General features: G+C 38.2%; 2 long non-coding RNA genes across 2 annotated transcripts; one reads left to right on the top strand and one right to left on the bottom strand.

The window, feature by feature from the left end:
- The first annotated feature begins 1,996 nt into the window (after window positions 1-1,996).
- LOC127477127 (uncharacterized) lies at window positions 1,997-55,279 on the top strand. The gene is made up of 3 exons (XR_007906860.1): window positions 1,997-2,213; window positions 46,231-46,414; window positions 55,199-55,279. It is a non-coding gene; the product is annotated as an uncharacterized LOC127477127 (long non-coding RNA).
- LOC127477132 (uncharacterized) lies at window positions 36,845-41,975 on the bottom strand. Its single transcript, XR_007906865.1, has 3 exons — window positions 41,889-41,975; window positions 41,183-41,288; window positions 36,845-36,956 (listed from the first exon to the last, which is right to left on the bottom strand). It is a non-coding gene; the product is annotated as an uncharacterized LOC127477132 (long non-coding RNA).
- Window positions 55,280-72,089: the final 16,810 nt, after the last annotated feature.

The raw sequence follows: 72,089 nt of genomic DNA on the forward strand, positions 1-72,089 counted from the left end.
GGAGTGACTGAATCTCTTCCCAGTGGAAGTGTTTGGCCCTGGAGATACACAGACTGGATACTGGTAAATCCCAGGGCAGGGCAAGGTCCTCCCTGCAGGCCTGCTCATTCTGCTCTCTGGGACATTCAGCTGGCTGATGCAGTTTCATCATGCAGGTTCACAGATGGTAAAAGGACTCACAAGCCAGCCTGAGTGCTTGCTGGGGACACAGATGTGCTCTGAAGATTGCTTTGGTATTTATGTGAAACAACTGCTGTTTATTAAGAGGTGTTGAAAGTAATAATAAATAATTATAAATTATTTTAATGTATTAAATTGCTGACATAACACCAACACAAATATCTCTTAGGAAAGAGAATAAACATACAAAGCTACATTACTTTATAAATTAATTCATTAGTATTTATTACAGGAAATTACAATCAATTATTAAGCATTATGATGTCTTGCTTGGAGAATGGATTTTTTTTTGCTATTATTAATAATCTTAATTACCAACTTTAAGTACTGTTTCTTTCCCACACACATCCCAGGACACTAATTTTTATACAGCATCTAAAATACACAGTGGTTTTGGTTTGGGTTTCTTTGTAGTACACAATAATTTGTTGAAAATAAAGGTAATTTCCTAGTTGCTAAGTGGAAATAGAAGCTCTAGGTGTCCCTCAATCAGTTATGACCTAGCCTGGGAGAGCTAGTTGATATTGTGCAATAAGAAATTTATTTCTCCAAAGTTTTATGCATCATAATCAAAATACCAAGAGGCCAAGTTTGCCCATGTTACTGATTTTTATATCCCTTATACCATCAAACAAGAATTGTATGCTCAAAAACTTGCTGCCCTTACACCTCATTGGTCTAACAAAACATGGTATCTGAAACAGGTTGCCCAGAGAAGTTATGAATGCCTCTTCCTTGGAAGTGTTCAAGGTTGGATGGGGCCCTGAGATACCTGGTCTAGTGGAAGATGTCCCTGTCCACAGCAGGGGATTTAGAATTAGAAGACCTTTAAAGTCACTTCCAACCCAAACCATTCTATCATTATTGCCTCAAAAGTGTCTGTTAATTATGATGATCTCACTGTTGGACCTATAATTATTCTGATACAAATGTGGTTGACCCCACTACAATCTTATAGATTTCCAGTAATTAGGCTTATTTCACAGTATTCAGACAATCTATTTTCAGATATCTTCATTTGTTAAACAGATGCATAACCTGAATGTATTTTTTGGCTTGTCATCACAGGTCTTCACATCCTCAAGTCTGTTCTCTAGTTCTCTTCTTTCATGCCTCCTCTAGCACCTCTACGCTCTGATCTCTTAGGTTGCTACTTCTGACTTCTGGGGTGATGTGCTGTGCTTGGGACACACAAACTCTCATGTAGATATAAACATTTTCACTTCTTAATTACCACAATTAACTTTGCACCCAGTATCTTGGTAGAAATGGGAGTGCTTGGCCAGCTGTGTACCTCTGACCACCCTACCCTCTCCTATGGTACTGCAGCATTCCCTGGACTCCAGTTGTCCTTACAGCCTTCCACAGGTCCTCTGCTGATGGGAGCAATGGCAGCTAGGTGTTATTGCCATCCCTTCAGTGCCCAGGCAATCAGCAAACATGCCATAGCCACAGTGAACAAAGGTGTTAATGAGGACACCTGAATTGATTTGGTGGTGATGCTCAGCTGTTAAACCAATCATGAGACTGTAAAAGTAGTGAGGTGGATTAACAAAGTGTTTTGCTTAATACTGAGGAGCAAAGGCATTGTCTGTGCATGGTAAGGTTGCTTTATGGTACCTTGTAAAATGCTTTATGCCAGAGCAAAGCATAGTTATTCTATCTTTACTAAAAGTGGGATTTTAAAATACACATCATTAAATTTTTACACATTCTTCTGTGAGTTGCTAAATAACTTCAGTGCTACTAAATGAATAGATTGTGGATGTTGTGAAAGGTTTGTCTGTCTGGAGGGGGTGAGGGGAGGGATGTCATAGTTGAGCTCTTTTTAGCTTCTTCATTTTTTTTCTTTGCATTTTCAACACAGAGAAATAAACTAATTCCTTATGAAAGTTGCTGGATGGACAAGTCCTGGAGGAACTGTAGTGGATTCCTCTGCCGTTCTTCACCCCTAGGCTGGTCCTCTGTGTGTGTCTCACACATAAGGAACTCTGGTTGATCACTATCCATCTTTTCTGTTGAGGACATCTAAGGTGAGTGTTTGCTTCATAGGGTTTTTTCCTCTCTTTGTTTTTCATTCATTCAGAATGGTCAGCCATTGAGTAGGTATGACCAGGTCAGCTGATACAGATCTAAGAAAGTTGATCTGATGTTCATGGCTTGTATCACCAGTAAGAATGCAATTTTACTAATGTTACCTAAACAACCATTTTACGTTGAAGTATTTTCTAAGCAGCAATATAAAAAAAATTGCCTGAAATTTGCTATATAAAGTTATATATGATGAATATGCATTGATTCAGCACAAGTGTAATTTTATAAAATCAGTTATTGTTGTGCTTTTTGTTCTGATGCATTTACAGTAGTATTTCCCCTCTAGCAGGGCATGGCTGAGATGGGATCCTTTGCCTTCCATTATAACAAGTTTTATTTTTTTTCACATTTTAACCAGTAATTTGTTGCAAAGCACTTTGATATGCTCTGCTCAGATGGAAGGCATTATAGAAGAATTCAATTGCTCTCAAAATTGATTGAATGCTAAAAAAACATAAATAATAATTCAAATTTAGAAATAACTTGGCTTAAGCTGGCTTTATGCTGTTGTTGCTCAATGGAGCACTGTTTGAAAGACTTGGTCAAAAACTGGAACCCCGCTGTGTTAGAAGCTGTATTGACACTGGACAAAAAGGTAGCACTGCTCTGAAGTGCTTTCAGTTTTCCCACAAAAGCTTAAGCAATTAAGTTGGAGACTATTTGTTTGCTTGTTTTGGTGCTTTCTCTGGCTTTTTTGTTTTCTTCTTTCATGAATGATAATGAAAATTCATATTGACTGCACATGTTGTTTTAAATGCCTAGAATACATCTAGGTGTTATCTGAGGGCTTTTTCCAGTGAAGTTAAGGAAAACCCTTCCATTTGCTTCTCTTTTCTGCAGCAAATGTTCTTTGACTATCTTATGTTCTTAGCATATGTACAAAACCCATGGTAAAGCTAAATGAGGGTGAGTACCACTGACAAGTGACTAGAATTATATCTCAAAAGCGACACAGTCATTCTCAACCCGTTCTAAGCAACCCTTAAATGACCTTCAAAACCAGAACTACAAAATGCACCCTTTTCAAACAAGATAAAAAAGATGTGGCTGTTCTACTGCTGATGCTTGTGTTATGTGGATAATTGTTCTGTAGTACTAGTGGCAAAATTAGAAAACCAAAGTCATGGGTGGTAAGAAAGCATCAGAAGGCACAAACCTGTCCCTGAGGAAACTTATAGCAACTGACACAGAAGAGTGTAGCATATTCATGATGTTAGGGTCAATCTCATTCACTTTTTCTTGGCCCAAGCTATGTTTCCACCTGTTGCTTTCTATGCCTGTGAATTCCCCAAAACTGCCATAAGCATGAAAGAAATCCATTTTGGTCAGGAAGCAGTATTTCAGTCTTTTAGGCTTGGGGATACTTGTTCTGCCTAATATTTTTGTGCTTTGGGTGAATTCATACAGATGGTGAGATAGGGCAAGAAGATTTATGTTGAGATTTATTGAGGGAACCTATTTTTCCCCTCCTGGCTGACATCAATAGGGTTGCATAGTCTATTCACTTTGTCACAAAGTGCACCCTGAGAAAGTACGGAGAGGGCCCTGATTGCAATTCTGCCTTCGAACAGGTCACAACTCCATTGTTCTGAAACAATAGAGGTTTTATAAACAAAGTCTGACTAGAAAGATTGTGAGTTATGACACTACAAAGAGCCTCGCTGAAAGCAAAACAAGGCAAAAAAGAAACAGGGTAAGGCACAGAAAAATGCTTATAAACAATGAGTTAAATCCCAGGTCTTGAGTGAGACACTGATGCTGGAGGTACTGTTGTACCTTACAGGAATACCGAGATTGGTCTGTTAGTGTTTACAGCACATAGTGCATATGCTTTATAATTACAGTGAAAATAAATGCATAGACACAAAAGTACTTAAAAATCTGGTTATTTCTGGCTTCAAAGGGATTGCTTGCCTGTTTCAAGATAGGTATATACTTAGGCTTCTTGCTGGGGACCTGAAAGAGGCTGTGGATGATGTCCTTCTCCTTGCGTTGCCTATCGCAGTCATCTCATGTTACCTTAAGTTACTATTTCCAATGACCATCTGTTGCCTTTCATCATAAATTTAGCACTGCCCCTACAAACTCTCCCATTGGTAGGGCCTGCTACAGTTACTCTTGGGGATGTATTTTTGCAATACGGAACTTACTCTTTTGCATCATGACTGTATTTTCACTTCCCAACATGCAGTACCTGGTGCAACAGGTGCCTTGTGGGTGTAGAGCAATGCAAGTGAGTAATGAGTGGCACAACTGAAGGATGCTCTGGAAAATCCAGATCATGAAAGGAAGCCCCTTGAATTCAAGCAGCTGATGTGTTGAAGGCGTTCAGACTTTATGTTTGAAATAAATTAACCAGATTATCATAGAAATAAATTAACCAGATTATCACAGTGGAATTATTTTTTCTATCATTTGTGCACAGATATTTATCTAGGTTTTATTCAGTAGAGAGGAAATTATCAGCACTTCAATCCATCCCACCAAAACTGAGAAACTTTCCCTCTCTGGAACTAGCCTGGAAACAAATTTTTTTTCCTTCTCTCTTGAAACTGAAGGTATCTCAAAAAATAAGCTCATATTACTTTGTTATATGAGCTGCTAAAGTTTTTAATTTTAGTTGCGGATGCCCAGAGGACGAGTAATCAGTTATTATGCTAATCGGCCTTATGTTGCAGTGCATCAGTTTGATGAGGTTAGTGTTAAAAATCTGGCATAAGTATTCGCAGCCTTCCTGTGTTAGTGGAATGTAATGCTTTACCATGTGAAGATCAATTTAACAAGCAGATTTAATCTGAGACTGGGAGGAGGGGAGTCAGGGAAGAACAGAGTGAAGTTCCCTCTGTACTAGACTTCCATCTCTATAGCTATGGCAAACAATTATTACCAAATTAAAGCTTCAGCATGTATTCCAGTAAAGCAGGTGGTCAGAATGTTAGGCAATAACAATTTAGAAATTGCCACTTTTCTTCTCTCTTTTTAAATGCATCTGTAAAGAGCATCCAAGAAGGCTATGTGCAACTTTTTAGAGGCATAATTAACTAGCTCTCATTTGTTAATAAGTGGATAATGGAGGATTAAAAGTATCCACCTGCTATTTTGTTTTGCTTTTTAACTACGTTTTAAATGGTCTTGAATAAGATTTGTTAATATGTGATGTCTGTTTACTCAAAGTAAACACACTCAAAGTGTCAAGCAAGTTTTTAGATAAAAACAGGGAACTAAGACAGGACTGAAAAATCATTATACAGAAAAGCACTGCAGTTCAAGTTTCTAGCTAGGTGAAGCCCAGAGTCGCTTGGGATTACATCAGTTCCATGAGAATGTTTTTACCATGAAACTAGATGCCAGAGTTTCTGCACCAGGGTTGTTTGGGGTGGGGAATGGAGACTGTCCAGGTTTATCAAGCTGAATTTTGCATTCTGCAGCCTTAATCAGTCTGAAGCTAATTAGCAGCCTCTACACAATAAGGCCACAAGTCATTAATCATAGGAGATGAGAGCAGTCAGCCCCCCATCCTCGACATTTCAAGAAAAGTTTTCTCTTGCACTCTTTTTCTTTTTTTGTGATGGGGCTTCAAAAGTCGCAAGATTGCTTTTCATGGTCAATAGTGTGTGAAGTATAAGCCATGTCTTGATGTGACAGACAAGGGACCACTGTTCAAGGACCTATTGGACTCTTTTTCTCTCTTTTTTTTCATTCTTCTCTCTAAATGCTGTCCTCTAATAGAATGGAGTCAACTGATGACTTTATTTGCTTTGAGTTGAAGCATAGTTCAGCTGGGAATAAAAAAAAGTTTTAACAAGTATGATTTTTGTTAGAGGGAAATTCGAGTTTTTTACAAAGCTGCTTAGTTCTTTTTAAAAGTTACAATCCTTTCTTATGCACAGCTAATGAGGAATGAAAGTCCTTTCACATGCCTAATACAGTTTAGTACAGTGTGTCTTGAAATCCAATGCTAACAGCTGCAGGCTAAACACTAGGAAACCCTTACAGGAAAAAGAAGTAAATTTTTTGAGGCTGTTGATCAAACTTCTTGCAAACAATTTGAAGAAGACAGTTGAAAGAATAAGTTGTCTTTAACAACGGTGAGAATTAGATTATGCGCTGTATTTTATTCTGTGGGTAGAAGATGTAATTCTATCTGTATTACTCCCACAGTAAGGGATGGGTGATATCTGTATGTCTGACACCTGTCTAGCAGGTCTTACTCCTTAGTTGTCCATAGCATGTCCTTACAGCTGTTGGCACCATCGCTGTTTCAGGCTCAGATGTTTATTACAATAATATTACAATATTATTCCCAGCTTCTGGCTGGGAATGCTGGGGAGAGAAGGTGTTTTTATGAGTAACAAATATATTCATATAGTCTTGTGTTGTTAATCACTGAATTTTCAGTATAAGCAAAACTGTTTTGTTGAAGGACAGGTTTGAGAAATCTTTCCTGAAGACCTAAATATATTTCTCAAGGCCTCTTGCTTATCCTACTGGACTTTGTTAGTTTACTTGAGGAATTGCAGTAACACTGAGAGTAGCAAATGGGCTTTTGTTTATACAACTGTGCAGGAGTTCCTTGTTCTAGCAGATACTATACCAAACTTTACATCCACCCCTGTGCCTGGAGTTGTCCACTGCAGACTGGAGGTGGCTTTTAGCAGCAAAGCTATATGGTGACAAAGCACTGCACAGCACTGCCAGCAGCCTGACCACATTGATATCCAGTGCTCCTCATGAACAGTTCCAGTTTTGCTTTGATTTGCTTATTTCTCTTCTTTGGAGACTTAAAATAATGTTGAAAGCCTGTTTGGTTTGGGGTAATGTTGTTGTTTTGTTAGTTTCTCTTTCTATTACCAGTCTTTGAGATAATTGAAAGTGAGGAAAGAAAAATTGTAATTAGGAGGCTCAAACAAATTAAATCAGAGCTCTGTCTCTTACAGGCAAGTAGCTGTCTATAGCTGTAATATGGCTGTATGTTGTTGTATTTACTTCTCTGGATCACTAGTGGATTTGGTCCTTGGACTGCTGTCCAATTTCAGTAAGAACCATTTCTTCAAGGTGTTTCACATCTTGTGCATATTTTATGCATCTGTGGAGATCATTAGATGATCACTTTGGGTTACAGCAGGGAGAAGATTAACTCAGTCATAACTCTGTGGTTGAAAAGTTAGCTCTAGACAAGACTTCAGAGTGAGGAGGGCTATGTTTTGGTGCCTGAGTGGTGTACCTTTATTTTGATGTGTTGTTTTCTTCTGGGACCAGGATTGTGAAGCGCTGTTAAGTGCCACCTTTTCATTGTATTTTTAGTTCCTACACCCTCCCCTACACTTGCTCACTCCTTGCTTTCCAGTTCTGTTTCTGAAATGTGAACCCAGTGACACCCCAGTTCACACCAAGCTTTCTGTGCTGGCCTGAGTGGGCCTGGCAATTAGGCATCTCTAACAGAAAAGGTACCACGCAGAAACTTGAGCAGAAAACCCCTAGGAGTACTGAAAGAGCCATTACAGTCCTCCTGTCACATCAGTGAAACAATACACATTTTGAAAAGTTGCCCTCATATATCTTTAAACGAGTCCATAGCATCGGTTATGGTCTACTGTATCAACTCCTACATTTCAACAAGAGGACATGTTCTTCCTTTTTCTGTTTCTAATACTACAGATGAAAAATATGACATGCATCTACACAAAAAGAAATTTTTTAATGAAATCACATTAAGGATTTGACTAAGCCCACACAAGCAGAATTAAGACTGATACTCTGTTATTACCTCAGCTCATTACATCTTCGGATTTTGTTACTCATGTAGCCTGTAAGATCACCCGCTGTCTGGAGAATCCTGTACTACCTGAAAACAAAGGGAAGTGTTATGTTGTAGCTTTACCTCTGAAATTTCCTTGCTTTGCCAACTTTCCTCAGTGTTACCATAAAACAGCTCTTGGTGACTTATATGTATTAATGGCATTAATTAAACTATCAGCACAGTTGAATGGGAGAAAATGTGTCTTCTGAACTTGTTTCTTGAATAGGAGTAAATGCCTCATTAATCTTAAGCATCAACCCAAGAACACTGTGTTTGTTAGATAGAATAATAAATGACTTTACAGGAAGTACACAATAGCAGATGCTGGAATGCATCCATTCATTAGTCACTGTGCATAAATATCCCCTTATTTCCATGAAGAGACATTTAATGGAGGGCCAGTCTGACAAACATGCACAAGCTTTCACTCACTCACTGAGAAAACAGAAGGGAGAAATGTCATACAAATTTGCCTTGCTGAACACAAAGCATCACATACCTTATGTGTGCTTTTTATGCTCCTTGCCTATCTTTCATCAAATTGAAAGGCAAAACTGTTGGATGGTTTTGGGAAGCCCATAAGGCATTATAATTATTTCTACTTCTTGGTAGCAAAGCCTGGTTCACTGGTGTGTCACTTGGAGACCATCACCAGCTTTACTCAAAGCCCATTTTGGTGTCAGGTAAAGTCAAAGAAGACTATTATGAGAAAATTTTGTTGGGTTTGTTTTTAATCACTGCTCCCAAGATACTAAGAAACAAGCAAACAAACCTATTGCAGTGAATAATAATATAAAAAAAAAAAAAAAAGAATTGCTCCCCACCTCCAACCCCTGCTATCTGTCAGCTTTTGAAAGCTTGTATGTGTTTTCTAGTCTTATAATATAACTGAGCCAATGGAGCACCTCTGCAAACAAGTACATATACGGTTGTTAAAAAAAAGTAAAGTTTTTAAAGTAATTGTTTTGTTTTCCTTTCCACATTATTGGTCAAAATTGCTGTTTTTCTCAGATTTTTGATTCAGTTCCCATGTCTTAGATGTGTTACAGGAATGCCTAAATAATTTTCTTAGTATGTGCCCTTGTTCCTGAATGCTTGCCTTAATGGAATTTAACCAAAGGGTTACATTTTAGCATAATTTTTCTTAGAAAATATTTACAGTGTTTGGATGTCCTTATGTGTTTGAGATCTGTCTGGTTTCTAAGGCTAAACTGACCAGAAAGACCAGAATACCTTGATTTATGAAACAAGTTCTTAAGATGGTAATTGCATTGGGTACCAAAGGTATCAGTGTCCTGTAACAGCACCCATGTCTGTGGAGAAATCTTCCATCTAAGCATGCAGGTGCCTCATGTCACTGTATTCTTCACTGGTGTTGGAGTGTTTCTCACTAGAACACTAATCAGGGTGTTTGGCTTTTGGCCTGCACAGGCTCAGCCACGTAACATAAGGGAGGACAAAGTTTAATTTCTTATCCTGGAAGTCTCTGAATAAGTACGGATTTGAAAAACTGCTATGCATGATTTGGTGAATCTTCTCCTCTGAATTGAGAGCTTGGCAACACTTTATGGTATTGTTAAATCAAATGCTTTGGACCAAAATTTCAAGCTGGGTATTGCGGTAACTTGGGTGGTAGTGCTTATTTTTCTACTGGTCTAAATTTGCAGTCTTTGCTCAGAAGTCCTACTTGCATGAAGAAACATCAGTTTGATGACAAAATTGGAGCCATAGATCAGCAGTGAATTACTAACAAATTCAGGGGATGGAGAGTTTTGTTTCAAAGTAACATGTAATGATGATAGCAGCCTAAATTTTCAGAAGTGACCAGTGATTTTTGAAATTGAAAATACCAAAGAGCTTGCTGTTTCTTCATATCTGACTTCTGACAACTAGGCCCACTTCAGTTGGTCACAAAAATTACTGCTAGGCTAATAGGTCACTAATAATGACAGAAAATATTGGTACTTTATGAAGTGATATCCAAATATAAGTTTCTAACCAATTTTTTATTATCAGTTATCTCAGGAGAACTAAAGAATTTTCCCTTTTGTGATTGTCAGATTTCATTTTGGGGTAGCTTACATTTTGCCTGCATTACACTCCTGGTATAGTTTTACGTGGGTAGGTACACCAGTACTGGGATTTATGTGTTCACATCCTTCAAAATCTGTCCCACTGGTGTACTGTAATTGTATTTCTATCCTAGGAGCAGCTACATTACTGTGACCAGCAGAAACCCTTTCAATATATGCAACATTAAACTGAATTACACCAAATATAACCACCTTAACATTGATTAGACAGGTATGCAGCTAATAAAATGTGGCATTACCCTTTTCTCCCAAGGGGTCATCCTGTACAATGGTAGTGGATTATTTCTGCTGTTGGTCTCAACAGGTCAACTGTACCTGGAGCCAGAAAACTCCTTTTGGAAGAGAAGGGCAGAGTCATTCTTTATAACTGGAATGCCGTGTGGGAATCCTTCGGCCTCCATCTGGAACAGCTTTGACCAAACAAAAGCCCTAAATCTGCTTGCAGTGCAGTTGGTGGGAATACTGCCACAGCATTCCTTGGGAGCAACATTAGGCTTCGATTATGGTCACAGCAAGAGAGTAGTATATGCACAGCTGCCAAAAAATATTAACAAATAATTCTAGAAAACTTTGTCTCTGCTTTCCTTTCTTTTTGCTTTTCTTTAAGGCAACTAAGAGAAAACGTTTTCAGCTGTCAGGAATGAGAACTAAAATAGAGGTTTATGGCCCAAGCTCCATCTGCTTCCCAAGAGAGACAGGTCAGGAAAGTCATGGCTTTCAAAGTGCTCTGATCCACTGCCCCCTCTTGTGAATGCAGGGTTGTGCAAGGGCCTTGACAGCTGCCAATGTTGCCCCCCAACCCTCCTGTTGAAGCACAGCTTTTCTGAGTGCAGCCTGCCTTGCTCTTTCCCCTCCCAGACATGGGAGTCTACACTGGGACTGCTTGAGTTTTTCTTTTACACCCAGATCTACTGTTGGACTGAACTCAGCAAAACAATGGTCCATGGTGTGGAAAGCAAGGGCCAGATCGTGCACCTGAGTCTCTAAAGGGCCAAAGAGTATCATCACCTCTTGGGTAGCCCTTTCCCACCATGGACATTCTCCTTATGCACTTGATGCATCTGCTCCATGTCCTGTGCATTAGCTGTGCCAGTGCCTTTTGTTATTAGTATTTCACAGCATATGTGCTCAGAACAACTTTCTGATGTTTTAATCTTAGAACTAGCTTTGCAAATCAGAATAACCTTAACCAGGAGGAGAGGATAAAGCAGACTTTGTGGATGCTGAATTCTTTATTGACTGAAATAAATAAATGTTTGGGCAGACCTTAGACCCTTTCGGCTGTTGAGAGGAGTAGAAATTAAACAAAATATAAAAAATAATAAATACTTTTTGGGAATAAAATTATAAATAATTCTTGGGAAGAACCAACTGCAGAAGAGTTTTCCTTAAAACACAGTGTGGACAGATTTAATTCCATTAGATTAAGGGTAAAATGGCATAAATCATGTTGTATAGCTTCCTACAGTTATGTTTTATTTACAGGCATTGAAGTCATGTTCCTGAGGTCAACAGGTTTTTGCATCATTAATTTCAATGGAAGTACAGTAAGTCTTTTAAAATGCTTTTTCTAGAGGTCTCCATGATTATTTCTTTCCTGTGAGGCCTTTTAGAAAGGACTTATAACATAGATTTTCCTTCTTCATAAAAATTAATTCAAGACAGTCTGAGATGTCTCTTTGTTTGTAAATTTTCTAGCTGTAAAATCCAGTGTTTAATGCTGACCACAGCATGAGAGCTGAAGCCTCAAGTTTGGAGTGTTTCGTATTTTGTCATATGATGTTTATTCCATAAGCTACAAAGAAGGGCCTTTTCCAAATGAAAAATTGTGAGAGTATGGTCCTGCTAGTCTAAAGGCAGGATAATCAGTGAGGTGTGAGAAGTAGAAAACCAAAGGTCAAAATGAATGCTGCCTCTTCTTATGATTGAAAATGTTTTGTGTAGATAGTGGCAAAAACATAAGCATATAAATAGCTGCTGACAACAAAGAACTCATTGTAACTAGAATAAATTTCTTTGGTTTCTAATTCTATAAAAACTATTCAGAAGCATGTAAAAATTAGTGAGTAATTCTAGACTGCTCGGTATCTTTGCATCATATCAGCCTAGCAAAGCAAATGTAAAACTAAATCGTTCTGACTTGCAGGGTTTTATATCCACTTTGTTTTCACTTTGCAGTTGGAAAACATGGCACAAACTTCAGAGCAATTCAGAACATAGTTACAGCTTCCTTACAGCTTAGATGATTCACTCCAGCTACTTAGAGCTTGTGTTGGATGTAGAAATTAGTGAATTTCAATTCATGTTTTGGAAATACCTTTCCAACCCCACAAAGTCAGGAAGAGTATATGTTTGCTCACTTCCTCCTTCTCTGAGCTTACAGAGACGAGTATGCACTATCTCTTAACTGATCTGTCAATTTTCTTTGACAAAAATATTGGGGTACTATGAAACATGGTACCACAAAAACAATACTTGTGGAGTAATGAAGAGAGAGAGAAGATCCTCAGCAGAGCTATTTGGTCTAGGCTAGTTTTCTAGGATGCTGTAGGATATAAGGACCATCTGTGGTGTCTGAAGACGTGAAAGTGAACATGGATGTGCAATCCCTATTGGCTCAGCTTCATATCAAGTAGATGAGAGAGATTGTGGTGGGGTGTATCTAGATGCATTTGAAGAACTCCTACCCTCTACTTGTGGTTCTTCAGTGACTCATTACAGGGCTCAGAAAAAAATTATATGACACCATATTTTTGATCTGACATCCATGCAAATATGCATTTCACTTTGTGTGTTTGCTCTGCGTAGGCAGTTGGCAGGCTGGGTTAGCTGTCGGGTACTCTTGCAAAGAAACACCCAGGGAATTGCAGCTGTGCATGGCATGGTATCAGTTGCAGGCACTGTGTATTTGCATGCAGAGTGCTGACACTGATCTCAGTGTGCTGTGCTTTACATCTTGATCCCACCTCTGCTTTCAAGTGCATGTTTGTTGGCCCAGCTCTGCTGTCTGTCCAACAGTGGGTGAGCCATGCTCTTGCTGTGTATGTCCACCTTCTAGAGCTCAGTCCTCCCATTTCTGCCCTAGGAGTTCAAGGACTGACACAATTCACACCCCTAATCTGGAATTATGGAAGATGAGGCACTCTGATTCCACATCTTCCCACTCTGCCCCCCACCCAGCACAGAAGCACAAACTAAGCCTTAGACTAAGTCACAGTTTGACTTGAATTCAGCAAAGTACTCACTTGGGCTTGATCTTAAGCATGTGGTTAATCCACTACTATTGAGCAACTTAAACACACCATATTTAGAGGGGACTATGCATGTTTTAGGACACTGAAATGAGGTCTTGAGATTTTTTTAAATAAATTCATGCCAAGCTATAAGTACAAACAAATGCTAACGTGCATGGTTTATGTTGCGCTAGCCAGAATTGCTCATCCTTGCAGCTGTACATCAGAGTGTAGTTTTAATTAGAGTTTAATTATCTTTTCATTTACTTTCTTCAGCAAGTAAATTCATACCTTTTTCTAGGTTTTCTTGGGAGTATAAATTAAAATAACATTAATAACATTATATTATTCCTAATTTGTGTATCTACACTTATTTATCTGCGTTTTTATTAGTCGTAATGAAGCATGTTTGGAGAAATTGGGCAACTAATCTATGTATAGAAGAAAATAATGCTAAACAATATAATTATAATAATAAGAGGCTGTTTCTGATTTACTGAATAGAAATAATAATATGAATTTGTGATTAGGGTTTCTAATATATTTAAAAAATTAATTTCATGGAAGGTTGTCTGCATAATAAGGGTTTAAGTCAAAAAAAGGTCTGAATCTAACCCTGGAAATTTAATAGTTCAAAAATGAACTTGGGAATTTTTTGTTCTTAATTCTCATGTTAATGGGACTTAATGTCAACCTAACTTATGATTATTTAATAATTCATTATGGAAATTAATCTCTTCTGGAAGATATTTGTGGGAAAAGGTTTGGTTTGAGTATTTTTACCATCTTAAGGAAGTTGATTGTCCATATTTTTCTATTGCAGTGAGTTATTCCTTAGACATAATGTCACATATTAAATAACTTTGGCGTTTGTATTTCTGCTGACTCATCATGAGTGCAAGTAAATGCTTTAAAGTAATTAATCAGGATATGGGAAAAGTGGAAAACTAGTATGAGCCTCACTGTGTACAGCAGAAGGCCCAGGGAAACAAGGTACAATGAGTTTAGATGAAGTGACCAATAATTTGAATTATTGGATTTTTGTATGCTTTACTTAAAATGTCTTAAGAAGTCAATTTGCCTGTACTGGACATGTATAAACTTTTTTCTGCTTCTTCTTTTGTGTTTCTGTGCTCTGCGGATTATTTCAAAGCATTGCTTAGCCAGCGTTGAGATCACAGTGGGCAGCTCTTTTTTGTTACTTCTGTTTTGTAGTTGTGAGTTACTTCACTGTGCATGCCTGAGTCAGCTGGCCTCACTACTCTGAAACATCTAAAAACTCACAAGACATTTTCTCCTTTTGTTCTTGAAATTTCATAGATTTTTGGATAGCTGCTAATGTCATTGTCTTCTCAGATGCATATCACTTAGACAATGATAGATAAACTATCTGTTCCACCCTCTTTTAGTTCCCATATTATAAAAAATATTCTCTGAGATTTTTTTCCCCCTTTCCCTTCTAATTCTTTCTAGCCTCTCCAAAGTATAAGACTTGCTGTGGAGCTAGCAAGTGATTTTCCACTTTACTACCCACACGGCAAAGTGCCTTGCACTGGGGCATGATATCTAGTCACAGATTACCTCTGCAGAAGGCACAGGATTCTTGTTGTGGATGTCTAATGGTGCACAAGGTACTGAAGGACTGGAGGGGCTGTGAGGTGCCAGGGACTAAAGGTAATTGTTACAATTGCTTTTCTGCAGACTGTTCTTAGACCAGAGGATGTCACTGAGTTGAGTAGTGTGGCTTGGAATAATGAAAACCTTATTAAGAAGGTTAGAACCAAGCAAGAAAGGTGCATAGTTAGTATTTACTAGGATTGTGTTTTCTGTTCTGCATTACCAGAAAGCAATGGTAACATGGGTGATGAATCTCTGCCTTGTAATTTTAGAGCTCTGTTAGAGTCATTCTTTGACTAAATTCTGTGTTATATTACTCCAGGCAGTCACAAAGTTGACTATGAAATAAATGTGTTGGAATGATAACGTTAGACTTAGCAGGAGCCTGTGTCTCCTGTAAGTGGCAGAGTATTCTTTCTATTTCCCAACTTGGTGGAGCCATTAAGCTTTAAGTCTGTTCAGAATAGTGTAACACAGAGCAGAAACTGGCTAAACCAGGTTTACAGAACTTTAGCAAATGTTTCAAACATTTTCCCTTTCTAAGCCACACAAGTCTTGCCTGAGGCATCATTCCTAAAATAAAGTTAGGCTTCTGAAAGATTTATTGACTGCTTTTGGAATTCAGTGTAGTTGTCTTCTGCTCATTCACATAATGAGACAGTTGTGAAACCCTGACTCAGGGTGAACTGAGCCCTCTTCAAAATGGGGACAAATGAGAAGGTGTGGTCACACGCATGTAACTTCATCATAGAACTGGGTCTCTGTATGCAGAATTGAGTGGACTAGAGAAGGGCTTTGTACAGCATAGCCAGCTCTATGCTACATCCACTCCTCCTGTGTTCACCATGAGGACTGCTATAGTCTACAGGTACTCAGGAAAAAACTGGTGTGACACATGAAGTAAGGAGTCACAAAGGCAGGTGGAAGCAGATCTGTGCGGTCCCTGGGATGGCTACCCTGTCCCCTGACACAGCTTGTTCTTGCCTGTAGTGACATTCTGATCTTTCTTACTTAATTACCCCTGTGTTGGCTCTGGTTCGTAGTAGGGGGTGATTAGAGAACCATGTCTCCCTGCTGTGTTAAACAGTCTTGTCTTAAGTGAAGTGTACCAAGTGCATTACATTTAGTGTTGTATACGTCGCATAGGAAAAGACTACAGCAGCATTTGAAGCTGTTTCAGTTGACTGGAGCTAAAAGACCAGAACTTCCTGCTGCTACTGCCACTCCCAACCCCATGCAATTTCAATGGCCTGTTTTGCTGAAATCAGCTGGCCTCCAGGTTGTTTATTTATCAAAACTGGTTTTGCGATACAGAGGACATCAAATGCATTTCAAAACACGGAATAAGCTTCAGACTAGATCCAGGAAAGGGCGTGTATTTGTGCACACAGTCTAAGATGCTTTTTCAGAGAAGTCTTTCAATAAACACTCTGAAAAGCGTTGTTTTTTCCTGAGCAGAGCTTGCCATAAGATTGATTAGATTCAGGTGGCTTAAAGGAAGTAAAAATGTTTCTACGCTGTGCCTAATTCTTTCCCTTTGTCTTCCTGTGCAAACACAAATAACTAATGCAGGCAAATAGTAAATTGCAGTGAGCAGTGGAAGTGCTAAATGGTAGCAACACTTAAAACATTGCTGAAATTCAAAAGAGCAGCTGTTAGACATTTAAACCTATCATTCTCTTCTGAACATACATCAAATTTACTTCGTAGCACTGTCATAAAAATGTATGAGAATATAAATGCTTGAGTGACCCATTAATCTTTTGAGTAGTAAACATAAAATCTTCTTAACCCCAGTGATGATATAACCATACTTTATTTTGAATGAAGGCTTTATCATAGAAGTGAAGATGTTCTGTGTCTTTCTGTGATGTATAAATAAGAGCAAATTAATATTAAAGTCTGATGTCTATGAAAAGTGTGCCACTATATTGATTGCAATATGAAGATATATGTAGTGAACAAAGCTACACTCAATTTCTGATGAGCACAGAAAATCTAATATTAAATACACAAAGAGCATAAGCTCGTTACTCATTGATGGTCGTCACCCGTCTGATGCTGTTATCATTATTATTTACTAACTATCTCAATAATGAGTGTTTGTTCTTACAGAACTGTCCATAAAACCTTCCTTTTTATGTGTGCCAAATAATAATCTGCTTTCTAAGATGTCTTTGTGGTGAAAAGACATCCTTAAACATTGAAACTGTTGGTCGTTCATTTCCACACATAGGCCAGTCAGCTTGTCTCTAACCAAGCAAACCTGCCATCTATATCATAGTGAATTTTGCTTCAATGAGGACTAGAAAAAATATATCTTTGGCTCCAATTTTGGAACAGTAGTATTCTTTGATTTATTCCAATTCTTTCATATACCTTCCATTGCCTCTTGAAGCCATGTTTGAAAAACACCTTGACTAGGCTTTAAAGGCAAAAGGCATTGCTCATGAACAATAAACTGCTTTCTCGTTGTAGAGCTACATTTAGCCTTGATATAAGTAGGAGAAATTTCATTAAACTTCTGAAGTTGTCCAGTTCAAAGCATTGTGCCCACAGGGTAAAAAACTGGGAGAGTTGAAAAACTGCTATTAAATAATCAGTTTCATCTTCCCATCCAGCCAGGATTGTTTCCAGCAGTACACTGAGATTTCTTAAGCAATGGGACTTCGTGTGTGGGGAGCTTAATTTATTCGTAAGTCATTTGAAACGTGTCCAAGTGAGCATGGGAAAACTTAGGTCTGTCAATTTTTAATGATATTTGGAAATGGAGGTGATTCCAATGGAGAGAGGGGGGAAGAAAAAAAAAAAGAGAAGCATAAAAATGATAAACCAGTGTTTTAACAGACTGAGATGAGCTGTATAGGTTTAACTACAGATGCAAACTAGATACCATGCTACATAATCCATGACAGGAAATTATCTCCAATAAAATAAATTGCTACTGTGTTCAGTATCTTTATCTCTTCTCATTGTTCCTTGAAACTTTATTTGAAAGACATCATATTATATTAATTCTCACTTTGAGACAAAGTGTGTCTTGATGTACAACAAACTACAAGGTTTAGGGGTCTTGATGCTGAGTCAAAAAGATTCTGAATAGCTTACCTTAACTTGAAAGGCACGTTACGAAAATCAAGCCATGGGACAGAAGCAGTACATCAGAGGGTAGTCAGCCCAGACTTCCATGTGTTTTGGGAGCCCCCTTCAAAAAATGTTGTTAAAGTCGAACTGAAATATCATGGACATGACTAATGTATGTGTGGTCTGTCTTGTCATCTTTCTTCATGTTTGTATAAAAATACCCTATTACTGCTGCATAGCTTTGGAAGAATGGGCTGGATGAAGGAAAATCATTGAGGAGAGCTGGGATTATGGGCAGTGGGTTGAGTAGCAGACCACATACACTTCACCAGGCATTAGAGCCTAGGCTGGCACTGGCACTTGTACTGTAACACAAAGCCCTACAAAATCAGGTCCCAGAAAATTGGAATGAGCTGGTATGGGGAAAAGGCTGTTTAGGGAAGTGGTGAAAAGGTAAGTGAGAAAACAAGTTTTCCTGCTAGGTTCCCCAAATCTTCCCACACCCTAGATTTCCACTTCTATTTCACAGTCTGAGAGAAAAGGGAAAAACATCTTCCCATGCACACACTCTTCCTTTGCCACAGCATGGAATGTTGTTGCTCCCAGTAACAAGTTCAAAACAAATAATACTGTACTTTATCTGTGGGCAGCAGAATCAGTTTTGTCTACAGAACTCTAACAAAGCAAAATTTCATTCTTCACTATCACACTTACTACTTTCATAAAATCTGAGTTAAGATAGTCCTGAGTTGTCTCACATTTTTCTGAATGACCTTCCTCTTACTCTACTGTTTTGGCACCATATGGTTAGTTTGGGTAAGAAATTAAGAAAACACGGTTACATGTTATACTGAACATACATATAAAAGTCTATGAAGTGTTGAACAGATAGCATTGTTGTAAGACAACTTTTATAGAGGAATAGCTACTCGTTGTGACTTTTAGTCTTCCCAAAACTGTTCAAGTGTATTTAGTAGTATTACAGTGCTCGTGGTGGATGTAACTACATTCCTGGGGAAATTCCCACAAATTGTTCACTTTTTGAATAAGCTTGTATGACTCATAGCACCTGCAGGATGCAGCTGAGAGTCATTAGAACACCTAATGGTTAGGGACAACTTGAACATACTTGATGAGGTACTGCGAGGTCTAAACCAGAATAAGTAAGATGTCTCAGAGATTAAGACCACAGTACATGAAGGAAATGCAAAAGACTGGGCCTTAGGACAAGCTCTAGAGGTGCTGATACAGGCATTTAAGAGTAGCAGTTCTGCCCTATTTATTAGTGTTTTGCTTCCATTTAAAAAAAAAAAGAGATTTCTCACTGTGCTTCATGGTGCTATTGCAGTCCTTGAAAGCTCAAGTAAAACTATTGCTCTTGCTGGAAAGACACCCAGAAGTTCGACAGCATATTCATTAACCAAAGCAAAGAGCTGCAGATAAAAAAATAGATCTGAGCCAACAAGCCCTTACTAAGATCATATTAATAAATGACAAAGCTGTCTGAATTTTGATACTAATCTTTCACACACACTGTAATTGAGACTGAGGTTTGATAGCCAATGTATTCATGAGCCTCCACCTGGGCATGTCAGAGCTTGCATGATCCTCTGTGTAGACTTCTTGTGATATGTGTTTATTGAAGACATGCACATTCTTCTGTTGCCTATCAAAAGGAGAACTCAAATTTAACATGAGCAACAGTACTTAAAAGTATACAACTCTTAAGATAAATGATTTCAGTAGTCTGCTGTGTCATTCTGGAAAGAGTTCCCTCTCAGTGGCAGCACAAGTAAGTGTAGAGATGTTTGCCTGATGCTTTCTGCTGGAGCCAGGCTACTGTCACTACACATTACTTCCTCAAGCAGTGCCTGAGCTCTGCTGAAAGATGGCTCTGTGGCTCTTCCCCTCAGCCCACTTCACAAAGAAAGAGCTCCCTTCAAGAGCTAAAAATTGCCTCTCTTCATTGTGAAATCAAACAATCTCCCACACTAATGTGTATGTGAATGCAGCATCAATTAAACACTTTGGAGTCTGAAAACACACACACACATAGCTGTCAAAATGTCATTGCAACTGTGCATAAAGTTATCCTTCTCCTCTTGGATGCCTTCCCCAAAGTGCCACAGGCCAAAGGCTCAGTCATGGTATCTTGTCCCTTACAGAAGCTACAGAGTCAGCATTGCCAGTAGGTGTCCAAGGCAGTGCACACATCTGAAGTGGTCACTCTAGGCATCCTGCCTCGTAATTCTGTGAGTGAACAAGGCAGGTGAACAGGACAGAGCTTTTGATTTCTTTTATCTGAAGTTTGTATTAGTTCAGAAAAGGCTGGACATTGTTCACATAAAGTTGCCATCTAAGATACCTTCTTTGACATTCAAGTCTCCATAGAAATCCAGATGTTCCTCTTGGCTATGCATTTCCAGTATAGTTCTGATTTTCTGTTTATTTTTTGATTGCCCCAAGCAAGCCACATCAATGCAGAAAAAAACTTAATGGTCCATAATACTAGAGAGAGGAACACAAAAGCAAATCTTTTTTCACTGTGCATATGTGTTTTTCACTCACACATTGCCAGAAGCATCAGTCTTTTCTCCCCCATCTCTTCTACTGGGTAATGTAGAAAGTTATTGAATGCATTGACTGTCTTGAAGCTCTTGATAAATGCTATTTCATTATGTACTTAAAAACTTCTGTAACTCTGTTGGCTATCAATTCCTTTTTTTTCCCAGACACTTTCATTTTACTTGTGGGTTTTTTGCTTCTTTTCTGGGCACCTTCTAGAGTTACTCAAGACAATGAACTTTCTAGCAGAATAGTTTAATTAGATATGGGGAATTTTTCTTGAAAGTAAAGAAGCCTGTAAAGATGAAAATTTTGATCAGAAAACTGAATCTTAAGAGTTATACCTCTCTAGTCAGGAGACAAAAGAATTATCTAAAGTTTGAAATCAAAATTGCTCTAAACCCAGTTCTTATAATATTTTTTACTATGGAATTCTTTGAAATAAACTATTGAAGACCAATAACTCTGCAGAAAGTACATAGTTACATAGTTGGAAAATGTGAATTACGAGTAAATTAGAGAAAATCACTATCTACTGGTGCACTACTTGCTAGAACACAAAAAGGAGATGAAATATATTGAATATGTTACTCGTTAGGAATTATTTGCCCATTACAAATTGATGTCCTTCTCTTCTCTTGGATCTGAGCCATATAGTATTTACAATATTCTCTTCTGGTGCAGTTTATTAATATTATTTTTTTTCAGTATCTCCTTATTTGCAAAACTTTCTTTTTCAAATTATACAGCATCTGCAGCTAGCTATAAATATTTATCGCTTGAGAACAGTCATGACATAAAGACATCTGAAGAGTGAAGTTGGAGAACAATTGGTGATTATGGGTCACTGATGCTGCAAAATTTAGAAATGCTGAATCTGAAATATAAATTTACAAGAACCTGTGTTATAAGACATACAATAGCTTACTGAAATAATAAAGCTTCTCGTATCTACCAACCACCTGAAGAAATAAGTTCCTATTTATGATTACGTACACATTTTTCAATTATCCTTTACTCTTGTTTGCAAGCAATGTAATAAGCTATGGTGGCATGTAAAGATAACTATATCCTTTTTTACAATTCATGTTTTCTCTATAGGGAAAAATGCTTTTGCATGGGCTAGAGAACTTACACTATGCTTAGAAAGAAATCAATTCTACAGGTTTGTTCTGATAAAAACAACCAACCAACCAACCAACCAAAAACCTATAAAGCAGTGACTCTTGCCTGAATATATCTTTCAAGTTTTAGGGGTTAAAGTTGAGCCTTTCAAAAGCCCTTTCTAAAATGAAAGGATACCATAGCTAATTTGACCAGTCACTGAAATGTACTTATAGCTTGAAGCCAAAAGATGCTTTTTGCTCACTGCAAACTAAGAAAACAACAAGCACACACTTGAAAAAAATGAGAGAGATTAGCGGTATTCAGATTTTTCTAACCACATGGCCTTCTCTTGCAGAGCCATTATTGCATCAGAATTATGGCTGAGTAAGTTGTTTCCAGCTTCTTCTGATCAACCTCTTCCAAAGAAACTGGATCCCCTCTAGTGAGAACTTAAAATATTCTGCTCAGATGAAGGCTACTCCACTTAGTGAACTTAGTCGCCCTTTATAAAATGGATTTTATCCCTGTCTGGAAGAGCAATACCAAGTCTATATGCTGCTAGTCCTGAACTCATAAGTGAATCTAATACCATATATGAAAGTGGTTTTTTCCAGAAAGTCAGGAATAAGTTTAAAAGTGAAGTTATGGATAGAGTTCTTGGGACCATGGCATGAGAAGGATCAGGGATACAAATTGTCAATTCAGATAGAGCAGTGCGTAAAGTCTGCAGGTCTGAAAGCTTCTAGAGGTTGAGGAGACACCAATTTCCATGACAATTGCATGCTAGGATTAAACTGTTGTTATGCTAGTAAAAAAACCATGTCATTTTTGCTTCCTCTTGTTTTCTGTGTGTGGGTATTAATGGGAAGCAGGCCTTGGAATCAGCCTGCAAAACAGAGATGTTTGAAACTGTTGTTCCACTGGCAGCAATTTCAAACCATGCCAACACTCTTCTCATTGCTGTTGCCCTCTCAGTGCTTAGTCACTCTGTTCCTCTGCAGTGACTGAACAGTCTCACTGTGTTCAGGAATGATTAAAGTGCTAATTGCCTATTTAATTTCTTGTATAACCAGTATAATCTAGAAATTCTGGAAAATCATTTGCAAGGTAGGACCTGAGCCATCAGCTGACTCCACTGGGATATGACTCCTTAACTTTTTGATGTATGTACAGATAAAAGTCCTTCCATGAGCAATTGTTTCCAGGTGTAAGGGTGTATGAGTGAATAATTTCTCATAGTAATGACAAAACGCAGTCCCTTGTGAGCTAGCTAACCCTTATATGCTCACTATATAAAATGCCGTTTTTTTCAGCTAAAACTTAATGGGGAATCTGGGGTACATGCAATGTGATTCCTCAGACTGGAATTTGCTCAGAACTTTTTGCAGGAGCACAATGGAATTGGCAGTCATCACATTTGTCAGGATGTCAGCTGTGCAAGACAGCATCTTTTTAGCAGGAACTAGTTTTATTACTGGGCATATTTATTAGTGTTTATTTGTGATTCAGAAGGGGAAAATGCTGCTAAATTAATAGCTTTAATCACTGGTTCCTACAGCCCACATTTTCCTTAGAATGTCCCCAATAAACACATAGACCCAATTCTCTCTAGGTGTAACTTCTCCAGACACAGGGAAGCGGCTCAAAGAGAGCTATCGGTTGTGATTTGACTTGTATTTGTCAGTGCAGTGTCTCAGTGCACTAGGACTAGAAAGGAAAGGAATGAATACTAATATTCCAGTATTATGGAGAAGCCTGCCTATCCTGCTCCTTCTTTTGAGATACATATATTATGAAAAAAAGTGGTGATGGGCAGCAGACTGTGCTTGAGCCACAGTCACAGTCTTACAATTCTTACGTTGATGACTTGTAAATCTATGAGCTGAAAGCAAGCACCTCTTCTGGAGGGAACGTCAACAAATGTGAGGGGTTTTTTTATTTGACTTCTATAGAGAAATATGCACCAAAATTTATATTTTTTTAGAGCACATGAAATTTTAAGGCAATGAAGCTCTTGGAAGTAATGTTGAATCTCTACCAAGAGTAAATTTGGACTGGCTTGTTCTTTGGGAGTTTTTATCAGCTTCTGCTAAACAGTCATCCTAAACAGACATCTAGTCTTTATAGTTATGAAAAAGTCTGTGATAGGTCTACTTGTGTTGAGCTTGTAATAAAAAATGCATAATAGAGGGACTCTTACATTTCAACATGAACTGTGAGAATGTTAACTTCAATATCATCAGCTGCATTTATGGTCACTGTATCCAGCTACTCTAGGGCTGTGCGTAAAGGCATCTTAAAAATTATGACTTTGGCCTGGGAATAGTTCATCACAATTTTCCATCAGTTAGTTCTCTTCTGCCTCAAGCCAGATGGATTAAAATCAATTTCAACAGAATGTTGGGTGCAAATCATTTGAGTGTGGAATAATTTAGAAGTCCACTCTGAAGACTCATACTCATCTCTAGTAGGAAAACTTTTGCCCCCTCCCCTTCAAGCTGTAATATGACTCTGGAACTTTCCTCCACCCTCATCCTCACCCACCTGTACTGCACAGAACTAAAAGAGGCTTTTGGAGATCGAAGTGTTTAGGAGTGTAAATGTGGAATAAATTGAACAATATTGCACAATTGTCAAATTAATGGGGTTCACACCTTGTGATCTGAGGAATCTGATGCTTTCAGTTAAATTGGTGAATGACTACAGGATTACTGGTTAGTGGAACATCTCAGTTAGCATTTGTAACCACACATTGACTTACCTATCTCAAAATTGTTTCTTCTTTTTGTCAACCTTCACTTTACCGGACAATTGACGATTTATTGTAATCATAGACCTGTATCATAAATCCGGAAATGGAAGTTATCAATGATAGCTAACACAATTTATCTCTGTTGTCCTACAGTCCTGTTTCCCTCCTCTCTTTATTTGTTTCTCTGTTGTAGACCTAATTCTGATCGTTCAGTTATTGCTTAGAGATACAAGGGTAGCTCTTCTCTGGGATGGTACAGAGAAATTAATTGTCTTGAAAAATAGATCTTCACTTTATTACTTGAAGTCACAGAAGTAACAGGTGCATCACTACTGTCCACATCACTCTGTTCTGCCAGATAAATGTTAAATTGTAACTGTAATTTCTATTTAGCCTTTTTCACAAAAGGTGAATTTGATGATAAAATTTCAGGGAAATATCCCAAAGCTGTGAGTGAGACCAAAAAAAACCAACAACCTGTTCCTTATTTGCCAAGAGAAAGGCAGAGAGGGATCTTCTGGCAAAATAAAAGCATTTAAAATGTCTGGAGTCACTTGAACTTCTCTATTTTATATAGGGAATGAAGCAACATAGAGGACATGTGCTGAATCATTTGCTGTTCCTTAATATACCACTATTTAAAAGGTCTTAGCCCAGACTCAGTGGTGTCTTCATTTTACAGGCAAGCAATTAGCTTAAAGGAAAACTGTAAAGCATGTCCTTCCCATTCCATATTTTTACATTACTATATATTCATGCTGATAGAAAGAACCTGACTTGAAATAATTCATTTGCATTTAGGGGTTATATAGCATATTCATGCTGATGACAATTGAGCAAATCAATGCAAGGAGAAATTATAAACAGTATTGTCTTTTTTTTTTTATGGCAATTTCCTAGGAAGATCTAGTACATGGTTTTTAAGATCCCAGTTCCAATAAACCCCACCATGTTACATTATTGCATTGTAAATACAAGTTAAATTTTTCTTCAATAAACCCATAAAAATAACCACAGAACACCTTTGATTGTTATCCCCTCTGCTTTCAGCAGCTACACTCATAGGAGTAAATGCTATGCACCTAATTGCAAATTGTGGTGGTACATGAAGGAAGCTGCAATACAGCTAACCTAGAATCTACATTTCTAAATTAATTTTTTGGAGGTGGTGTGAGAAGTACGAGGGAATCTTATTCCAAATTGCAACAGTAAGATGATCTTCACAATTTATTTTATTGGGAAAAGGTTTGAAATTACACCAAGTAGGTATGAGTATTAGCAATTTATTAATGATTCTAGATAGCTAACTGGAGTCATCTTAAAGCAGAAACTGTCAAGTTGCTCTTCCTTCAGAGAGGAACACCCAAATTCACAGCTGATTTTTCAAACCTTAACCTAGTTCTTGCAGTAACAGTTTGAGATTAACCTATATGCACACATTTGTGTGACTTTTAGGCAATTGTGTTCTAGACTGCTCATAACTATCCTGCCTTTTTTTCTAAAATCCACACTAGCAGTAAAAGAAAATAATCTAGACTCAAACTGGAATTGTTTGCCCTAATGACATAGAGAAGTCAATAAACCTCTATAGCTTTCAAGCATAAGATGAAATAAACCTCTTGCCATCTTGAGAAATGCATAAACTTCTGTGTATTTTCCTTTTAAGCTCTTTAATATCTACTTAATAATTAAGCATTAATTTGAACAAGTTCACCTTAATCATTCATAAGGAAATAGAAAATGAAAGAGCTCTCATTCCCAGAATAAAGGGACGGGATGGGAGCACACAGATAAGTGAACTTCATTTTAGTTTCGGTACTTAGAAAACTGCAAGTTTAGCATATCACTTAGCAGAGGTTAATGCTGACTGTCATTGGAATGAGCAGATGAAGTAATGATTAATATAGTCAGTGTTTGCACATGAAATTCCCTGGTAAAATACAAATAAACTGAGGGACTTCTTGCGTTGGTCACATTTGAATTTCTCATTGGGAAAAAAAAACCCAACAGGGTAAGCTGGAAGTGGGCTTCTTGTTTTTTTCCAGTATTGTCCAAGCTTCCCCCCACCTTTTTTCTTACAAGTCCAAACAATTAGTGCAATGCAATTTATCTCAATCTGCTTCATATTTTTTAAGCAAAACAGTATGTTCAAAAGAGTAAATAACCCAAACGTTTTTCATTGATATACCAATGAGATCCCACCTCTTAGTTAATTTATATGGTTGACAGGTTTATAACTGCTAAGTTAGCATCATGTTTTACAACAATTATTTCAAAAAATCTTGCAAAAGTGAGCAGTAAATTTAAGTGCTTTCTAACAGCTGCCTTCAAAGGTTCTCACTCCTTATCAGATATTCAATAAATCCTATGTTGCAGTAGTGAGTGCTTACATCATGGCAAAGACTCTTTTAATTGTTCAATTTGGATATTAAATGCCAGGTGAATATTGATTTTTATTTTTTAGGGGTTTATTCATTACAGCTTTTATCTTTTTTGTTACTGAAGTTATTTAATTTACTAGCCAAACCTAGATTACTAATACTGCTAAATGTGTCTAAGCCTGAAGATTCTGATCCTGTTCTCAGGGAAAATAAAGCCAAAGAAGTTGCTCAGTTACATAAACTACAGCATCTATATCAATATTTTTAAGCTTAGAATATTAGGTTGTTGTTCCGCATAATTTTATAACTCTTATGAGTAAAGTATAAGGAGGAATTAGGCATGCCAAGTCATAGAGGACACCACAGATAAAAATTGTCTGTAGCCCCGATGCTCGATGAAAGTTCCACGGTGCAGTGCTGTAAGACCCATCATACTTTAATCCTAGCCTGCAAGAGGGTCCCTGAATCCTGAGAGCACAGTAAGCAAGGACTTCAGTCAGGTATTCTGGGTAATCTCATAGCCTGAGATTTTTCCCTAGGAGATAGCGCACAGACATAATCTGAGTGGGCTTTAACATTTATTAACATTTTAAAGAAACATCAAATTAATACTGGGCTATTTCAGAGGTTCATAGTTGGCAAGTAGTGGGTCTGGTATATTAAATCTCTGTGCAAAGAAATCTTTCTTTCTTGCACTTCCCAAAGTTAAGAACAACTGCATGTCTTCTTCTGGGGGCATATTTGTCTCTATGAGGTAAGAGATATGTACCACAGCTTATGCCTTTTCTTCCTCATTTTGGCTTCCTTCTCTGCTGCAGAGTACAGGTCTAACTGCCTAGTGTGCTAAAAGAATCGTATTTCAGCAACACCCCAGACTGTGCGTGTGAACAGCAAGTTTTTCTTTTGTTGAGACTATTGAAATCAAGTGCAATGGTCTGTTTTGTTCAGAATATTTTCTGTATGGTTTTGCCTGCCTTTGTTTTCATCACTCCCTAATAGAACTTCTGGGCCTAACTAAGGGGCACTACCACCTCAGTGAGATTCTGCCAACCGCAGCAGGAACTAATTGTGCTTTCTCAGTCCCTACCAGTGTTACTCAAGGATCTGTTTAAACTGATGTTCTCTTTCTCTCTGGTAGAAAGTTTCCTCTCACCTGGAAATCCTCAGTCACCACAGAAGTAGTGCTTGCATGCCCTAGCTATCAGGAGCACTGACACATAAAGGGAGTGCTTCCATATACAGAGTGAGGCTCCAAGGTGCAGCTATGGGTAACTCCAGTGATGGTGGGGATGAACTTGTCCCTTTGAGTTATTCTCTTTATAAACTTTCACTCAAAGATAGAAAACACAAGTAGGGATGTATTAAATATTGTATTTCTATAAAAGGCCTGATCTAAGGACCAGTGGAGTCAGTGGGAATCTTTCCAATAATTCCTGTATGTTTTGAATCAGACTCTAAATGCTTTCAGCCAGGAATGTGACTCGGAACCAAATCCTGCAGATGATCCAGGGTCATTGAGACAACTTGCTTCAGTGAAAAATTTTGTGAGGAGGGCCTAGAACACTTTGATGTCCTTGTCATTAACTTTTACTCCACAAAGACAAACCTTTTGCCTTATGAATGACATGAGGAAGATATTACCCTGGAGAATAAGGATTTTAAGAACAGAATTCAAACAGATTTGTTTTCCTGTCATGCATTCTGTCTGTGCAAGATCCAGACTTTAGTGTGCAGCTGTCACAGAGAACCTCTCCCTGTCCATTCTCCTTAGTTAGCTATGAGGTTTTTTATAGTCTTAGAACTTACTTATCAGTCCTGAGTGTGTACTTGGGCTACACTCTGTAATACAATTTACTCTTTCAGTTACTGTATTTCTATCTGAGAAACACAGCAATGAATGAACATGAAGCTGTCTATTAGGTGGGATCAAAACCACTGTGCATCATCAGGAAATAAGGTAAGAATGAAATGAAAACATTTCTTAGGGGCAGATAAAATGGCTTACAGAGGCTTCACACACTAATCCAGTCAACCCGCACTGTGGCTCCTGGAACCTTGGCAGTGTAGTTTGACAGGCTGAAGTAGCAAAAACACTGACATATATTTATATTTTTATTTAGGTTACTTAAAGTGTTGTACCTCAGGAAGAATTCTTAATCCCTCAGATTCTCAATACAATATAATAAAGCATAACTTAAGTTGTGCTGGGAAAATGGCTGCCCTGATACCTTTAAAATCTCATGCATTAATGTTCCCATATATTTCTAAGGCAAACGTAAGCAAAATAATCCATTAGTATTCAAAGAGGGGAATGTAATTAGAAATAAAAATGTAAGATAACCACATCTACCTTCCCAGAAAGATATTTACCTTAAAGGACAAGATGAAAATGTTTGCTCCTAAAGCTTTTTTACTAGGTGATTTCTAACAGGGCAGAATTCTCTTCCCTCTTGTCTCATAGAAATAGCTGTCCCAAACCAAGTAAGGGCTATATTTATCTTCAGTTCTGAATTTCTGAACTTGTGCTGTCATTCAGGAGCTCTTCTTAGATGAAATACGTCATCCTTTACTCTATTAGAAAATAAATGTATGGATGTATTATGGAATTTGCATTCCATTACCTTGGTTTGCATGCCATAAAACATTTATTACACCCTTGGGCTACAGTCTTAATAATGACTGGGTGAAATGCACTAATGTGGTCTTGGCCTTGCTATAGAACAAAAGATTAATGCTCTTTGATGTCACCCAGCTAATAGTTGTGCTCACCAATTTGTCCCTTCAAAAGGCATTACAGTCCCACAGACAATCCCTGTAAGACTAAAGCAAGCAAAAAATGTTTAAACTAAACCACAAGCTGAAGCCCAGTTAACCAAATAAGCATTACATTAGATTTCAGCTCTAAAAATAAAGGTATGCAAGTTCCCTTCAGCAAGGAAGAAAGATCTTCCGTGTTTTATTTCATCCTCTCCTTTTCTGATTATACCCTGCTGACATGAAGTTTTAAAAAAGCCATCAATATTTTCTTATGTTTTATGGCAGATACAAAATAACATTTTAGTTAAGCTCCTGGAAGGCATATATCAATACCGTCTACAATTCCAAGCCTCTCAGGGTCTTCTCGTATAATAAATTTTGCTTGCCTCTGATAAAACTATTGAATTTTTTGCCTACCTCCTCCTCTTTAGAAAGAAGAGGAAGAAGTTGTGCCTTTAACCTTAAGCGACAATTATGAGATTTTAAACTTTTTCTAGACAATGTACCACTACTCTTTGTGTAGCTTATTAAAAAAATAAAACAAAACAAACAAACAAACAAAACCCAACAAAAAACCCAAACGCTTGATGCAATTAAACCACTCTGTCATATCAGCAAAATTTACAATCTTGTCAGACTTCATGAATTGAGCAGTGAATCAATATTTGGATGACAGACATCAGGAAAAAACTGAAGGAGGAGCCTTGTGCCTCTCCCTGAGCCTGTGCCCCAGTAGTAGAGGGGGGTGTCGGTGCTGCTGGAGGTATCAACCTTCTAATTATCCTAAGCTGAGAAAGAGCTGGCCGATTCACCATCTGATGTGAATCAGCATTGCTATTTTGAAAGCAGTGGAGTGACAGTGACTTACACCAGCTGAGTATTTTGACAAGACTGTGTGTGTTCCAGTCTGGAGATGTAGCACTTGGATTTTCCAAATGGTTTCAACAGAGGATTTTTCTCCTACTGCAATTTCATATTTTGACTGAAATGGTTTTGTAATGTCCTTTCCAATTGAAAACTATCTGCTGGTATTTCCAACTGGAGTTGGCTGTGCTTCTGGGGTGAAGGAAGCCTGTATCCATTTGAAGCAAAGCTGTTTGTAATTATATAATGTAAAGCTCTAGATATATAATCAGCATGTACTATATTAAAACCCTTTCAAAGCTCTAGAATATTGACTGACAGGCTATCCAAAAGCATGCTTATATAGCATAAAAATTTTATAAAGCTTTCAAAACCACTAAAGTAGTGGTCATAAAGCAATCCTTTGCAAGCAGTTGTGATTGACATAGCAGATGAGCCAAAGTGAATATCTTTTTCTTTTTGTATCTCATATTGCAAGAGAAAGCACAGTCTGTTTTAAAAATCCCAGTGCATAGGGAATATAGCAATACAGAGAGGAAAATAAGACTCTACAGTATCTTTTGATAAATAGATTATAAAAAAAGAGTGAGAAATTGATGTTTGTTGAATGGCAGATGGAAAATGTCTCTTTATAAGTAAAGTACAGCCCTGCAAATTGTAGCAAATACAGTGTGCCTAACACTCGTCCTGCAAATGAGATGACAAGGAAATAATCCAGATTGTCATTTTTTCCCACACTTATTTTGAAGCAAAAAGTTTTGATACTTCTCTAACTACATGGCAGGCCTTATGTTGCTGTTTGTGTATATCATATGTATTGGATATATGATTATGAAACATTAAGCATTAGCAGTAGGTATAGATATCAGTGAATTTATTTAGATTAGCAGTTGGAAAGGAATGTCTTTACAGATCACCTGTGATGATCACAAGAGAGTTGGACAGCAGTCTTAGAAAAACCTCTACCAGTGCTGGTGTGTGGGTCTGTGCAGTACTATAAGACATTTATTTCAAAGCCAATTTTAGGCAAATTGCAAGTGCTGCTACTTCTGCCTGGTTGAATTTGTGATTTACATCTCTCATTTAAGTTCTAGTTAAACCTGCATTTCCTCAGCTTGAGTTCTGAACTCAGGGTCTGGTGTCTTTGTGTTTGGAAGCTGCTAAACTGTCTCTGCCTGCCAGAGAACTATTGTAGGGAAATATAAAGGTATACCACTTCCAGGTACAAAGTAGGCTGATCTCATATTTCTCCTCCCATCTCTCTTGGCAACTCTATTTACACCAGCTTCTGCCTGTGTTTCTGTTTCCCCTTTGGCTGACAGGCAGGTCAGAAACTCTGCTGGTGTGCAGTTAGATTAGCAATGCCTAACTGTAGAGCCCAAAACACAGAGGCCAAGCCTGTTCTGCTCCTCTCTGCAAACCTTTCCCATCTTGGCAGCCAGATGTAGCTGCTGTTTGTGTGAGCTTGCCATATCTCATTGGGATGCTGCAGCTCAGAATCACCAAACATCTGCCCCTTGAGAAGTTGGTAATTGCCTTCATCCCAGAGCTTGCTGGGTAACACACATTATCACTGTCAACCTTGATTCCACTCTCACCTTGCACAGATACCTTCAACAAACAGTGGAATGTCTTTGCAAGACCAAGTTTAATCATTAAGTGACTACTACTAAACCAGCTTAAGATCTTGAATCAACAAGTGCCAGAACAGAATACAGAAGGTTCCTTGGTAGCTCCTACCTCCTTAGGACTTCTGTATACTTCTCTAGAGGTGATCTTGCAAGATGTTTTTCTAAACCAGGAAACAGAGCATCTAAAATGACCTTCTCCCTCAACAACCATAAATGTTGTGGTTAGTCTTTACTGTTATTTCCTTTGGATTCTTGTTGAATCCAAAGATATAATAAAAAAGATATTTGTTTACCTCTTACAATTTTACATTTACTGTAAAATTCACTGTATGGCCACAGACTACTTCAAAACTGTCACTGAGTTATCTTTTTCACCTTTCTAATTTTTTTAATTTTTTTTTTAGATTTTCCAAGATGCCCATCTTGAGACATCTGCAGCTTTGATTTCCCTCAGTCTTTAGCTTTTTACAAAAAGGATCTAAAGTTCAAAGTGAAACCAGTCAATACCAAATACAGTCTGAACTGGCCAGTGTTTCATGTTGATCACTCTAAAGTCATAAAGTGGCTTGTTAAGCATCATAAAAAAATTCTTTGACTGAAGAAAGATAAGTTCCAATTCTTAGCAGTGGCATTCAGTGGTGTTAACCATAACTGCTTTTTTTCACATTTAACTAGTGGAAGAGATGAAGAATCTTGTCACACACCAAGTTCATTGACTGCACTGACCTGGACACAGCATCCAATCTGTGCTGTGAGTGGTTCAGTAATTTTATGGAATAAATATGATGCTCCATGGTGTACAAGAGAAAGGAACCAAAATAAGGCTGTGTGGCTAATTTGGTTCTTGTTACCTGAATCTTGATTGACACACAGAACTATTAAAATATTACTTTATTGTTCCAGATTTAAAACAAGCAATACTTAGAACATAACTGCTTGCTTATCTGCAAAGGATTTTAGATTATTAGATCCATGTACAGACTCCTAGCATTTAAATTACCAAGTGGTTGCCAAAGAAGGACTACTGACCTCTCTCTGTGTTAGTCATTAGAAAGGAATTAGACACAAACTTCATCTAAGAGTTTCACAGACAGCTGCTGACAGAGGAAGAGATGAGACCCAATATTAGCCTTAGTTCCCAGGGTGTGAATTGTAGGAATAAATTCCTCTGCCCCTATGATGCTAACCTCTTTGTTATACCTTTATACCCTTGCTCCTTCCACAATTCAATCTCCTTGGTCTTCCATCTGCCATTCCAAGCCCACAGCAGATGCACAAAAATCATTCTTATTGTTTGTGCTCTGGTCAGAAGGATACATCAGTGCTGCATAGCCTCTGTGGTTCTTCAGGCACAAAAGGCATGAAGGGGATGTGGGATGCAGCTTATACATTGCACAGTGAGCAGAAACCAAACTGAGTGGCTACTCTTAAAGCCTGCACTTCATGATCCTGTTACACCCATATCCCAAGGCTGAAAAACAGTATGTCCATTATAATTTTAGGGTCTAATATGATTTGCAAGGATGGCATAGTAAAGCCTTCAAATTAAATTCTTACATCTCCTATATTGAGCCTACTGGTATTTCTTAGTCAGTTTTGAAGTGCCTGGTCTTAAAATCCACTTGCTTCCACTTTCCCACCCATGTGGTGCCACATGAATTTAAAATCTCTTCCTTCAGCTATACCAACTGCAAGGACTTTGGTAAGTATGGTTTTAAAAAATCTTTTGTTTCATGAAAAATCATTTTATTTCATTTACATACTGCCATTTTTGGCATCTGAAGTGTCATACATTCATTGTGCTGTTGATGAGTTAGTCTGCTTTTCTGTCATGTAGTATAATACCTTCTATGTCATCAACATCAATCAGTTAATTAAATTTTTTAAAAGTCACATTCATATTACAGGATTCATTGTATCCTAGAATGAGGACTTGTTTTGCATGAGAAAACATCTGTCCAACATTCATTTGGAGCTTGAAAACAGGAAATTCTAACAGAAATATGACTTACTAAACTTTTTCTGCTTCGGCTGTCTCAAGGAAAGTACTACAGTTCTTATGGCGTCACTCAATCTAAAAATAGTAACCTGTTATATGTTCATAACCAGTAATGATCAGCTGTGATCACTAACCTTGCTTTTCAGTGCAAGTGCTGACTTGGCCACGGACCAGTATGTTCATAGTAGCATCACTGTTTAAACTGGGGGGAAAAAAATCTGTTTGTTGAGTGCCCATGTTTGACATAGCCTTTAGTTTAGTAACTATTTTAAGTTCAAGGAGCTCCTACATGTTGAAAAATTTGGAAAGGGATAAATAAAACCATTTGCTATATGGCTGCCTTCTACCAATAAATTTCTGGATACTGGAATCACTGCTGGCAGGTCAGTGTGCATCTTGCTTACAGACGTGCAGTTAGCCCACTTTTCCATGTGGTAGGTAACTTTCTGTGTGCTTTGCAGATCATAATATTAAAATTTAATGGGCTGATTCTGAGAAGGTGGGAGTGTTTTTATGAGAGATATATATATCAAAGTCGTTGGGTGTTTTTTAATTCTTACATGCATAATTTGGAGATACCTATCAGTTACCTTTTTTCTAAGAGAGAAAGATAGTAGTTACCTATTGTGGATGTAAAAAAGGCAGTGGTTTATTAACCAAGTTTTCAGCACTTTTCTATAGAAGGATAAGGCATGGGTTACCTTTAGCAGGTCATCAGAATATACAGTCAAAAATCCATCTTCTGCAATGGTACAGCTGGTACAGCTGCCTCATATCAATCTTGTGGAAAATCTGACAGAAATCAAACTCAGAAATTGAAGAAGGGATTTTGCTGCAAGGCACAAGTGCATGCAGTTAATTTAATTATTTCAGGAAGCCATGTATACTTTGTTCATTTCAAACCAAAATGCATAATAGTTGTATCTTTCAACTGCTTTTTGTGCAATTAATTACAAGATGTTCTTGGCTTGCCAAGGTATCTGATAGGAATAATATGGTTGATCTTTGCTGAGTCAATTCTTTTCCTTCCAATAAATCTTAAAGACTGTTATGGGAGGATTTTTTTTAGTAGGCCCTTTGTTATAGGAAACTCTACAGGGTGGCGTTCTGTGCAGCTCGTTTATTTGATATGTATGTGAGAACATTTGAGACCATAAGTGCACTTATTAATGTGCAGATGGCACTCAGCTGTCTTTCCTATCACACCGGAAGGTTTAATCTCTTTCTTTCTTGTAGAACCAGATCACTTGGTAGGCTAAAAGGCAAGTTGGACCAACTTCAATGGAGATAAAATGGAATTTGTGTGGATGGGGGGATGTTCCTGATGATGACTGCCGACAGGGCAAATGTTCTAAAGAAGTATGATATTTTCATCTGGCAAAACCAGTATGTTCTCCTGACTTTCTGTACCTCTTTCAGTATTATCAACTTTCCTGCACAGACCATTGAAATTTCTCATTCTATTCTAAAATCTGTGCAGAAGAGAGCAACCAGGGAAACCTATAAGTTGTCAGAGTGGCCATGATTTTCTAAAACATCTAAATGAAAAGTGAAACCTAAATTAAAAGTGAAATAATTTGAACATACAAGACCTTTTTAAGGCCCTCCATATTGCCATGAGGAAGGCTGAGAACTGCTGGAAGCACAGCAAATCATTGTTAAATGTATCAGTTCTTGAACTGACTCTTGTTTTGGATATCTAGTCAATTTTGAGCTAGAGCCATAAGTAATGTGTTTATATATATATTGCAAATAAAGAAAGGAATTACTGGAGTTCAAGGAAAAGCATGACAGAACAGGAAGCCCTTTTCCTACCTGGCCCACTCCTCCATTGCAAATAATCAGCTGATGATATGTGCAGTGAACAAAGAATCCACTGCATGAAAAACTGCAGCCTCCCACAGTTATTGCTTTCCTCGCGCTTCCTGCCAGAACAAGGGAATAGAAAGCTTTCAATTTGATGTTGATGTTATTTCCTTGAGTGGTTTTGTTAAAGTGCTGAACGTACAGTTTGTTTGCTAGCAACCTTCGGATTTACGAGTTGCCAGTCCTGGAGATGTTACTGTTTGTCATGCATTTTCCTCCCGATTTCCCTTCTTTATCCTCCTGCCTTCAAACCTTTTTAAAGTCTTTGCATTGCTGATACTGGCTCTGATGCTAACTGGTCGTAATAGAGTGCTGTGCAGCTGTGGCACCGTAGCTTCCCTCTGGATAATGCTGACCGCTGACTTAGCAGCATGTGCCAGCTCAGCACATCTTGATAACTCATAATCCCTACCATAGGTTTTTATAGTTTGTCTGGTCTACTGTAAATCTCTAACTCACTGTCATCGACAGAGCTCCTGACCTGATTCATAGACACCAGGAATTAAGCTCCTGTCACACTCTGTTAGAAGATGACACCATTTATGCTGTGATATTATACAAACAAAAATAGATGCTCTTGAATATAGTAAATCATGGAACAGTGTCAAAGGTCATGCTATTATTTTGAATCTTGTTAATTAAGCCAAGTAAATAAAAAGATGGAGAAAAAAAAAGAAAATACAGAAAAATAAACCCATGCACTAGCCAGCATGCTGAAGTACAGGCAGGTTAACTTATCTTTTCTACCAACATCGGTAATTTGGGGCAATTTAGTGTGTAATAAGAAAAACGTGTACATTACTAAAAAGAAGTAATTCTGTGGGGGTTTTCCCCTCTGTCTTGCTGTGAATGTGTAAGATGGTCCTCAGTCCTATGGCAGTTTGCACTGGTTCTCAGCCACAGGAAGATTCTGTCCCTCTAAGGAAAAAGGACCTTGAAAGAATTAAAAAAAAGAAAGAAAGAAAGAAATTAAATCACTTCTGACGCTTTGACACAGCAGAAATTATATAGGTTGTGCTGTAAAAAGGAACCCAGTCCAATTCTGTCTACTTCCTCATTAAAGATCAATTTGTCTGGTAATGAGGACTCCTAGACAGGGTACCAAAATACCAGAATTTTATTCTAGTTCAAACCCTGGCTTTTTATGGGACTTTTGTACTGAGGCTTCACTTGTGCTTTTGATTTTTACTGCATCATTTTTAAGTCTGGTCCATTCCTAGTGTAAGGTCCCAGGAGAATGCTCACTGCAGCTGGCCTAGTGGATCTCTGATTGCAGGTGGAGAATCAGGATACTGCAATAAAATGAACTTGATCTTTGGTGGCTCTAAATAAGACTGAATGATCAAGTTGCTTTGAAAAAAAAATGTAAAAGTGCACGACCTAACTTTTATTCAATCATTCAAAACTTTTTGGCCTTGTAACACAAACAAATATAGACATTTTCAGTGGAGAAAGTAAAGTGTTTTGAATAGATGCGGGATATAATAAGACTTTGATCTTCATGGAAATATTTTTGTATTTTTAGCTATCATATTTGCCAACATGAAACAATTTGATAATTAGTAGGTTTCTTGATGTGGTGGTTTGGGCTCGGCTCTGGGGGAAACTAACCATCTTCAGCTCCGGGAGAAAAGAACGAGTAAACCCACGACACTTGATTTCGTAAGACTAACTAAACAATTTCTTGGTATACAAACATGATTCAATAAAAGAGACCTTGTTTGAGGGAATACAAGTTTCTTTCTGAGAATTATACAGATTCCTAGTTTGCATTTTTTGGTAAATGGTGATGAAACTGTAACTGCTCCTCCAGCTGTATTTTCCTGAAAAAATATGTCTGATTGACCCAGTTATCACAAGATGCTCAGAAATGTATTATTATTTCAGACAGCTCCCAATCCCCCTAACTCAATTGTCTTCATGATCAAATTTCCAAATTGTGAAAATCTGATGAGTAAAAATATGTGAAATTGCAAAATGATCACAGAGAGATGGAATAATATTGTATTTGTAAGAGAGGAAACTGCACAAAGACCAAGTTACACTACATCTGTTGCATGTAACTCTTTTGACTATATAACTAGCTGTCATCTGGAAACTGGTTTGTGAAGCAAGTTAGTTATTTTAGTTCATGTGCAGAGGAGCTGGCAGAGAAGGGAACAAATACCTGACGGTACTACCTATTCTCCTTCAGGCAAGTTCAGTGTAATTAGCAAGGACTGAACGGGCCCACACAAGCTCCTTGGAAGACTTTTCCCCTTTTGGCTGTGATAGAAGGGCACTGGCACACAGAACAGTGAGCACTGTGTCTTCCCCTGTCTATTGTGTTGTCAGTCTAGGATTTCAGTTCCTACAGATGATGATTTAGCTTCTTTCATTCTTATTAAGTTCACTTGAGAAGGTTTAGTTTGCACTTTGAATTGTAGAGGTATATCTTGTCATTAAAATAACTTTAGTGAAAATTTGGCCCCATTTGACCTCTTAGACATATTTTTCCTCTAATAGTGTCAAGATTAGATGATGCAGCATTTTAATTTGTCATAGATATGGCCTGACAATATCTATAAAATCAAAACACTTAACAGCATAATTCAGTATTCTAATTCAGTGGCTTATCTGTGCTGTGATACCTATGATCTATAGCACTTCTATCTGTATCTCTAAGGCAAATTGGTGCCAACTGACAGTGCTAAGGGGACATGGAAGGAAAGACAGCCACTTCTCTGGTGTGCATTTCTTCTAGCCTTAGGATACAGCAGACCTCTGTGTGAACTCTCTAGTGCTCTGACTGCACTGATCAGAAAGAAGATCCAGCAGTTCCTCACCCCGAAGCCGTGCTGAATTTGCTACAGGTTGCTTATTCCAGGGCAGTCAGGGATAACCTGACTGCTGCAAGGGTACCATTGCCTGGATTCTTGGGTAGCCATTTTCATGTCTTGATAGTAAAATCCCTCAGATTGGATTCCTCTAGCACTGACAAATGTGGGATTACTAATATGTCTCCACAGAAGGGTAAATCTCAGTTTCTCTAGAAATCTACTGATAAGGATTGTGCCTCAGCTTGGGTCTTTTGAGTTCCCTACAGGAATGACCAACCTATTGGGACAGGATGGGACAAAAATGTAGATAATTTGTACCCTGTTGTATCCACAATCCTAAACCATTTTAGCCATAACACAGGCAACTGTTAGAATTGATAGATACTGGTTTCTTCAATAGAAAATGCCTATGGACTACTTCTTAGCCTGATGCATGTCAGCTGGCTAAATGCTAAAGCTCTGTCACTACTTCAGCAACATCATTGCATGTCTTATCTTTATTGTAGAAACAAATTAATGAAAATTATATAGATTAAGGAAGGCAATAATCAGATCCAGTTCTCTTCTGTAGCTATCCAACAATGATAATTTCCAAATTCCAGTGTGTTTTTCTGTACTTTCTAATTTGATATTTCAGTGTGCTGTCAAGTGAAATTAATTGCAACTAATTAAAAATGATCTAGTTAGGACAATTGGACAATAGTGCCCTGGAGATTGTTTCATTCCCAGAGGTTTTAGTGACTTGCTGCTGCACTGGTTCAAGTCTTCAGAAGGGTGCTATACATCATAATGTCATTTTACATTGTTATTTCTCTGAAAGCAGCAATTTAAAAGAGTCTCCAGTGAACCTTGAGCAACTTTGCACTAAAAAGAAAAATGTTACTGTTCAAGATCTGTAAAATATAAAATATAGATTCAAAGAAATCACTTGACATGAATAGTAACTTTAAATTTGTGCCATTATTTGCATGTAATATGTAATGTTGTAGTAAAAGGCTAACAAAGCATTTAGGCTGCTCCGAGGCTCATTGATTTTTCTGCACCTTTGTTCAAACTAGGTCAAAACCAATGTTGGTCTTATTTTATCACACACGTTTTTCTCACATTTGAGACCTATGTCCTAAAGTGATATAACACAGTTCAAGCCCACAACATATTGTGGCCTACAACATCTATTTAGAGAAAAGCAATACTCTTGTTTTGGTTTAAATTACCCTAACCAAGCAGCTGACTAATGTGAACTGAACTTCATAATATACTGAGGTCCCATTTTTGAGTAACTTGGGTGAACTGAGGGCTTAATGGAATAAGGCTTGTTTTCATGTTAGGGTGAAAGCCGTTTATTTAAAGAATTATGAAAATGAACATTGTAACCAGTGCAAACGTGTTAATGTGGTTAAACAGCTCATTTGATATTCTGCCTCACCACTATAAGCAGAAACATAGAGCCTGCTAAAATTAGATTTTGTCCCAAGTCCCAAAGCTACAAATCTTCCTGTCTCTGCAACCCATACTTAGCAAACTTTATTCTGTGAAGAAATAGAGGTGCAGAATTGGGGATCAGTATAGTTCTCAAAGAAGGAAACCATAAGTGAGAGGCTATTTTTAGACAGTGATGAGGTTTTTAAACAAACCATATATTGTCCTGACATTTCACATCATTTCTCCACTGTGAAACATGTTCTATCATAGAAACCACCTTTTTTTGTAGTGTGTGATCCTTTCTCCCACTACAGCATATCTGGAACATCATCTCCTCTCAACACATTTTGCTTTTCTTAATTTATCTGATTTCTGAACAGGACCATCAATCAGTCTTTGAATAGGTTTGATTCAACACTGTGTTATTTCATTTTTACACAGCCATAATAGCACAAAAATCAATGGAGTTGTACTGACATACAAATGGAGTAATGTATTGGCAGATCAGACTTATTGAATCTGTTTTGCTCACAAGACCATTAAAATTGGTTTTAAAAAACTTCAGCAGTGAGATAAGTAGTTTGTTTTTATACATATAATTCATCCTGTGTTCTGATATTTGTGCTCATACTAATGGGAAAGTGAGGGGATTCTTGACTTTCTTGTCAAGAAACTTTTAAGGAAAGTGTGTTTTTCTTTGTGTGTATTTCTTTGTACAGCAGTAATCTCTGTCTCTTCCACAGACTGGGAACTGATCACATACACATATATTAATGGATAAACTACAGAACCAAAAAAGCAGAGGCAAAATGCTGGTCCCACTACAGTCGGTTAGAGTTTTACCTCCAACTTTACTGGAATTATGAATTTATCCTAGGGATCTTCTTTCTTTATTTGTCCTAACTCGGCCACACTAACCAGCATACAGAAGTACATGATTCCATGTAAGCATGGCATTATTATCTTCTTCATTAGATCAACACAAATCTCAGCATTTCTCTGGGACTATCCCAATATCTTTTTGCTGAATGCAAAGTGAGATTAAGCAGACTTTACTTGCAGTATGTTCTGTGCATGCTGAAACTCAAGCTTTGGCAGGCTTCAAGAGAGAGGGTTCCAGAGAGAGTCAGTAGGAATGTTTTGTCCATCAGGATGTTTGAATCGGACAATAAAAGCACTCCAGGCAGTTGTAAGTTATAACCACTAAAAGATACAGAAAAAAGGCAGTCTCAGAGATAACTGAATCTGAAACAATATACTTTTGTTGGAAGATAACTCATGTCACTGCTGCTGCAGTTGGTTTTTAAAAAGTAATCTTTTTCTATTCAAGGTGGGGAAGAAAATCTCTAAAACAAATAAATGACTGGGGGAGACTTAAAGAAGCCTCACATGCATTAGCCTTTATTTTGTTGATAGATATGTTTTGCTCAGAGTGCTGGTAAGAGATCATAGAGTTAAAGGGGGAATGAGTACTCTCTCTCTCTCTGCTTCTCTCTCCTCCTGTCCTCCTTGTCCTCTTCCTCCCTTCCCCCTTTTTTCTTCCCCCCATCTCTCTCTCTCTGTTCAAATTTTGAACTTGATTCAGGCTGTGGTCTGATGTTCACTGCAGAAACTGCTTTCCTACCTTAAGACAAAACTCCTGCTGGTTTAACCTCTTCCCTTGCCAAAGGTTATTGGCCCCACAGCACTGCAAAATTGAGTGGATTACTTCTAACAGTCTTCTATGGTAGGTTGAACTGCCTTGGCTGACTTTCCAATGAAGTGGGTGAGGATCACTCATGTGCCCACTCTGCTTGCTTTGCAGGATGCTGTGGAGAGCAGCACAAAGCTAGAGGCCCAGCCACCTCTGCTGTGAATACCTGAATGCATCCTTAGTATGGTCCTAAGGAAAATGAACAATTTTTAAGTATAGTTTATTACTAAGGTCTCTTTGCCCATGCCCATCCTGAAAGAGCAGCTCAGGATCTCCTTGATTTTAACCCACTCTATCTGGCTGTCTCTGATGGAACAGGTAGTGGGGGGAAAAACTCTAAAAAATTAAATCTCTTAGACCCAGCTCCCATTTACTGAACTTAAGGGGAGTTTAGCTGAATAAAGATAGCACAGCTTGATTTGTATTACGATGTTTCAGAATGTCTTATGGTATTTCAGAGACATTAAGATAAGTCATTAGAATAGTTTTACATAATTTTGTATACTACATATTCCAATGTAGAGACAGACACACAGAGATTGGATAGTCAGTATATATGAGACATTTCTATAACTTTAATTAATAAAAATAATAGCAAAATGGTAGCACAGAGTCCTGTTCTTTCAACTTCTCAGTGTAAACCTTCTGGTTTTGTATTCTGGCAAACCAGTAAACAGAAATCTGGTTTTTGCAAACATTTTAAGGGCTCTGTTCCATGAACTACAACACCTGGTGTATCTCAGCTCTGAGTGTAATTTAAACAAACAGACCATGTAACACATCTCTCTCTCAGTCAAATAAAGCAGACTTGGTGTGCTGCCAATTCTGCTCTCATTTATTTGCTAACCCCGGGTTTTATTTATTCCCTGAATCATCAAACACGTTGCAGAGAGTGACGGGAGCAGACAATATCACATCAAATAGCTATATAATAATGTAAATAAAATATGGTAAATCATCAGGTACATTATTTGCCTGTTTTTAATTGCCCCAGTTCATTTTGTGCACTTGAACCAAAAGTATAGTAAATGAAAAAGCTTTTTATGCTGAGCAAAGTTAGAAAGAATATACCCATTGGGTACTGATGTCCTGTTATTTAGATTAAGTGAAAAATACCTTTAACAAAAAAATACACCTGGATGTAATACAAAATATCCCACAAAATTTGTTTATTATTGTCTGTGACAGAATCTCTGACTTCAATGAGTCAGGGATCAACCCAGTACTGCCTGGCTGGGGGATACTGTCCTGTAAACAGTAACGGATGTGAGGATCTGTGAAATGCTGAAATGTTTTCCAGTGTTGAGTTACAGTTACTGAGAGGATTTCTGTGATCAGAGGAAGAGAGGAATGAAGGGGGAAAGAGGGGATGAAAGCAATATTTTGAAGTTAAGAAGTGTGAAGGAGATCATTCTTGGTTGCCACAGGGGCAAAGAGTTTATGGTCAACAAACCATTGTGTGGATTATATATGCAGAACAAGTGTGTAGGTGACAAAGCCTTGCGTTTGTTTAAGGTTTCTGTTTTAATAAGATTTGTCTAGCAAAGGTCTAGCTCAACTTTACATCAGATTGTTTTCCACTAGAGAGCTGATTTAAACCCTCACCAGATGAAGGGTAGGAGCTGACAGGTCAGTTGCTTCTAAAGCTAACTATCAAAAAAGAGGAATTACAATATTTATATCTGTAGTATGCTGTTGAAATACATTTCTGAAAACTGATTCCAAGAAGAGTCTTCAAGAGCAGCACACAAATAATGAAGAGAAATTGATGGCCTGAAGACTTTTGTGTACAGTTTCTGACTATAAAGTTCACCAAACACTCACTTTCTTCTGTTTATTAGTTGGCTGGTCCTGATAGGTTAACATGGGAAGAGAAAACTCTACAGTACTTACAGTTGTGCCTTGACCACGTAATTGGAAAAGTAAATGGTTTCCCTATGATCAGAGTTGAAATCTGTGCCAAAATGACTGAACTCCATTCAAAAACCCCTTCTCATGAGTCATTTTGTGGCAATGCTTGTTAAGAGATGGCAAAATACCAGGAATAAAATGATCAGCGCACCTCAGGCTGCTAATAGTAACAAAAAAAGCTTTTCCTACTATGAAGCCAGCTTCTCTCTAGAGTCTTCACACTTACATGAGCTTCCTATGCAAGAGTAAGTCAGATTCAGGCCATTTTTTTTTCTTTAAAAATGTACAAGACCCCAATCAATTTATCTCCTGTCCTAAAATGTAAAGGAGTGCTTAAGTTTCCAGTTTGTTAGCTAGTCCCAGTTTCCTTTAGCATATTTCCCTTAGAGAAAGAATGTCTGCAATATTTTGCATCTGAAAAAGAATGAATGGCAAGGCATGGTTGCAAAGGCTGGAATTCAAGAATCATTGGCCTCACTACTGAAAGCCAAGAATCACTAGCTTGACTGTTCCAGGTCCAGCTCTGGACACCCCTCTGCCTCCTAAACCCATCACAATATATTAATTTGTACTGCAGCTACTCATGCATTGTGCAATACATTCTTTATTGCTCTCTTCTATTCATGCATTGTGCTCAAAAGACACGGCAGATTTTTTCCTGATTTTCTAAAAAAGCAGCAGAGGGCTGTGATTCCTCTCAAATTTGAATCGAGTACATGTTAGAGAAAACAATTATTTCTCATCTTCAGTGTAACAGTTAGTTCTCCAGCATTTCAATAGCCATACTGAGTAGGAGAGTATATCCCTTTATTTCTGAGGATTTAGTTCCTTCCTCTATTATGTGGGCTGGGCGAAGAGCATGGCCCTAAGTAGTCTTCATGTGATTTATTCTACATTGACAACCACTTAAGTGGAGGCAAAGCTAGACCCAAAAGGCACAAAGTGATGAAAGCTGGAACTGAAAAATAGCATGACAGTCAAAATTACTGAGTTTCACACAACCCTTGCTCTGACCATGTTAGAAAACTCTTGGTCTAAAAGGATTCCAAAAAGCCCTCTGGAAACCCAATCCCATGAGTTGTATGCTCTCCTTAAAGGCTTTTTTCTTTCCCTCTACAAAATGACATTGAAAAAAGCCTTGTGGACTTCACTAGTTGCTGTAATTTGACAGCTTTTAGTCAAAATATTTTCCATTTACAAGAGAAGGACTTATATCCCAACCAAAGCTGAATGCCCTAACATCTGCAAGTCAGACTGAGCTTGTTGTGATTGGGTCATAGGCTAGATGGTCCCACAGAAGTGGAACATCTCTATGGCAGGGCATGGGAAGGGGTATGGAGGAGATGTACTGCTCCAGGAACTTCATGATGAATTAACACTGGTGGCTTGGACACTGTTTCCCAGGGACTCCCAAGAGTTGAGATGTCTCTTAGTGAACCAAGGCTTTTGTGTTTGCCTAGTTCACTAGACTGGGTCAAAGACTGAAAAGTGCATTACCTGCTGCAGGGGAGGACAGGAGGAACTGATTCTGGTCACTAGGTATGCTATGATTGTTCAAAAGCAAACGGGAACAAAGCACTACCCTTTCCTTCCCAGCAGCAACCCTATGTTGATTCATAAAGGCCAGATGCTATCTGATCTTCCCACTGGGATTCAGTTAAGAATGCAGAGCCCGAATGCTCAAGTTCCCTCTGAGTATTATATAAAACCAAAAGTTAACTGAGCTGCTAAGAGGAGCATGCATCACGCACATAAATAAAACTTGTTTGATGACAAAGGCATTGCTTTGATGGTTGTTTTTCAGAGTAGAATTTCATGTTAAAATGAAGAGCTAGGGAATGTCCATATAAGCTCAAAAGTGTTTTTAAGATAGCTATTGCTAATCCATTGAAGCCAATCAGTTTGTGTATTCAAGACCCTTTTATAATCCAAGCGGTACTAAAAAAGTGTTTCCAGAGTTTTCCAGCTCCCCTGTCAACAGCTCAGAAATGGGTCACCATGCATGTGCTTTCATAATCTTCTTTGTGTATGAAGATTCAATAATAAACTGATTTTTTTTTCCTCTGGTATTCAGAATGAAGGGAAAAAAAAAAAGGAAAACACCAAGGAGCATAGGTAGGCCTTTTCTAAAATAAAAAATCAAAAGTAATTCACCTTATTGCAAAAGTTGGCTAACACTACAAAAACCTGAGTTTTTTTCTATGCTGTGTTATCTTTACTGAGCCTTAAATTAACTGAAAGAATCCCTGTGCTTGCATGATTTATCTCTGACTATATTGTAGGAGAAAGAAAACTTTGAAAGGAGACTTTAAAGTCAAGAGTGCAATAAACTTTTTTATTGTTTTATGTTTTTATAATACAGGTTTAACAAAGGATGTATTTTCTTTACTCTTCAGTCTGGATTTCTCTCAGTGTGAGAAGATTAAACCTGAAAGACTGTATGTTGAAGTCCATGCTTATATCACTGTTAAGCTTGCAAATGGGAAAATGAGAGAGGCTACTTTCAGTCGCTCATGAGCTACATGTATTTTGTGTGTTTATATACAGTGAGTATAAAACAAATGTTTTCTCAGTTCCTTAGATTTAAGTTCTGATCTAGTACTGCTCCTCTTGTTACTATGCATAACATACTTCTGTCTCTCTAAATTAGAAGCTCTACTGTCAGTTCGGACGAAAATTAAGGTGTCAGCTACAAAGTTAGGGTTTTCATCTATGTGACCCAACAGTGGCAATGTAGATTACTTATGAAAAGGTGATTTGAAGAAATTATGTGGATCATAAAGAAAGAACCAATTTTTCATTGCATAGGTGCATAAATTTACTATACTTTACATACCAAATGGCCAAAAGGAAAATCAGCTGTCAGGAGTTTTTTGCTATGATGTTCATAAGGTCTCTCTTGCCTTGATATCTTTGTTGAACTAATGCTGCCATGCCACTAATTACATATTTGAGGCATATTCCACTGGGGGGAGGGTGTGTGTTTCAATGTATTAATGGCATTATAGATTGAGCTCTGCATATCTAGCTTATGTTACTCCCAGGGCTTCTTAGTGATTGTTTTTATAATAATATAAATTCTTCATATATTCTAACTAATGCTTCAACCTGCATCCTTTACATTGACTATTAAAAGTGTTCTAGATTCTGGCTTTTATTCTCAACTATTTCCCTGGTAATAAGTTGTGCATATCTTCAGGTAACAGTATTAGCTTGTAACTGGCAATGTTACTAGCATGAAAACTTTGTTGTTGCTTAAGTGGATTGACTTAACTTGCACTGAACTTAAACCAGGAAACAACATATACATAAAAATGAAGATGTTTTCTGTTCCTAACCTTTTTTAATGGGTTTTTAAAACAGGTCTTTAGCTTGTTTGCTTTCTAGTCAATTCCTAAATAGTGTAGTTTATTTTGGATGACTGATTATAGGAATCTTGGGCATGCAACCAAAGCACAAGAATTTAAGTCATGATTTCTTTTCAAGGAATGAAATGATCTTTATATCCTGATGTGTTTAATCATTTTTAGACTAAACCAGTTGTCTGTGTAAGTTCGATGTGTAGCCCTTTAAACTGATAGAATATTATCAGGACTTATTAAAAACCAAGCACATCTTGCTATTACATCTGTGTTTCAGAGATGAAACAAATGGATGAAAAAGTTCTCTCCAATTGTATCATTAGCTAATGGCATTTTTAATGAAGTCTGTTAAAAAAACTTAAGATGATACGGTATTGTAGTACTACACATGGTACTATGTGAGTCCCACTGCTAAATATTATACAAAATTCTCAAAGAAGGTTTTTTCATACAGTTACTAAACTGGGAGGACAAAATATTAGGAATAAAAACAATAGATTTTACTCTTAGCTATCTATTAGCCCCGTGAGACTGTCCTTATCCTTTTAATGGTTGTCCTAATCCATACTCTTAACATGCACATATATGAACTACTGCAGACATTCCTGCTGTCTTTTGCCCACTGTATGGTCTTGTTCCTCCGTTTCTTGCAGATAAAAGTGAAGCAATCCACCCTTTTTCTTTTTAGACACTAATTATTTTTGTTCAAGTGATGATGTTTCCTCCTAGGACTTGGTCTACACAGGAAAATTTTTGTCTGATAGCTATATCAGGGACTATTTTTATTCTTCATTTATTGCATCATAGCTGTGCTGGCAAAACTTTACTTTATATACCACTTACACTACCAGGAAGTTCTGTTGCCAGTTTTGTTTGTATTACTTGAGAAGCTGGTTTGTTTCTTTTGTTCACCTAAACCATACCCCTTAAAAGACAGTTTGCTTTCTTCTTGGCTTTACCTAGTAAACCTTTGTAGGAGTAGACGTGTCTAGGAGGTACTAGGACATAGTTTTGGAGGGGTAGTAGCTCAACAACACTGTGCTCTCACCAAGATGTTATGCAGTAGCACAAAAATCCTATGAGGAAGGTGGAGTCTTTTGTTCTTCCTCATCAGTGATTCTTTTAGTCCTCTAACCACCATCACTGATGAGCACCACAGATGTCTGCAGCCTGTCAAAGATTAAGTAACTTGTTATGTTGAGCTTGAAGTATGGGAGTACTGAGAGTAAAAAGGACAGTGACAGAAAAGAGAAAGTCTTCACAACCTCAACATTAAAAACCTTAGATAGGAAAAACAGTTTCTTAAGTATTCTTGGTAAGTAATGTGACAATCTAAGTCATAAAATCTTTAAAAGCTCCTTAAAGGTCAGTGGATTCCAGTAAATTTGACACTAGTACTTAGAGGTTTTGAAATTAATGCACTTATTGAAAAATTTTATTACCCTTCTTTTTTCCCTAGTCAATAGATGTGATTTTACAAAAAGTAGAATTTTGTGGTCTACTTCTTCAAACTGCCATTATGTCAATCAAAAATAAGTCTGGCTAATAAATTATTTTGGCAAGTAAATTAAATCCTTTTGTGGTTAGTTTAGTGTTTTCCTAAAGCTCCAGCACAGGCCAGGAAGCATTCTGCTTTCTCTCTTAACGAGACTTACTGATTACTGTGTGTCAGCCACAGGCCATCTTTAGTATTGTTTTTGTCTTGCCTGTATAATCTTACTAAGATGCATCTTAACCAACACTGGCTTAAAAACAAATGCAGGAGGCAGTGGTTGCTTTTAAAATTATTACCCCAACCATTTCCCTGGTGAAACATAAACACATATTAAATAACATAACATTAATAATTGCATAAAAGGAATGTTTTAAAAAATAGTTTCAGGAGAGAGAATAAACCATTAATGAATTACTGCATTAGTGAAGTAGTTTGGGTAATAGTTGAGATGTTTGTACTAAGTTGATAAATGCTCTGCAAGTAAATCACTTGCATATATCTTCTTTTCTAGCCTTAGTTCAGAGTCCTTTAGATCTCCAAAGGTTGTAGATAATTTTTGCACCCACTCAGTCAATGACTGGCAATGCGGCATGTAGCCACAGTCATTCATTCTGTCAGTCAGCAGCCCTTGATAATGTGCCTGTCAATATAATTCAGTGCCTGTTCAGGGAAAGTGACACTTTGAATAGTGGACACTTTTCAAAAGCATTCATACAGGGTCAGTTCCATGATAAATAAATATATTTTGCGTTTGGAACAAATAGGCAATACGCAGAAGCGAGAGTCAGAGCAGAAATATACAACCAGTCTGCAGGACATGATAAGCTGCAGTGAAGAGTGAATATCATAAATGCATCTTTGAGGTTTTTTGATGCTGCATTAATGATGAGATAATGGATAATATAGTCTTCAGGATCCTACCTGGCTCAATTGAGCCCTGATCTATGACCAGGGGCACTATGCTCTGCTACACTACAAATGAGATATTAGAATAATAGTATCAATAGTTCTTTAAACCCTATTAAAAAGAAGGAATATTTTCGTAGCTGAGTGAAAAACATAGGCAGAAATCTTTAATTACCACTAACGGTGTGTTAAAGAAAGTATTTATATGGCATACAATGTTTAGTTTCTAGTTTCTATTAATACAGGCTGAGAATGTGAGGAAGAAATATGTGATAGTGACAGGATTTTTAATGGTACCTCACCTTAAATGCATTTTAAAATATGTAAATCAATAAAAAAATTATTTGTAATAGCAGACTAAGAGTGCTGGTTAGCCTTACTGCTGAATGAAATGTATGCTACAAGCCCTATTACCATACATCGTGGGAGCTGTAGTTAGGATTAATCTGTCAAAAGGGATGGTTTAGTGTTGATGAATATGACATGTGACCATTAATGATGTTGATTTTATCTCCTGAGATTAGCATGATTTACTTCGGATGGATAATAATGTCATTTGCTTGATGCAGTAGATCTGTTTACGAGCTGATTAAATTGTAAGGCCTTGCTTCATTTCATGCTATTTGGTTTACAGCTTCATTACTGCAATCACAAAAGCTGTGGAAATGTCCCACATCCCATGTCACAATAAATCATTGTTTAAGATTGCAGCTATGTATTTTAGCATTTCAGTTTTGCATGGACCATGCATTCCTTAACAAATATGTGATTGGGAATACATTAACAAGATATTCTGGAACATACTGCTGCAGAAATGTAGAAAATCAGCCTGAATCTTTTAATTGAGATTAAGGAAGCACTTGAGTAATTAGCTGTAACAAATTACCTTATTATTTAGACAGTGAAGTAAACGTTTTTGTTGCAAGAATGATTATCATAAATCTGCAGAAAAGTGACAGTCAAACAACCATAAAGGAAACTTGTAAGCAAACTACATTTTCTGCCTATTACCTTTTACATTGAAATAAAATTTATCAGAGACATACTCTAAAAAGAATGTATTTGTTGTTTAGGGATAGTATATGTTACAAGCTATACCATCTGTGATTACTGCACTGGGAAGAAAATATGCATGTAAATCACAAAGAAAAAAGAAGAATCTGTTAATTATAATGGCAAATGCTAATGTTGCCATAGTTAAGGCTGTGTCAACGTTTTTATTATAAACCCAGTTATAAAGGATGAAGGAGAGAGGGAGGGTGGCAATCAGCCATCAGAGATTGCTATGTGCTAAAATTTTGTGTACAAAAAGGCACACTTACCCCATGTAAATCAGATGTATCAGTGAGACCATGCTCATAGTTTCAGTGAGAGGAGGACCAGGGCCAAACTCGCAGCTCGGGAGTGAGGGTGACTATGTTGTAATATTTTTTTCACATTTTTCATTAAATGATACTGCTATTTTTATTGTACAAATTAAAAAAATATTGCATTTATCAGTCAATTGGGACCCTTCAGAGCTTGTGGCTTACCGCTAGCCACAAGCTGAATTTGATAACTACAGTTGATTAAGTCTTGGTTCATATGCTCAACTTTAATGAGTTCTTCTAACTATGAAGAGCATACATAAATAATTAGTTAAGTTGGGTGTCTTATTGCAATAGAATGCAATTTTTTTAGTTCTTTCTACTTTTTTTTTTTTCTAAATCCCCCCAAGTTGGTTCTCAGTGGATTCCATGGAAACATCTCAAGTTAGTTTACATGTGAATTCTGCTGTGTTATAATATGGTCAAATGTGAATGTGAACTTCACAGTAGATTTGTGAACCTTTTCCCCTTGGCAAAACTCCCCTCTCACCTCAAAATATTTCAGCTGTCAGATGAAGAAGTGGGAACCACAAGAGGAACTATACTCATGTACATGTATACATATATACAGGCCTAGAATATCCAAAGATTTCCAGATATGTTGCAGCAATGACAGTGGTCAAAATTTTTTACAAATGATTCATGACCTAGCTTTTCTGGTCAGCCAACATGAGACATTTTGAAAAGCCAGGCCTTTTTTCTCATTTTTTTGTTTGTTTTTGATGGTTGATGCGCAAAGCATTCTGCAAAGGAGATTCTTTCAGGAAAGCTCATACTTTGGATTTGAAAAGGAGACAACTCTAATGCTTGCAACTTAATTCTGTCTGGTAGTTTGGGGACAGATTTACCAAGCCAATTTAATTTTCCAATACATTGTGGCTGCTGGGCATAGATCTTCTATCCCTGCCTTTTTTGCCAAACCAGTTCCTGTTGACATTCATAAAATTAATGAAAAGGTTTTACATGTTGAAATGTTGATTTTGCCAGCAACATTTCAACTAATCAAATGAAAACAGTGATAAATATTTTCTCCTGTTTTCTAAATAGCTCTAGACCTGAGTTAATGAAAACATATCCTTGAAAATAAATGGATGCCTAAGTCTATTTTTCACAAAGAATAATTTAATTGCTGTGACAAAAAGAAAATGCAAAAAGAGGAAGCCACACTTTGAATCTTCATTGCTTCAGAAAACATTTGGTAATATATTGCATCCCTGCTTAAGTTGGCTGAAATTTTATTACCACAGTTTCACAGTTTTATGTTTTATAACTTTGAAATTAAACAAAACAAAGGCTCCCTCTCTTGATGAGCTGCACCTTTTGACAGCAATTTGGTTTCCAGCCAAGAAGAAAATACAAAGGCAGAATTTTTCAGGGTGCACATTCTTTCACTGATATTCCTGTTGAAACGAAAAGAAGAATGCCCTTGAAAATCCCAACTGCTGGCTTCAGTAAAAATATATAATTTTACCACCCACCTGCCAGTGATGGTTAATTTAGTGTAATTTATGCACAGTAGAAAATCCCTTGCTAGCACTATGAGGTGCAGAGGCTATCAGCCAGGCTGATAGTAGGTTTGTGGAAAAAGACACCTTTAACCTGAACAGCTGAAGTCATCTCCATGAACTTTAGTAACCACCGTTCATATTAACAATGACAAAAGTACTAAGGACATGTAATTTCTTAGTTCACATACAAATTGTCCCCAGTCTGCTCTCTACCATTCCTTTGACTCTGTCATGTTTGAGGAATCTGTTTAAATAGAACTAATGAATCCTGGTTGATGCTTTGAGGTTGTTTTTCCGAAAATGGTGGCACTGTGTAATGCATATGTGTCTACCTTACTGATAAAGCTGCCACCATGGTATGAGTGAAGAAACTATTTGGTCTTTGTGACTGAGCCCTGAATAAACAATTTATATGTTCAGAAAGTTGATGGCTGCTAGAAGATGGTTCATCAGTCTTCTCTGCAGGTGCCTTCAAGTATGACAATTATTGAAATTGGACAGAAAAAAAAGATGAGTTTAAAATTTTTCAAATGGATGCAATTAAGGGACAGAAGTTGATTCTCTGACTGGAAGAGAGGAAAACCTGTGCAATATTTTACCACTGGAGAATTGCTTTATCTGCAGGTCTGTTCACTGTTAAAGGAAGCAAACTAACCTGAAAATAATAATTAAAAGGAAAAAATTTGGTCTACAGTAGAAGGATCCTGGGCAGCTTTAGGCCAAAGAATTCTCAAGACTGATGTTGAAACTCACACAAGAGAATATATTATTTCTCTGGCTTTTCTTTTTTTATCCCATATTTCTACATAGAATATTCTTAAAGCTAAGGCAAGTCTGCAGATGTAGTCAGTGCATTTGAATATCTAAATTGTTTATTCCAGGTCATCAAAATAGCTGGAACTGTTGGGTACCAAGAAAACTGGTATTTTGGAAGCAAGAACTCCTTAAGAGAACTTCACTGGATTGCAGAATTTCAGTGGAAACTGAGTCCAGTGATGTGTTAGCATTTTTCTGTTTGAACACTAATCCTAATAAGGATAATTTCCCAAATTTAGGCCACTAAAAAAAAGCACTGAATTTTCCTCCAGCAAACGATTTATGTTCATGAAAGAACTTGCTCATGTCAGCAGAGTTGGGGAGACATGTACTGGGAAGACATTTGCTTTAAGAGATTCCCAGGAATTGCCACATCCTAAGTCCTTGACTGTTCTAGAAGGCATCCAAATGGCTGCTGAGGAGGGTCAAAGTTGCAAGGAAAGAAAATCTACAAGGCAGTGTACATGCATGTACTTGCATTATGTCCATTATGTCCTCACTATAATATTTAGAGTGTGCTCAATGGCGCTTAGAGCAGTGAGTTCTGAGTAGCTTTAGGAATCAGAACCATGTGTTTTCTGAAGAAATATAGATTCCTAAAACATATCTTAGATTTCATGATGAATGAAATCTCTGTGATGATGCAGATTTTCTGTATTACCAGGGCACAGAATTTCATTGAGGAGCTCCTGCAATAAGTGCAGCTACCTAAAGAATATGAAAAGAAATAGGGGCAGACAATTTGTTATTTTCTCCCTTCATAGAGTTCAAAAATAGGTTTTGGAAAAAGCAATTGTGCCTCCTTCAATTATTGCATTACCTCTAACACTGAGACTGCTGTAGTCAAGCCTTTTAATGAACAAATTTTACAGAATTTAGGGTCTCTGAAGTGCAAAGCCACAACAGAGTTTGGCTCTTAATGTGCCATATGAGCATTATACTGCTTGCTTTCTCTGTCAAAGCTGGCATGTATCAGAATGCAATAAAAGAAAAACTATTTCATTCAAAATTAAATGGCCACATCCAATTAAAGACTGAAGCCTGAAACTGTAAAATCTATTGAAAGTTTCTTTCTGTTTTAGAGGAAATGTACCAACTGCTAATGGAAGAGTTACTCTAAACGATTGGCTACTAGTTAACTATTATGCATTCTAGCAGGATTTGTGGCTGGATTTTTTTTTTTTTGGTCATTCCTCCTCCTCAGAAGATCTGGAGAAAAGAACAGAAAACTATTGAAAAGATTTGCGTGGTCTTTTATCTTTTGAATCAGTGTCATACTAACAAAAAGATGTTTTGAAGTCTTTAACCATTAATTGACTAACTGGTTTTCTTTAGACATAAAACTTGTCAAGGTCTTGATTGTTGTGAATCCATGGTGATAGATTCTGGCTGACTGCCTAAGTACAAGGTCTCTGAACACCAGAATAACATTTTTTGAAACAATTTGGGCTTATCCTCTGTAATGCCATTTAAACAAACTTAATTGACTAAAACTTTCATTTTTGTGCATTCTGTATGAGGTACTATTTGCAAGGAGAGGCCTTTTAGGAACAGATACTAAATGACAAAATCTGACCTCTACCTAGCCTTAGATTTCTCAGTTCTTGTTTATTTACACAAAATAAGCCAATATGAACTGCATTAAAAATTCACTTTAAGCAGAAAACCTCTTATATACTCTTATTTTACTTTGGTGAATAACCTTAAAATGGGTCCAAATTGAGACTTTATGAATAGCATAAAATTTACACACTTCTGCAGTAAGACTAAGCATTATCTTCAGATAAGTGCCCATATATGTCAGTCAGGAAGGTTGTTCTGCATGAAATGAATAAAAAGTTTCAGACAAAATTAAGACTGTATTTTTTTTTTTTAGTGAAACTACTAAGAAGATACCTCTGGGATGATTTTCTTCAATTCTGAGTTCTGGGCATATGCAGAATTATACATCCATCTCTACAGGTTAGCAATTTGCATTTTCCATTCTTTCACTGGCAAAATAATTGGGTTTGAATAGAAGTCGTATGTTAGATTTAAATAATATACAGGAGTGATGAAATTGTACTTTAAGACTTTTTTCAGGGAACATGACAACTCTGAGATGACAGTTTTATCTCTAGGAAGTTCTTTGAACATCATAAGGTAAAATTCTTGGCATCTCTAATGAGTTTTGAAAGGCCCACATGGCGTGAGTTGGTGGGCCAATAGACAATACTCTACACTGTAGTTGTCAGGGCCCTCATGGCTTTAATAGACCCTGGAGGCCCTCAACAGCTTCACTGAGGGTCTCTCCCAACCCCTGCCCACAGTCTCTGGAGATTCCTCAGTCCGTGCCTGAGTGAGATCATAGGCAATGTCAGTCTCCAGCCTGGCCCCATTGCTCCCAAGCTCCACCCATGGGCTGATGGCCTTGGCCTCACTTTGTCACCATGGACATCCTCAGAGATCATGACCCCAGTTACACCTACTAGGTCTGATCTGACCCGCAGATAGACTGACAGCTTGACCTGCCTCACCACCACAAACTTCTCTAATGGTCTGAATGTCTAATATCAGCTGATATTAGAGATATCAGCTCTGGTCCTGCCCTGCTTCCTCACTGGGACAGCCAGGACCCTGCCCAGCTGGCTGTGGCATTGCCCTTGGCTCCCTATTCCCTGTCAGAGCATCTGCCCTTGCTGCTTCCTGATAGTAGTGCAAAAGCTTTTATCTTACCAAAACAGAACCAGACACCAGTCTTTACCCTGCTGTAGTCAAGGGGTGACTTCCAGTGTTGTTTATGATCCTTTCTTTAGGGGGGGGAGAATCACTAAGAAGCCCATCCACTGTTAACACTGTACTTGTTTCATGAGCAGAGGATTTCTGTCTCAATTTCATTCCCATAATAGCCACAGAACTTTAACATAAACATCCCATTTTCTTTTTCTTTGCAAGAATAGTCCAAGAAAAGAGAATTTTAGCCTGAGCAGTTCTGTATTGAGCTAAAAATGACTTAGCTGAGTTGAGACTCGGTCTTAACAGGCATATTTCACTACAAAATCTAGCTACAACCTGGAATAGAGTGGAATAGTCATTTCTGTCTCTTGGATGCATAGAAATATTGCAAACCGAAGTGTTAAGCAGCCACTATACAATCAATTTGCCAGTTATTCCTCCTAAGAGAATGCAACTATTATTAGAATTTATAGGTAGTATGGAAATCTTTCAGATTTAAGGGATTTTTATTATATTTATTTTTTAATTGACTTCAGTTTTACTAACCAAAACAGAAAAACAAACAAAAAAAAGAACAAATCTCAATCTTATTGGAACACAATTTTAAATGGAAAAATGTTGTTCCAGTTTTCAATTCATGGAACACATATTCAAAAGTAAATGTTTTGTAGATACTTATACACATATATAAAGTCATATTTTTGCTATGCAGAATTTGGTTTTCTTGACTTCTGCATTTAAGTAACCACTTTGCTGTTAAAAGCCAAAATGAATGATGTGGCAGTGAAGTTTGTGAATCAGCTAATAACATGATATATTCACAGAGAATGTTTTTAACATATCTGAAATAGTAACTCTGAGGCTGTACCAACTTTGTTAAGTCCATAATCAATAGTACTTGTATATATGATACTTAAAATGTATTATTTAATTATTGTTCAGGTCTTGCTTGACTGCAAAGGCACTGAGCACCATTCAGCATGAAGGTGCAGTGTCCTTAGGCCAACTTTTTAATTTATCTGAACAAGATGAGACTTTCTGAATAATAGTGTGTCTTGCCACTGTTTACAGAAGCAAGTCTACTGAGCACAAAGCTTAACTACAGAGTTGCAGAACAGTAGAAGAAGGTATGTTTGAAGGAAAAATGGTGTTGCCAATGATGCTAAGGCCTGTCTAAGGTAGAAAGTTCTACCAAAGCAAGGAAAGAACAAGGGGGGTTTTTATCATTGGAAAGACAGAAAAAGTCTTTCCTTCTACACTAAGCAGCTTGCAAGGCCAAAAGTTGATAATTTTACATAATTAATATTTCTTTATTTCATCTCTGATCATTTACTTGTCCAAAAGCTGTTTCAGGCCAGTTTAACTCACAGACAGACTAGTAATTATTGTAGATTTAAGACACCTAAACCCAAAGTAATGTCAGATGTGACTATTGCACAAGGGGATCAGACTAAAAGGCTGACACATTGCTACTATTTCAGATTAGCAAAGCCTTGGATGCAGGCTTCCCTCCATCATTCCTAAAATAATGCTAATCCCTAGACCTAAGGTTTTCCAGTTCTATAGCTGGACAGCACCTATACTAAAAGGATTTTCCTTTGCTGCCGTCTGCTTAGCAGATTAGTTATAGGAGGGAACTCTATAGAAAGGCCATGCTTGATCTGCACAGAATCTTCAGATGTCTTACCTTTTTCCTGTGTGAAAAATTCTAAAGTATTAACAATTAGCAGTGGAGAAACATTTAAATTATGTCTATATTTTACTAGTCTCCATTTTTCCCTTCTGAAAAGGGAAAGACCAGTGGCACAAGCCACTAAGGAACTTCTTAATTTAATCTTTAATTTAACTTACTGTGACACAGCATAGATTATGCCGTAAAGCTAGCACTAGTGAAACTGCATTTATCATTATAGCAGTAAGACAAAGCTATAGTGTGAAAGTGTATGAAGAAGTATGTACACATTTCTCCTATAATTACAGTTTTGATTTTTTCTTTTATTTAGTTTTTTTAGAAATAATTAGAAATAACTAGCTGGCTTTTAAAAACATTTACCTTGATTTGAAGCCATCTTGGCCCACTTTAACTTTGCAGGCTAGGTTATGATGTAAGAAGAGTGGTGCTGAGGAAGTAGCATGCCTTCTTCCCTCATGAGGTTAAGGTATTTCATAGTGTGATACACAATAAACAATGACTGAATCACATTCCAGAAAATCCTCCATAGTATAGGTCAGTTAGTCTAGATTCCCTAATTCTGCCTTGGACCATTCCTTTTATGTCTTAAAACTCACATTGTGCTGTTAGAGAGTTTTCACTGGAATCTTCATGCTGATTGAGGGGTGAGGAAGGAGATGGTAGGACCTTCATAGTCCTTTCAACAGAGACAGGAAACAAATTTTAGAATTGCTTTGGTCACTTTATTATGCAGAATTTGATGCTGAGATTTTTAGTTCTCTCAAGCTAAAGACGAACCGGTTATTTTATCACATCTTGTGCTGTTTCTTGCTCAAACTTTCATGCAGAGCACAATTGTGGAGGTCCCTCCTGAAATGACACCTTCTGCTCTATTCACACCAAAAGGCAACTGGAACACGTGTGATTCTCCATCCTCCCAGCATTTCATAGAGACATCTGACCAGAGACTGCTGATGTATAGGCAGCTGGAAGATGTGAAGTCTTATATAGAGAAGCAGTGTGGGAATAAGTAAGCAAAAGGGCCAGAAATCCTCACCCTAGGGAACTGTGGAACTGACACTGGAAGACTGTCAAGTCAGAATATCCCTAGAATGATAGAACATAAATTCAAGCCACACATAAATCCAGATTTCAGAGGCTTGAGCTCAGGTAAGACTCTGGATTACATGAAATTTGTAAGTAAAGTACAGGAAATCTACAGTGATTTCATGTATTTAAAACCTGTTCTCAATCAAACTGAGACAAATTAGTTTCAACAGAAAAAAAAAAGTCCTGGAAGGGATTCCTAGAATTTTAACTGAAGAGGTTTTTAAAAAATCAATTTTAAGATACTACTGTAGTTGAAAATTGTTTCAGGCTGAGGCAAGATGTGAATCTAATTGTCACAGCCCTATGAAAATATTCTGCATATAGAAGCTTATCACATAACATAATTACCTTATTCTAGTTTGTATTCTAGACCAAGCACATCTGCATGAGACGTTACTCAGTCAGAATGCTGCTTTTATTCTTGAATAATTCCATGTGCAGTCAAGCCTTTAGTCAAATCAGCACAACTCTGAATGTACATGAATTGTTGGTCTATCTCTGCTTGCATTTACAGGAAATCTGTATCTCTGTTCCTAAAAGCAGCTGACAGATCTGAAAACGTCACATTTGTTTGCAGATAAGCATGAATCTTACTAGCTCCCACCCTTACTAACCTATTATTTCTATGTCCTTTAGGTTTTATGAATCGCATATCCTTCAAATTTTGTGTTCAATGTCATTAGCAAACTAATAAGTGCTGTGGAGAGAAAGAAAACCTTTTTCTTCCCTTGTTTGCCAAAAAGCCAAACGGAAAAGTTTTGAATATGACAGTGCTCCATCAACTTTATGTAAGAGTCCAGAAGAAGAAAATCAAGTTGCTTTTCTTTTTCTGGAGAAAAAAAAATAAATCTTTGTTCTAGTTCAGTAAAAAAACCCCACACGTTAGACCTTTTAACCATAAAGGCTTGCTTTTCTTCACACTATTTGTGTTTGTCACCTGTGTTTGCCTAGTTCTGTCATGAGTGCTACCTCAAAACCTTAATAAAACATTAATGTCCAAGCCCCAGAACTTCCACCGTCACATTTCTGTCATTTATCTCTGTTACTGATTTTAGCTGTGGTTACCTTTTAGAACAGTAAAATAGCAAGCTATACATTTCAAGGAAGAGACAAGATTTATGAATGTATACAACTGGGACCTCCTACTCATGATATAAAATATCAGTTGGCACTCTTAATCTGTGGTCAAAGTCATTTATCTTCTGCTTTGTGTAGTTTTTGTACCTCTGCTTTAATATTCTTCTCTAATATAGGTTTTAACAATCTAAGTACAGACTGAATGGTCTTATTAGCATCTTTTTAGTTAATACCTAAGTATATCTTTTAATTCAATTGTGCCTGAAAGTTGTCACTAAATGGCTACTTTCTAGTCCATAAGAAATTATGTGGTGCTGGCTGTTCAGGTATGTTTAACATGAGCTTGTCCCAGCTGTGTTCTCAACAGAGCAACTCCTTAAGAGCCCATGAAGATGCATCAGCTTTTTTTTAACCTAGTCTTTCCCCCAGCAGACTGGAACGAAGAGGTCAGTTCTGTTATCACATTTACAGTTTACGTGCTGTGAGCAGGAGTCTGCATCCTTGTTTAATGTCACAGCAGACTACAGATATCAGGCATTCAGGGACAACATTTTTCAGAATCACAAGCCCAAGACCAATTAGTTTTCTTACTGGGGAGGTCATTGTAGATTTCTGAAATAGGACCAGTGAACTGGAGAATTCCTCATTTTTCAGATATGTTTTTGTTCTTTAAATATGTATTATCAGCATTAACAGTTATTGGCTATTCTGATCTATGGCACAATAAAATAAAGACATATTGAGGAACGATGTAACCCCTACTTGTGTCACACTGCTTGCACAAGCTCAGTATTCATTTCAGAGAGCAGTAGCTCCACAGTATTCAAGGTAAAAACTGCCTGGGAAAAGAAGAATTACCAAGGCCTGGCTGTCGCATTTTTATATGTGGGATACTCAGCACATGTGCAATCCAAAGCACCCTTCCTTCATCCTAATAAAGGCAGGATTCCTCAGCTGGCTAGAAAGAGGGGAATAACCAGCATGAAGGGTGTTTAGACCTTGGGTTTTCCTCGGGGCTGGCATGTCAGCAGTGTGTAATTCTCTACATAAAATGCCCACTTCCCCTTGCATTGGCTGTAAAAGTGGCTCATTCAGCCTCACGGGCCACTGGGTTGATGGGCACCACTGACAGCCTCTTGAGCTTTGTCCACCAGGTCTGCAGCCCCAAGTCCCTGTCACCCCCAGGAGCTTTGAGAAGGTTCCCCAGCACCTCCCCTCAGTAGTGAGGGCCCAAAGGCACATGTGTACCACAACCACGGCATCTGGAGAGGTGGAGGATATGTGTGTCCCCCTCCCCAGTTACTGATGAGAGGAAACCCAGCCTGAGGTATAAAACATCTGGGCACAGCCACTGCAGGCATCTCCCAGAATTTACAGCTGATGGAAATCTGCCAGATCACCAGCATCCATCCCCAGCGTGGGGCACTGAGTAACATTAATTAGGCAAATTGAGAGGAACTGTGCATTTTGACTTGCTCACCTGGGAAAGATCAACACTCATCACAGCAGGCTCCTCTTCAGAAGTGCAGGAATGGCTACTGGAAGGCTGTGGTGCATGCAACTCAGCAGTTGGATGCCTGGGAACATGGAAGCAGCATCCACTTTCTACTTGGAGAAAGAAGGGTTGTGAGGGGTTGGCCCTCGGCTCTCCCTGACACCTTGGTCCCGTGGAAAAGGCCCTGCATGGGAGCACCTATCAGGACTACAAGCAGGTCAGTGCCTTAGAAGGAATTAGTTCGCCTTTTTTTCCCTCTGAGGAATATTTGTTGTCACATTATCTGCTTTCAGACCTTTTTAGATATATCAAGAAAAGTCCCTTCACAAATTAACATCTACTTAAGTCTTCTTTGGTTCAAATGCTATTTGCTTTGCTATTGAATGTAAACTTTATAAGAATCTGTTTTCCTTTAAAACAAAGGATTTTAACTTTTGTATTGGAGTGGTCTTTAGGTTGTTTGTTATTTATGTATTTTATTTCATTTTAAGGAAGAATTCTTTGTGGCAGGCTTATTTTGTTAAAAAATATAAAAGTTGCTGTGTTCAACTTAAGATTTTATGGGTTTGTCTAATAACTCGTTTTCCACGGGAAAAAGTAATACCTTTGTGTAATGTGGTTGTCTCTCACTGGTTATTTTGTGACTTTTTTGTGTTGCTAAAAAAAAAAGCTAGGGCTTCTGAAGTGTTAGAAGGAAAAATAGGCAGTTTTTACACTGTTGTTTACCTAGCCATTAGTATTGTGCAGTTCTTCCCATCACAAAAATGTTATGTAGTTGTAGAAGATATAATCCTGTGTGTCAACATCTCCATCGTGCAAGGCTTTGGAACAGGACAGAATTTGCTGGGCTCTGAGTCCTCCCTTCCCTATTGCAACCGTCACATTGGATAATTTTGTTTTGAAGTGTGCTGTACTCCATCTTAACAACAATTGTGTGGTTTATTCCTATTATTCCCAGAAGACAGCTGTTACAGAATGTGATATTTTTACAATATTGCTGGTGAGCCATTTGCTATTGGAACTGATTTGGGATAGCATCAGAAACAATGAGCTACCACCATATACTTTAAAAAAAATCATGGTTGGCTAAAGTCCATTTGGTCTCATGCCAAAATTCTCTTTTAAATTAAATACTCCTTTTTTTTTGTTTTGCCTCTCAGCTTTTTAACTAACAGTTAGACAGCAATCCCATCCTCTCTCAGCTTTTGTTGTAGTAGACTAAACAAATCAATCTTGTTTAATCTCATTTCATAAAATAATCTTTGCATTGCCTTTATCTTTCTAGCAGTTCTCCTCTCCCTGCTCTAATTCCAGTTAATGTCTTGAATGAAGGTGACTACACTGTATGCAGTATTTCAAGTGAGCTTCTCTCAGACCTTTACACAATGCTATTGCTTTTCCTTGTCTCTCTTGGAAGTTGCAGTAGCTACTGTATGATGGTGATCCACAGTCATCCTATTAATGTTGAGAAATTACACTATTTGTGCTTTTTTAGCACATAATGCTGAGATGAGGTTCACTTTTAAGTCAGAGGAACTTTAGTGCGTTGTCATCTGCTTTGAGTAATCCCAAGCTACAGCTTCTAAATATTTTTATTTATTTTCTGTGTGTTGTTGCTTTCAACTTGTCATTGCAAAATTTTGTCTGTTACTGGAATCTGAATTATAAAAATATCAATCCCAAATATCATATTTCCCTTCTTATAATACTCTTTATTTGTTTTGTGTTAATTCTGTTTTGTTTAAGTTTGGTAGAAAGTCCTTGGTACTGTTGTAGTCTCCTATTCTTGAGTTCTGAGTTGGAGTGGAGATTAACTAGACAGAGTTTGGAGCTACACAAGATTTGATTTTTTTTTTTTTCTACCTCAGGTGATTTTTATTGTCTAGTGTCATTACTATCAGCTGTTTCCCTTTCACTCCATGCTCACTATTGCCCTTCTTATTTAAGTAAATGCAACTATGAATTTGAGGTTGGGAACTTGCCTATATTACCCTTAATGTCTTTCTTTCAATTATGCAACTGAAAAAATATCTTTGTCCATCTTAATATCCTTTGCAAAGCCCAACACAGCTCCTCTCTTGGCAGCTCTTTCTTCACCCCATGCTTCTCAGTGAAGTACTCATGAGCACACAGAAGTGTTTTTTCCCATGTGTTCCCTCTGGGTTTTTTTGGTTGGCTTTGTTTGTTTTTTGTTTGGTTTTTTTTTTCCACATGTATTTCTTGAGGTGGTAGTGCATCCAGTTAGGCCTGAAGTACCTTCTTCTGGCTTTTTTTTTTTTTTTTGCTGTGTTTGGAATGTAGATTCTTGACTATTTAAACATTCTTTGCGTGAAGTATTTGTAAGACTTTGCTCCCTACTCAGTCTCTTAGCTCCTCAGCCCAGCTGACGTAACTACATCAGAGTTTGCCCTTCTGAAATTTAAACTTTTAGGGACCCACTTACTTAATTTGTTCTCCTGTCTAACTTAAATGGGTTTAGTCTTAGTTGGTCCAGAGCTGACTTCTACAACTGGCTAACTTCTAATATTCTCACTACTTACCAGTCATATAGGTACATCTTGTCACCTCTTGTTGTTCTGATGAGGATTCGATTAAGTGCATTGCATCCAAAAATAACTGAATGTCACTGCTATGGATAACATTGGTAGTCCATTTGGTCCCTAGTTTTGTGGTTATAAAGAAATACCCTCAGCCACCACTCCAGGAAAAGAATAACTGTGTCACGCTGCACACAGTGCACCCTGACTTAGGGAATACCAGAGGCTAAGGTAATGTTTCCCATGCTTTCCTATGCTGCAGTGAACCCTGCTAATAGTACCACCAGAGTTAAGCTGACTTTTTTTTTTTTTTTAACAGACTGGAGCACCTGTAGTTCAGCTTCTCTGAAAATCAATTTCTTAGCCTATAAAATGGATTAGTCTCTAGCCAATCTTTAACTTGCTTTTGAGTAGGTGTGCATGTGCAGCCCACTGTTCACTGTGCTGTGCCTCCCACTCTGTGGCTGCATCTGGCCAACAGCGGATATGAATATGCTACAGCTGCTTGCTAGGATATTTAACTCGAGGTGTAAAGGTTTGTGATTCAGCCCTGGAGGTCCCAGGTAATGAGCAAGATGGTGATTATTACACTTCCAGAGTTGTATGTACTTGCATTCCTGAGGACGGTTTGTGATGTGGGTGTGGAGAGCATAGTTTCCTTTTATCTCTTCTAAAGCTCACAACACATTTTTTTTTTCCAGAATTAAACTATTACAAAATACATCAAAAGAGGCTTCATAGAAATATGCCTGTCCTCATTTTAATGTCTGCAGCAAAAAGACTGGAGTAATGTTGCACAAATAAGTGTAACATTTAATAGATGATGGAATAACATGGTTATGTAATAATCGTTTTCAAGATGGGGATGCAAAACTCAATACCTTATTCTTCTGGTACTCAAGTTAGTGTGTAACTAGTCTGTGTATCTATGCATACAAAAACGGAGCTAAATTACTTATGCAATAATTTAGTTTTCCTTGCTTTGATTCATCCAAGATTATTAGCTATCGAAACAAATATAGGTATTTTCAGAAGTGCTCTGCATAAAAACCAAACAAAACCTCTAGAACATGACATTTTATTTCATTATATTATTAATTTAAAGGAATTGTAAGGGGTTTTTTTTAGTTAAGTTTAAAATATTATTCCATTATGTCCTTGGGAAAAGACCCGGACAAGACTTTTCTGTATAAATAACATATACAAATTAAAAATGCAAACATCTTTCCCATCACTGAAATGCAGCAATTTCTTGAGGTAAAACATGAGCAATGACTGCTCAGACAAACGTGCTGATTAAACTCCTCATGCTCTTATTACAGGCATCAGCTTCAAGTTGACTGTGTCTGTGCTACTATGGCCAAAACCTTCTCGGCTCGGTATAGGTGTTCAATATTTTCTTTTTGCCTATTTACTACTAATGTACCTTGCATAGTCACTTCAGATTTTTCCATCTGAACCTTCTCGTAGCAGACAGAAAACCAAAATTCCTGTTTGCTCCAAGGTACTCCCAAGCCCCTTCTCAAATTGTCATGAATTGTACAACTGCGTTGTATGTGCTTAGTTTTTATCTATAGAATTAGAATTTGTAAGATTTAGGGCTTCTTTTGTCCCAGGAGGAATCTTGCCTTTCTTAGGATTGCTAGAAAACTTCTACTGATTTCAGGCTGACTAGGATTTCACATTATATTGTGGACTTAGGGTGTGTGCAAGTTTTAGTAGCTTAAAAGTATAAATGTAAATTGATACTATCCCATTAACCAGCAAACACAATTAACCATGTGGAACACTATGTTTATACAAGTTTAAGTGTTTTAGTTAGAATAAATATTTTTTTCCCTTACAGAGTTAGCTTTTTATGTAACCTGTGACCTGGTATATACACAGCCATAATGATTCACAAGTACCTTCTCTAACAGGAATTAAACTGTACTGGTATAATGATCAGTAGGGGTAGAGTTAAGCAATATTTTTATTTACTTTGATAGTATCTACATGTAGGAAATTGTACCATTCTTATTCAGTTTCTTTAGAAATAGGTATGTTAAAATAGTATTAAAAGTGTTGACTGTTCATTGAGGAGGTAAGACCTGCTATAGCACTTTCCTAATTGATGTAACTCTAGAACAAAACTGTGGCACTTTGAATAGCCAGTTTTCTCAGAGAATTTGTCAGTACCTGATTTGTAGATACATCAACAACCATTTGTTTCTCAACCAAATGATACAGTTAAACTAGAAGAATTAGCTGCTCCATCTGGTCTAAATTCCTTTTTCAGTCTTTGTATAAACCTATTGTATGTAGGATATCTGCTTTTGATCAAGCATAACATTTTACCCTAACTCCATAAAGTCAGCTTGAAGACGATAATTATAAATGTGATTGGCTCTTCTCGTAATATGTTTGACACCTCTACTGAAATGTATTTAGCAGCCGATCCTTCATAAATAAATAAATAAATAAATAAAACAACCCCCCCACACTCATCTGTTTCATCTGAAACACCTTCCTTGGGCCTGCTGGAGCAATATATATTTAAGGAAATTGTAATCTTGCAAAGGGAGGGGAATTGGAAGGTGAAGTAGGACAAAACAAAAATCTTATGAATGCTCTCACGCTCATAAGCTCAAATATTTCATGATGGAAACTGGCTACACAGTAATTATGCTTCTCTTTAGAAGCTGACAAAACTAACTTAGTCTTGTTGTAAAAATATGTAGGGACAGGTAAGATTTTGACTGGCTTTGTTTTGGTCTCCATCAGTGGATTTCTGTGGTAGCCTGATCTAAACAGTGGTGAGCAGGTTGGAGAGGTTGGTCACCAGTAGCTCCCTACGGGGTGGCACAAACTAACAAAAATACAGGTCAAAGGGGAGAAATATTTTTATTTGCACAGCCAGGAACTCTACTAGAAGAACCAGTTTTTCTTTGCTCTATAATCAATACGTGCAGTGGAAAACCTTGTTTTTTACTGAAGCCTTGTCAGGCAAAGCTTTCTGTCGACTAACATGCCATGGTGGTTTCTTTTCTTTGAAAAAATGGTGACTCAAAGATCCCAAATCAGTTAGGTCTTTATCTAATAACTTAGTTGCTACAGATTTGGATTTTTTCCTGTTCTGCCTCAGAAGAACAGGAAACTCATCTCCTCTAATTACCAGCTAGGGTGGAAGGGTCATGTTGTGTTACCTTTTCTGCATAGAATGTTTAAAGCTTTTTCTTGGACAAAGAGACACTAGGTGGGAACGTGGTTAGATCTGAGCACTGACTGGAATACCCAAGTTTCAAGTTTTGGCAAGCACCATAACCAGTAAACTAAACAGTCTTGTTCCCTCCTTCTCTTTCCCTCTGGCTTGGTGCATTTTTATGCAAAGTGAAATGCCTTCAAAGGAGAGGATGGAGATTTTTCCCACATTAGAATAGCCAGGTGACTAGGAATCCTAATAAGAAGTGAGGATTGTGGGTTTGAAACCTTTCAGATCAGGGAATTGATACATATTCCTCTGCCTCAAGACAAGTACTTCAAGCATGGAGAAAGAATGCAGCAGATGATGGTAGCAGTTGATCTTTCCTGGTAGGAAAAAAAATACATCTCCACAAAGAGAAGATTAAGGGCTGTAAATTGTACAAGAAAGATTTTCCTGCAACTGTAAGATAGATCGGTGTGTTTAAGAATCTGGGCCGATGCCTACTAACTTCAGCGAAAATAAACCATTACATTGCAGCTGCAGTTTTAGGTCTTATGATGGCTGAAAGGGTGTTAGCAGTGGGATCACTTCCCTTGCACAGAGTGTGTGTCCTCACACCAGGGCTGTCTGTACCAGTCCCAGCTGAACCGACCCCTCAAAAGCTATGGCAGTGGATGAACTGCAGAGTTGCCCTTTTCCAAACAGGACGCTTTGCCGTGAAAAAGCCGAGTGGCTGAAAAAGCCGAGAGGCTTCTCCTGGCCTGGTCCTGCCAGCAGGGCCCCGAGGTGGCTGCTCGGGCCGGGGGGGCCGAGCTGCAGCACTGCCCCATCCTGTCCCACGCAGAAGGAAGGCAGGGAGCAGGGACATGCCCCAGCCTTTCTCCTGTAGCCCGCTTCGGGCGCGGGGGCCCCGCGGAGGCGCCGCAGCAGGTCCCGGGGCTGGCCCCAGCCCAGCCCTGCCCTGGCCGGGTGGTCCCCCTGCCACCCCCCGCGGGGGCCGGGAGCAGGTAGGGAGAACCTCTCCGGCTTTCCTTCCCCTCCTGCTCCCAGCGTAAGTAATGACCGCATCACTACAACTGATGCGTTTACCTTTGCAAAACGTCTTCGTGGGTAGCAGCTTATGAGACTAAAAAGGCTGGGCGAGTCAAGGGTAGGGTACAAACGCTGAACTTGTAATACCAAGGATGCGTTCGGAATTACCGACATTCTGCTGTCCTACCTGAAGCAGACAGTTCTGCGTGTCTTCTGTAATCTACAGTAACTACCCCTCTGTATTTTACAAGACTCTTGTGTCACTGAAGTACCTCGAGGTGACTCCGCTGCCTGTTTAGGTCCGATGGCCACGGCTTGCCAAGGGCTGTGCGAAGGCGCCCCAGCCCCGGGAGCGCCGGGCCCCGCCAGGGAGGGGGGCTCGCTGCCGAGGGCTGGAGCTGCGCAGCCCCGGTGCGGCGTGGAAGGGAGGGAGAGAGCTCTAAACATAAGCGTCAGCTTTTAACGCTTTTAAATAATGGTCGTGGGGCTAGCGTGACAGGTAAAGGAGCTGGAAATCAGCTGATATTGAGTGAGAAATTATTAATCACTTTAAGGCTGGTTGGGTCCAATTTTCTTAAGATGATTGAGGAAAAAAGAAGGATTTAAGAAACTTGGAGACTCTGTGCTCTTTTCTAAATTGCATTGAACTTCTGGTTACACATCCAAAATCCTTTCCTAAAAATAACTTGTCCATCCAGTAACGTTAAAGAACTTCCAAAGCGTTCCTGAGTGTGTTTGATTTCCATCGCCCAGTAGCATCTCATGCCTCCCCCCGTTTAAAAACAAGGGGGAAAAGTGGTGTTTGGGTTTAGACTAATTTTTCACCAGCGATAAAGGGGTTGTTTTCTGTAACAGCGTAGATTATTACAAACTTGTAATTTGCAGTTTGCATTTGCCATCAAGATCACAGCAGGGGAAAAAAGAGACTAGAGCCTCCAGTAGCCTCAGTAATTCCTGTTCACGGGTTTGATATGTCGATGGAAAAAACCCAACGCTTTCAGGGCGAACTTGCTTGAGTTTAATAAACAGTGACTTCAGAAAGTGCAGTAAAATCAATTTATGTTGCAAAAGCATTGGCCAAAAAGAAAGCGGTGAAAGGATTTATGGAAATGTAATGGACTTACAAGCATTTATCCTGCCATTTGATAAACAGCAATGGGAAGCCGAGATGGTGAAAATAATTAGTCCCGCAGCCTCAGTGAATATGGACAATTTATTATTATAATTTTATCCTTTCAGTGGTTATTCAAATTTATTTTTTAATTTTGTGAGCTGAAGCACAGGGGGATTAATCTAAAGTTTGGTTCCTGCTTCCTCAGGGGCTCGGTTTCTTCTTTTGACGTGTTTTCTCTTCGCAAAGTGTGATCTGTCATTTGCCAGGGCTTCTCCACACAGAAAGCTCATTCTTAGTTTTTCCGTATGTATTTTAAGGACTATTATCATCGGCCTTAGTAAATAATGTTACTCATCTGGGGAAAGATCAGCTGTTCGCCTTCCTATGCGCCAGGGTTTTCTCTCCCTTTTGATTTTCAGACGCGTTTTCACAGAAACTGTGAAAGAGACGCAGTTGTGAAGAGGCTGCAGGAGCATGCCCTGGCTCTTGAGTAACCCTAGCACTGAAAACTTTTCTACTTGCTCTCAGGAGTTTGTAGCCCTATTATTACAGTAGAAAAGAGACATCCACCATGGAGTAAAGATTACAATTTCCAGAAGTCAGAATTTATTACAGTTAAACTGTGATAAGATCCCATCTGTTATGAACACATGTAGCACCAATTGTTTTTCGTACAACTGCAATTTATTTACCCTTCAGAGCGAATGAGATTACAAGTGTGATTAAAAAAAAAAAAAAAAAAAGAAAAGAAGAAAAAACCAACAACAAAACACCAACAAACCCAACCAACTCCACCACGTGTTTTTTCGGTCCGGCCTATCTGTTTTTATCTGGATAAATCCATTTGTACTGCGATGCTTCTCTGGGGATTAGATGGGAGATCCCGGTGCCCCGGCCCAGCGATGCCCGCCGGGTCCCGGGTCGGGCCGGGCGCGCTCCCGCGCGCTCCCGCTGCCCCGCGCTCCGCCGGGGGCGGCAGCGCCGCCTGGCGGCCGTGAGCGCGCCCCGACCTGCCGAGCCCGGGGACAAAGGGGAGCAGCCCCGCTCCCCTCTCCCTCCTCCCGGGAGCAGCTCCTCTCCCTCCGGGGGGCTGCGCAGCGCGCCCGCCTGGGCCTCCGCGCGGAGCGTGCCCGCTCTGGCCCGCGCCTCGGGAGAGCAGTAACGTTTGTTATTAACTGGAACGTGAACCTGAAGCGGTGGAGGGGGAGGGGAGGTATTTTTCGTGCTTCCACTGGTCGTGGTAGTTTGGGAGCGAGGAATGTGCCTGCTCGTCGTCTTGTCCCATCCCACAGAAGTGGTTTGGATCGAGTAGCACGCGCTTCACAAAATAAGGCAGGAGAGATGAAGCACTTACACACATAGCAAAAAAAAAAAAAAAAAATCCCACACGTTCTTACTGCGATAGCCTTAGAGCGGTAATCTAATTTTGTTCTCTTTCAAACTGTTTCAAGGCATATATGTGTGTGTATATATATGTGTATATATATCCTCCAGGTTTCAGTGGGCGTCTTTCTGCTGCTCTGTTATCATTATTTCTTGCCTTGATGTGACGTTGAAGACAGATGACAGCATTGTCAGGTTGTCTTTAATTCATTTGAAGATTAAAAAAAAAATACACACAAGGCTTCTGACAATATTCAAAGCTGAACGGATTCACCTTTTTTTTTTTTTTCACGTAGGGGACGGGGGGGCTTGAGAGTGGGGAGCAGTTGATGAATTTCAGACATGAAGAGAGAACAAAGTCTGTGCATCGCTGTGCGCGCACACACGCGCAGAGCAAGTGGCCGGAGGTGGGATTTTTGCAGCAGCAGCAGCACCTGGTTCATGTTGATGGAGAAATATCCAGCATTAGGACAGTCTTTTCGCATTTATGCACAAGCTCAAATGTATAATCTGCTCAAATTTCAACCGCATCTCTGCTGCCAAAGCATTCCACCTCCAGAGAGGTGAGAGCATACAGACTCAGGGTCCGTCTTTTTTCTTCCAACACCTCTGCTCTTCATCGCAACAAAATTTTACCTTAAAAAAAAAAAAAAAGTAGTCTGCCCCGAATTTTCTAGGAGTGAGCTGAGAAAGAGATTTAGCAGGGATTAGACACCTCTGATCAGACTGTTTGCTTGCCTGCCTCAGGTCTGTTCGTGAAGCAATGCGGGCTATGCTTCATGGTGCAAAAAGAATCGGGGGTGGTGGGGTGTCTCAGCATGGGGTTAGGAAAGTCCGAAATTACACTCAAAAATCTTTATGGAAAGGAGATTTGATGCTGATAACTCCAGCAATTTTCCACTTTAAATTTATTACTTTAAAAACCCCCAAACCCAACAAAATAAAAAACCAAACATACAAACTAAACTAAACATAAAAAAAACCCCTAAACTGTGCTCTACTGAAAGACTAGTGTGAGAGCCAACAGTGCTAAAACAAGGCAGCATTGCTCTCTGTCTTTTCTAAGTATGGAAGAATGAAGTTTGATCAATGAATACAGAATAGGAATGCAAGTTTACTTTTGTTTCAGAAAGTTTGGGCCTTCCAGGATTCCCGCTGGCTGGGTGATTTCAGCTGTAGGTGTGGGCAGATCATTACAAACCTCGGATTAGAGAGAAGAGGGTCAGCTGCAGTCACCACATTGCGCGTACTTTTCTGGCTGCGCTGAGGGTGGCTTCAAAGGAAGTGGATGGGCAGTGGGTGCCTTTCTGGTCTTAGAAAATGGAGTCTCTTATCGCTGAGGAAAATCTTCGCGTATTAAAGGCATCCCTGTAATTTAGCACTAGCATATATTTTGCACTCTAAAATCAGGCGAGCAAACGTATATGCACATTTTTGGTGTGGGCTCG

The sequence above is a fragment of the Manacus candei genome, unplaced genomic scaffold (assembly GCF_025592945.1).
Source record: "Manacus candei isolate 608988 ecotype Guabito, Panama unplaced genomic scaffold, ASM2559294v1 h1tg000050l, whole genome shotgun sequence".
NCBI lineage: Eukaryota > Metazoa > Chordata > Aves > Passeriformes > Pipridae > Manacus > Manacus candei.